Genomic DNA, 56,936 nt, shown 5'->3' with positions numbered 1-56,936 from the left:
ACACATTACAGTTGTGTGCATTACAGTTGTGTACACATTACAGTTGTGTGCACATTACAGTTGTGTACACATTACAGTTGTGTGCATTACAGTTGTGTACACATTACAGTTGTGTGCATATTACAGTTGTGTACACATTACAGTTGTGTGCATTACAGTTGTGTAAACATTACAGTGTGCGCAGTTATCAACTGTAATTGATTCATGCAGCAGTTATTACAGTTGTGATCGCAGTTGCAACTGAATGGAGCAAAAAAGTCACACAGCTGTGTTGTGTAGTGGCACATTGTATGAATTGTGTGTGCCCACAGCTTCATTGTGTCACTGGAGTGTATGGAAGAGGCTCTGTATTGTTTGCTTGTGTGAGATTTCGATCTTCGCCATTACCCTGCCCACACAGAGCTTGTGTGAAGGCTTGTATAGTAGTTGTGTACAGTCGCGTGTGTGAGTTTGAACGCAATTAATGTGTACCGATGTTGAACCAGGGTTGGGTTCATTTGTGTGTTGAATTCTGAGTTGAACAGGGGTTGGGTTCATTTGTGTGTTGAATGAGAGGTTCAACAGGGGTTGGGTTCATTTGTGTGTTGAATGAGAGGTTCAACAGGGGTTGGGTTCATCAATATTATGGCTGATGATCGCTCTGGGTAATCCGCTTCTGCTCGTCTCTTTGTTTTATAACTCCAACCATAAATATTTTCCAGACCAATTTCCAAAATAACTTATTAAAAATTTATTGAAAATATTAAATGAAAAAAGGTTAAATTTTTTTCCGTGTTTAGAAAATTCAAACCTGATAATAAATAAATGTAAAAATAAAATAAATTTAGTTATTTTAACTAAATAAATAAATGATGAATAAAAAGCCTGTCTCAATAGAGAGACACTCTGCACAGCGACTGTACATGATTTGCATACGTCATGATACCATAGCTCATGGTCCCATAGGTCATGATATTCAGTCACGGACAATCGCTGATCAGCGTTACAGTCGTTAGCAACACAAAGGCTAGCCAAGCAGCACAAATGTTAAGCAGGCAACACAAAAGTTAACCCGCAAGCAATTGCCATGTGTAGTTCTGTTTAACCCTTGACATGACCGCTCGTTACAGTCCCCTGCCAAAACTCCACGAAACAACAATTCAAACTATACATTTTTTTTATTTTTATGTAAACTATTTTTATTTATGTAAACTATTTAAATTGTAAATTCAAATATTCCATGATTAGCAAACAAAACTGCTGTATGATACTGTATTTCTTGTAGCCTCGCTTGTATAATTCATTTTTCAAGATGCCGTGACGTTAGCTGAGTGACTGTACAGTGTGTAATGGACTGAATGTATGCTGTGTGATGAGCGTGCTGTGTGTAATGTGTGGGTTGAGTGTGTAGGCCCTGTAATGTGAAAATGTGTACTGTGTAGCTGAGCGTAGCAGCTAATTGCTGCCGTCATTTGCTGCCAAACTAAAAAAAGCCAACAGCCAACAACCTAATATACGGCTAATGCAACCCATAAAATTATACGGTTGACATATCCTAACAACATAATACGGAGCTTGTCCAAAAAATATATATTTTTATCTGTAATAATCATCACATTCGTATGTCTTAAATACAAAGATTATTTTCTACATAAACTTGTGTGAATAAAAGGCAAATAAACTTCAAAATTTTCGCCCAAGTGATAATCTCTTGGTTATCTTGCATTACGCTGCTTAATTACCCCGCCCCTTAACAACATGGGCTGCTCTTAATGACCAATTAAGACTTAATAACCCCCACCTACACATAGAAAAACGAGCAAAACTTTGTCCAAATATCGATGCACTTTTAGCCCTCGTATTGTTCATCCTGATCCAGTTATGTTAAAATAGAAAATACGTCCGCTTCCCTAACAAAATTTAGAGTCGCCCCAGCTTCTGGTAATCCAAATCAGAAGCTGCCGCGTCTGTAAATTTTCAATGGGATGCATGTTCGAGGCTGCGAGTTAAAAGTTGTGTCACAGTTTGAACAAATTAACCCATCAATTTTTCCGGGTGCGCCCACACGGGCGCGTCTTAATGAGCAATTAAATGTGCCGCTGCCCAACCGTCCGCAGCGGCTAGGATAGGGGCGGTAAAATGCACCCGCACACCCGCCCAAAAAACCGATAATCGATAACAGACAACAGGCGAGATAACAGAGAACAGGGGCTGTATGTGCACAAGCATGCACTCATAGAAATGAGTGAGAATTTGTCCAAATGACGAAGCACCAGTTTTTGTCTTCATGTAGGTCATCTTGACTCAGTTAAGTCCGTATCCTGCATTGCTATGTCCACTTTCGTGCTGTGGGTATGGAAGTGTGCTGTTATTGGGATAATTTGACTCATAAGTCTTTCTGAGTGGCTGTGTGAACTCACACGAGATAAAAGAGAACATACAGTATACAGCTCGTGTAGTGTCCACATTGTATATTATTCAAGTGATTCAGAACACACATAAAGTGTCAAAAATATTGTACATAATCTCTTATTTTCAGTTAAACCATGAATGTGCTGTCATGAACTGCGATGATATAATAAATTAGTTACATTAAAATGATAAGTAATCAATCACATTTTGAGTACAAAGTGAATTCTAAAAAAATTCTCCAATATTAATCATGTATTTGGAGAAAAAATGAAGATTTCAGCGCGGTTATCTAAATAGAACCACAATATATAAATAATATACGTGGAACCTCAACTTAGAGGCAGACCCAAGAGAAGTGGCAGCGCATGCCTCAACTTAGAGGCAGACCCAAGAGAAGTGGCAGCGCATGCCTCAACTTAGAGGCAGACCCAAGAGAAGTGGCAGCGCATGCCTCAACTTAGAGGCAGACCCAAGAGAAGTGGCAGCGCATGCCTCAACTTAGAGGCAGACCCAAGAGAAGTGGCAGCGCATGCCTCAACTTAGAGGCAGACCAAGAGAAGTGGCAGCGCATGCCTCAACTTTCAAGGTTTACATGAAGGGAAACATGTTCAGATAATAGGTAAATCATGTGCAGATCACTAATATTAGAATGAAAAGTTTATTCATACTGTCATGCCGTTATGAAATACAATAAAAAATATAACTCAGTACTCATTGCAGTGAGTGACAGAGAGCGCATTTTCTCGTCGACGAAAACGTGAAGTCACGGACGAATAGACGGACGGACGGACGGACATGGAGAGCAAAATAGTGCATTTTCCCATAAATGAGAAAATGCGCTAAAAATTGAATTTAATAGACAACCAAACATTTTCTAGTTCATAGAACACATAAAATAAATGCAGGATTTTTCCCTTAGATGTTTGAATGATTTTCCATGACCTAAGCCATTAGATGACCATGATGGCATGCGGGCCTCTGAGGCGAGGGTAGTGAGGCATGCGGGCCTCCGAGGCGAGGGTAGTGAGGCATGCGGGCCTCTGAGGCGAGGGTAGTGAGGCCACATATGAGGGCATGCGGGAACCTAAGAGTTTTCGAAAGCCTCTCATCAAGAGGACATGTAGAAACATTTGGCCTCAGATTAACATGAGAGGACAAACATTTTGTTGACGTCTTGAACATGTCTGCTCGTTGAAGCCTCGTTACAATGGATGTAGGTGAAGATTTGGGATATAATAACAGGCGACGAAATAATCCGTAATATGAAAATAATTAATTAAACACACAAGCTTCGACGTCATTGATTATTATTATTATTATTTATTATTATTATTATCATTATTATTATTATTACTATTATTATTATATTATAATTTTGATTCAAACAGACAAGAATTTTTCGCTCGTTGAACTACGAAATTCCAAATATCAAATAAAATGCGCTCAGAGTCAGTGTTTTCACTTAGCAAATCGATGATGTTATATAATCAATTTATATAGGATTACATTTAGCGCATCTTAATGTTATATAATCAATTTATATAGGATATATGCTCATTCTACACAAGTGAAGCTTTATTCCTACAATATATGCCAGTTGCGGCTCCTTTTATAAACAGTTGACTTTCATTTCAAAGAATCTTTGCCGTGCACTGCACTGTAAAGCTTGCCTGGCTAAGAGCCCTCATATTTACCGGGTGCCCGCTCTCCCTACGTCCCCTCTGATTGGCTGCCGGCACAGCCAGCAGCGCCTCTGATTGGTCAGCGAGGTCACGCTCGGCCTATTAAGCCTATTAAAGCAATCAGACTCTGGGAGCATTCAGTGTGCCCCTGGCGCTCACCACGTGTGGATGTGAGTCCGGCTTCGTCGTCTCTACATTGGCAATGAAAACTTTGAGCGTGCTTTTCTTGTTAGACAGATTTTATTCTAATGAAATTTTAGTATAAAAAGAAATCTGAATATATCTTCGAAACTCACAGTTTAAACAATCAATTTGCTAAGATAATCTATTTTGTAGACATGGACGAAAATTACAAATATTATGGATAAAACAAATTACGATTCAGTCGTCGGAAGCGTCACCTCAGGCTTGATTAAAATTAACAGTCTTCGTAAATTAATTAATCGACGTGCTGCAATAATAAATAAAACTCACAACCATTCCTTACATTGAACGTCACTGGAATACCGTTGTTGTGTTTCATCTGTTGATTTTAATCTAAAATTCAAACATTTCTATGTCAAGCAATCATGATATTTATTTCAAATAAAGCTCTAGAAGTTATATTTTAAATAAAGCTCTCTAAAATAAATATTTTCTCTAAATGAGAAAAATCATTTACTAACATAAAAATTTAATTTTGGAATTGAAGCGATACAAATGCAACATTACCCGACTTAGCATTCCGCATGGCCGTATACGCAAAGCATTTAATTAGGAGGCTAGAAGACTGAAGTCGTTAATTACGTTGTCAAACGATTTCTCTTTCAAGAATGAAATCATTCAAGGAAAGATCCCAATCCAGAGCGTCATTTTAAAACTTTTTTCGAACCATTAAATTCAAGGATTAAAAATAAATGAGCAAATCAAAACGAGAATTACCAAAATATTTTGAGTTTTGTGCATGTAAAGACGTTTGATGAAAAGTCAAGTTTAACTATATATTATAGCAGGTCAGCTCTGCATTCATCCTACAATTTCAGAATTCTGTTATAAATCTCGTCATGCCTCCTGTCCCTATATATACTGTATAGTCCCGTTAATAATGAGAAATAATATATGGCTTATATTTGCCCTATTATAAATTATAAAGCTTAAGAAAGTGAGCACTTCAAACCCATATTTACGAGGCAAATAAAACTCTCATTTAATTCTCATTCCGGAATATGAAAAAAATATTTTGCACATTTATACTTTTATTTGTGAAATCAATGTTAAAAGCCAAATTGAAATTTTTAGTTCAATCCAGTCCTTCCAATTTTGTAATCCTTTCGTATATCCATAAAAAAATTAAATTTTATCTTCAACTTTGGCAATTACATCATCATTAAGACATCATAATGGAAGTATGCAGATCTCCTTTTGTGAATTTGTCTAAGTTATTGTGTTCTAATAGCCTGGCGCTGTAAATATATATATAGGGGCTGTTGGGGCGCGTATCTAGGATACTTATCATGTCGGGATGTTACTTGATATTCTTCCTCTAGTGTGCGAATAGGAAAGAATTGAGGAATGGGGAGAAAGGATCACATCGAAAATTTAATTATGATTTTGCTATTGAAAAAAAACGTCTAATTTTAGTGACGCAAAATAGTTTTTTCCATACTTGGAAATGAGAGTTTAATGAAAATCAAATCTTCATCGTAAAATATATATTTATTGGAGCATTTATTTATTTAGAATACACAAATTTTATTATTATTATTAACAGGATTAGGAATTACGGTAATGATGGGATTTGGGATAGCAGGAATTATTTGCAGGAATTAAGGATTAAGCCCGCATGGTTATGTTACCTTGCTCTAATATTTTAAATTTATAAATCATTGTGAGAAGATAATCATTGAATTTTCATTACAAGTGTTGAAATTATCGGCAGCGATGTTGGCACAACCATATCGCGTTCACAGTTGATGTTTCTCGCCTCTTCCATAGCAAATATTAATTAAATTATTAATAATAATATTCAAAGCTCATAATTAAGCTCAATTTTGATATTAAGAATCAGTTTACAGTTCGACGGAATTAATGTAGTGTTGATCGCAAGTAAGAATATAAATTTAAACTGTAAACATTAAATGGGCTTTCAAGCCGCCTAACAATGGGCAAATATCGAGTTACGATTGAGACGTCGTTCCAGTTCGAGCAAATGAAGTTGAATTTTATTACTGTTTTTAAAGTCATCACAGGGCTTGAATATCATTTTTAAATTTGGTGGTATGCCAATTGTAAATTAAAAATAAATTACGACTGGAGGTTTCGTGTAGAGGTTTCGTTTATGATTTTGAATTAATTTAAAAAAATATTTAGAAATTTAGGATTATATTTAATTGAAAAATAAGATTTTGTTTATATATGAACGTCAACACAATGAATACGACAATAGTTAACTTCAGCCCAACTTTTGGTATTTTGAGTCATTCCACCAGAACCTCTTATTAGAGTAAGTATAATTATGTGTGGAAAAAAGTCATTCCGTACTAATTACATTGTTTAATAGAGGAATTGATTTCTAATGTTTATAATAGTTTCCTATATATCAATATTTTTGTGACTTGCAATGATCTGTTATTTATACAAAGTTCTATACAGAGACCAAAAAATGCTTCATTATGTTCCTCAAAGTGAACATGAGACGCTTTAATAAGCCTTAATTTCCAGCCAGAAATCATTACACTCAACTGCCGCTGTCTGACGCAGAAGTGCTCTTATTGATTCATTTAATAATGATAAAAAAATAATAATGATAATAATAATAATAATAATAATAATAATAATAATAATAATAATAATAATAAATAGCGGTTTCAGCGTTTATTTGGCCGTAGGCCTGTCGCCATATCTTAACATCGCAGAACATTCACAGCTTGTTGCGATCTCGAACTCGCAACTCACTGCTACAATTCTGCTTTGCTTAACCGCCAGGCCTCCTTGCCGATTCTGACCAGAAACTGACGCACAGAGCTGGGATCGAACCCGCGCCTCTCTGCTCCAATCTTGGCAATCTGAAGTGTAACCACTGGGCATAATAATTAATGATCATTATTTTTTGGTATATATTATCATATGTTACAATTATTTCAATGACAATACTGATAATGATCTTGCCCTTCATAGCACGCGACAAATCTAATTGAATAAACATGTTCGATATAAACTTTGCTGTCTTTCTAATTTGCGAGTGAAACCAGTAAAATAAAGTAGTTTCTGCTTGTAAAATTTTCTTCTATCGGGAAAATACCAAAGATTTAAATCTGGGTGGTAGACTATGTTAAAAATTTATGTGTCCGACAGTCCTGTTTTTTTTTGTAGTTTGATAAAAAATGTATAGAATTTATAATATCGAAAAAGTTAAAACAACACAAAAACACGCAAAAGTAAATTAAGAATTGAACATAGCATTTATTGGGAAATGATTAGCTATCAAAAAAATAATCATCATGTGAACGAAGAACCTGTATCACCGAGACACCGACCACCGAGAAGTCAGAAGATGTGACGACAAATGAAAAATTATTCCTGAATTCGTGGTTCCAATCCTAAGTACTTGTGCCGCAGGATGATTATAATACTCCTGCTGCACCAGTCCTTACCACTGGACCACTGCATCCACTGCACCAGTCCTTACCACTGGACCACTGCATCCACTGCACCAGTCCTTACCACTGGACCACTGCATCCACTGCACCAGTCCTTACTACTGGACCATTGCATCCAGTGCACAAGTCCTTACTACTGGACCACTGCATCCAGTGCACCAGTCCTTACCACTGGACCACTGCATCCAGTGCACCAGTCCTTACCACTGGACCATTGCATCCACTGCACCAGTACTTACTACTGGACCACTGCATCCACTGCACCAATCCTTACTACTGGTCCACTGCATCAACTGCGCACAAATATGCAGGAGCAAATGTTCAGTCTTAAAATGCCTAGCAAATTACGGACCAGGCAATAAGTCCAGCAGCTTTCTCAATCAATCGTCAGCTATAGAAAGATCGGCCGGATCGGCCTTGATTCCAAAGGCCGGATCCCTTGTGAATCAAGTCACGGAAAATTCAAGAATCGGCAGCAGGCTATGGGCCTATTTCTTTAGTGCCGACATTTCTATTCTATTCTAACAGCTTTCAGTGCGCAGTTCTACCACTGGACCACTGCACTTCAATACCATTCAATTATGAGTTCTTCTGTGCACATTCCATTTTAATGAATTTAAACTTATTAAGGGATCCGGGTTGCACGTCCTGTGTCTGCTATAGGTATATTCCATACAAATATTACATACGTTTCTCCTTCTCACATTGATATATTGTTTCTAGATAAAATAGCTAACGACCAAATTTATTCCTTGCAGCCCGGCATTTCTGTTAGTAAACGTTCATTTTACTATACCAAATCATGTACTCTTATCAGTAACGTTTATTTTATTGTGACAATAACGTAGTAATATCAGTCAACGCTTAGTCTTTTCTTGTTTATTGGCAAATCCTTGATAGTTGTTTCCAGAAAAGAGTTCCATAATTTCACACGCACCAGAAAACGAATGATTTTGTTGCACAATTACGTAACTTCTCTTTGCTCTAATATTGTTCGAGCATCTTTCCCGTTCCTAACACGGGGGACAAATTTCTAATAAAATGGAGCATTTCAGGACTTGGAATGAACCTGAACGCCGTCTGAGAGCTTCCATCGAAGCCGAAGCCAAGATAAGCAAACTCTGAACACCGAACGCGGGCAACCTCAATGCCAGCAGCGATCGTTCGGACGAGTTCTCTTCTGCAGCTTCGTGGAGTTCTTATTTGGTTCTTAAGAGACCAGCCAGTTGCCCTCACCCCAACCTCCGACCTGCCTTGCCCTCACCACCAACCCCCGACCTGCCTTGCTCTCACCACCAGCCCCGACCTGCCTTGCCCTCACCACCAACCCCCGACCTGCTAGCCCCCGACCTGCCTTGCCCTCACCACCAGCCCCCGACCAGCCTTTTTACCCGTAAATGCAGTAGCCGTGTTGTCGGCTAGGTTCTTAACTTTGCCATCGAAATTCGTTTCCCAAAACCGTAGTCTCGATAGTGTCCAATGGCATCACCTGTTTAAATATAGCCATGAATATATGACATTTTTTCTATAACTAAACTGTCACAATACTTACATTGCATTCGCTGACTCAACGACTAGTTCCATGTTCAGCATCACCTGTACAAAAATATGGTGGAATTCATTTTAAATTTATTAGTCATAATAATCCGTTTTTCTGGCACTCCTTAAAACTCCGGAGACGTCAGAGGTGAGGCTTGATTCTTGGCCATGCAGAACCTACTTACCTCGCTCCCAGCCAATTTCTCAAAACTGGATGATTTGGGATTGGACCGTTGATAAATTATGAATTCCACAGATTTTTTGTTGATCACTGATAATAATAAGTAACTACTTTATTCAGCCAATTATCTCAAGTTTGGGTTTGTTTACCTGCAGGTGTGCTGTTTATGGCCAGCCATGGATGACCGCGACAGCCGTGAACCTATCCTTCGAACTTAAATAAATCTTGTACAGTTTCTGTTAGTCAATCCTTTCTTATTTTCCTGAATCGTTGAATTAGAGACTTTAAATTACTTCGGTCGGAAATTCACAGTCTTCTTCTTTGGAGATTAAAATAAATATTTTTGTATTTCACTACAACATCGCAGTCACTGGCCCAACGACTAGTTTCATGTTCAGCATCACCACAGCATCGCAGTCACTGGCCCAACGACTAGTTTCATGTTCAGCATCACCACAACATCGCAGTCACTGGCCCAACGACTAGTTTTATGTTCAATATCACCACAGCATCGCAGTCACTGGCCCAACGACTAGTTTCATGTTCAGCATCACCACAACATCGCAGTCACTGGCCCAACGACTAGTTTTATGTTCAGCATCACCACAACATCTTCGCAATTCGCTAATGACGATTTGTTGAACAATTTTAATTCAAAATCTGCTCCTGAATCTCATTTCAAGCGAGCGTTCCTCGACAAGCAAAAAAACACCATCAATGCAACCTAAAAAATTTCATTTTTTCACCAGGAAACAATTTTCTGATTTGACAGAGACTCATTAATGTTATAACTGACACGAGGCGCGAGTTATTTTATGTATGGAGAGACAATATTTGCGCTATTGTTGTTTGATAAAAATTAAGTTTAGATAGTTTTGAGTTCCATTTTTATCCTTAGAGGATATTTTTTTGACCGCCAGCTGCTGTAGAGATCTTTTATGAAGCCAAACTTCTTAGGAGATTAGAGCAGAGATGCTAAAATTTGCTTCTAAAAATTATTTTATTTAAATATGAATAATTTAAGAAAATTGAGGAGAGCCGCGTGTAACAGAATCATGGCGGTGATTGTGTGGACTAAAATTATTTCATTTGAACAAAAAATTTAAATGAATTGCTTGCTTCATCACACATGCGGGGCTGTATTACTCAACACAATTACCTATGCATCGTCGCAATCATTTTCCTCGTCACACAAAGGTACAAGCCGCCTTATTTCTCGCAATGAAAAATTTTTGCATTTAAATGAAAAATGTATTAATTATTAATATATAACAATAATAACGGTCACTAACAGTCACGGCTTTCTAGATTTCATTTACTTTACTACATTTTTCGCTAGATTCTCTGCAATTATATCACAAATTGTAGCTTATCTCACTGCTTCTCTACGTTAAACGTTCTTAACAAATCAAACTAAATTGTACGCGTTTCTCTTGGTCTCAGAAATGCTGGCGGACCAGCGTCTTCTGTTAGAATCTGAGTCGCGTGTTGCATTTTTTGCGGACAGCGTCGAGCAACTCGGACGATCCGCGGTGCCGTGATTTGATCTGCAGTCCGCCTTATCAGATCACGCGGATGGCTTAGCTAGATCATGTGCTCCGGCATTCATCATGAGATTGTCCATGCCCATAGATAGGGTTTTGTTCGTACACAATTAAAGCTGTTGTATTCATGACAAGCCTCATCAGTGATGAATTTTACTTACACCGCTTTCTACTTAACCACAAACATTAACTATGAATATCATGTGTGTAAGCGGCGTGCCATTTTCCTTCGGCCATTACTTTATTGTACACGTGATATAAGATTATTGTTTTTGAAGGAATCGACTTTTTACTTACCCATTTTTATTCAATTGTATTCATTAGTACAAAAGTACAATGTTCTCGTTACGCTCGCTTGACACGTCGTGTAAGCGTAGGTAATTTCCTTGTTCAGCTCACTAATTCTCATGGTTACATCCACGTGTGTTTTTCTATCCCTCTAGGACATTCGTCCGTCTCTTCCAAGATTAATTTTTAAAATTCTCCCCGTTTCACTCTCCTTTACTGTTCGCCGCTCCTCTTTCACGTCACTTTCTTCACCAGATTTTCACATTACTTCCCCCGCTCAATTTTCTCATTTCTCCTTTCACTCGATTCTTCCTTCACTTATATCACACATTCTTCTCTTAACTTCCACTACTTGATTTGTTGTCACTTCTATCGTTCGAATTTAGCATCACTTCCCTCATTCAACTTGCACTCCCCTTACTCAGTTCCCTCACAACCCTCTCTTCCCTCACTTATATAATTTCATCCTAACCCACACACTGCAACGAACCTAGCCTGAGCTGCCTTATTCAGCATGGACTTCCTGCGAGCCTCCTCCCGTCAAATCATATTTGCGGATACAATAAAATTTACGCGCAGAAATTTCTTAGTGTGGCAGAATAAATTTCTTGAGATGCGTTGTTACTATCAACTCATTGGTCCACAACAAACAATCTCCCACGCACAGGAAGTTTTTGTGTTCAATAAGCTATTTTTATACTCGTTGATCGAAGTAAAAAATTGAAACTTTCGGTGAAAAAATTTTAAGCCATTTTTCGTTAATTATTTAGTTATGAAAGTAGTACATTTTAAAAACAAAATATCTTACAGTTGGAAGATGATGGTGAAATACTTCATCATTCACCAAGGCAGCCAATTAAATTAATGAAACAATTTAAATAGTAACGCAGAGGTGTCGATCCTTCATTGTTATTCTGGACGTTGCAGTCCCAGGCCACGTGACAGCGTTATGATAATAATAGTTCAGCACCTGACTATGGCTTCGTTCGATGTGAAAAATTTGTTCACTAATATTCCTCCTACACAAACTATTGAAATCTGCCTCAACTCTTTGTTTAAGGATGCGAATGATCTGGTGATCGGTCTTAATAGCAGTCTTTTCAAAAATATACTGGAATTATCAGTCATGAATTTCTTTTTAATTTTCGCTGGTAAACTTTATAAGCAAGTTGATGGTTTAGGAATGGGCCTTCTCCTTGGTTCCACACTCATCAACATTTTCATGTGCTTTCATGAGGTTTCTTGGTTGGCTGATTGTCCCATTGATTTTAAACAGATTTTTTATAATCAGTATATTGATGATATCTTTCTGATCTTCAAGCATCCCTCTCATGCTGGCATTTTCTTTGATTATCTAAACCTCAAACATCCTTCAATAAATTTCACTATGGAATTAGAATCCAACAATTGTTTGTCGTTTCTCGATTGCAAAATTACTAAACATGGCGGTCGTTTTCAGACTTCCGTATATCGGAAACCGACATTTACCGGCTTGGGTATGAGCTTCTCTAGCTTCTGCCCGTTTAGTTTCAAATTGAATAGTCTTCAAACTTTGATATGTCGCGGCTATAGGGTTTGTTCTACCTTCCATGATATGCATTTGGAATTCGAATTCATTCGTAGTATATTTCAGCTTAATGGTTTTCCATCGTGCCTTGTGTTTAGTAAAATCAAACGCTTCTTATCTAACAAATTTTCTGAAACTGTGACTGAATGCGATAGTAAGATAATTATTTATTACACATTGCCCTATTTTGGTAATGCGTCTGAAACTATGTCCAGAGAACTAAAGATTTTGTTTACGAAATATTTCTCGAATATAAATTTGCATGTTTTGCTGGTAAATAATTTCAAAATTGGTTCTTTCTTCAGGTATAAGGACGTTATTCCTGCTCGGATGCGATCAAACCTGGTCTATGAGTTCTGTTGTGCACGCTGTGCATCTACGTACGTTGGAATGACGTCGCGTAACTTCTACATCCGGGTTTCTGAACACCGTGGCAGGAGCTATCGTTCTAACTTGCCTCTCGCCAAGCCTCCTCATTCTTCCGTGCGCCTCCATGCTGAACAGTGCGACGTGGCTGTGTCTGAGAGTGATTTCAGGATACTCGGTTCCACTTCTGGCTGCTCGGATTTGAGAATTTTGGAGTCTCTACATATCTTCAAACGAAAACCGTGTCTCAATAATGCGTTTAGTTCATATAATCTTGAAATAGTGAATCGCTAGACTTTTATGTTATAGTGTTTTTTTCTTAAGTTTTATTCTTTTCGTGACCCCTAGGACTATATAAGTTGTTCCAATCGAGTCCTGTTTTTCAATATAATGTTAGGTCTTGTTTAGATTTTATGTCTGTCTTAAAAATTTGACTTATGGAATGATTTTATTCATTTTTAGTTTGTCGAACTGATGATGGAGCTGGACCCCAAAACGTTTTCAATATCGATATGGTGGATTTGCTTAGCGTTTTCTTTGCTTTTAAATTCCTTGTGAACTTGCTATATAAGCAGACTGATAATATAAGTACTGATATTAATACGATATTATGATAATAATTATAATATTTTGATGTTTGTGTTGATATTAATACTCGTGGGTACGGGAACTTATTCTAATGATCGTACCAATACTCGTACTAATGTACAAGTACTAATTAATACTGACGGTTTTACTAATACTATAAATAATTTAGAAGAGCACCTAATTTTTGTACTGTCAATTACAAGCCCTTGTTTTTATTAATAATCATGTACGGATAGACACGGGTAAGTCGATCATATAATGATTCAACCTTTCTTCTTTGAGATAATAGAACTTAAAATGAATAGAAATTTTACAGTTTCCAATTTTTCACCGATATGTAGTTATAAAAATCGAAAAATACATTCGGTGAAATTCAAGTTAAAAATTTTTATCTTGAAGCACCAAGTCGAGGTCTCCACCCACACCTCTAATCAGTTTAGGGAGGTGCGAGTGACACGAGGCTCCTGCCTATATAAGGGCTGACCTGCCTGCCCTCGTCCACTTGTCCCTCGGACGCCACGCAAGAAGCAGGACCGCCGCGCTCCCGTGTCTGCCACAGCGTCGACTTGTTGCCTTCCATTCACTCAGCCAGAACGAAGGTAAGCTTTCCTGCTGTTAGATTGTTACTTTAGCAATACTTGCTATGAAGAATAAGTATTCAATTGGTATAAATGGGCTAATGTTTGAGTTTTTATTGGCTTTTGAAATTCAAGAAATTAATTATGCCCTGATATAAAATTAAAAATTAAATACACGTGAAGACAGTCTTATTATAGTACAATTTGAAAGTACTCTATTTATTTTGAATTTTCTAACTCATTTCATTCTCGTTAACTAGCTAGGAAGTATATCACAAATTATATCATTTATTGCATTCGATACGAACTCGTTTCTTTCACTTCAACATCCACGCTTCTATCAATATTTAATTCTTTATACCATCATTCCCCAAACAGTGACGGGACTATTCACAGTGAATAATATCGTCGCGCGCAAAGAAGGACATGATTTGTTTGTCGCTTCTCAGTGGAAAATATCCGACACGACACGCCGTTTAATTAAAGAAGATTTTTTTATAAAAAAACGTATTTAGAGAATTCTGAAGTGGAGAGCGACTCGAAATTTTAGAGGCGTGTGAAGCAGAAACAATTTTTTTGACGTATTAATCACGTCTGAAGAAGAAATAAACTTGACGTATTATTGGCGGCTGAAGTAGAAACGAATTCGACTTATTAAACACTTCTGAAGAAACAAATTTTACGTATTTTAACAGGCCTGAAGAATAAACAAATTTTCCGCGTTAAATACGTCTAAATTAGAAACAGATCTGATGAAATAAACACGTCTGAAGTAGTAAAAACAATTTTGGCGTATTAGTGACGTCTAGTACGTCAAATTCAAAATATAAAATATAAATAAAACATAAAATAATATAAAGGTGTTCGACTGCACAGCTTTTTATCTTCCAATAAATAACACTCATCGACGAATCTTTGCGTATAACGAAAAAAAATTACAATTCGCTGAATTCAATGAATAATGATGACACAGAATGATGATAAATGGTTAGACAATAATTTATATTTAATTGTGCTTAGAAACGTAATCAAAGTATGGCAGCAAACGAGGCTGATCGTCTGACGAGGGTAACTTGAGTGTCATGATCAATCAAAAGCTTCAATGTTGTTTTACCTGAAATAAATAGTATATATAGTAGACATTTTTTCAATAAAGATTTTATCAATGACAAATAAGATTATATAATTGACAGTTTGTCCTTTAAATTTCTACAGCAATTTACCCAGAGACTTGATGGCAGAGACTTAATTTCAAATATTTTGAATGATTTAACTTTCATATATTTTCATTGTTTACAGTAACGCTTGTTTTTTTTAATATTCTTTAACAAGAGCACGTTTCACTCCTTTATTATTTAAATATTCTTCTAACATGGCCTTCGATTCAATTATAATTCAAACATTATGGAAACAGAGCTCGTTCGATTTTTAAAATACTCTTTCAACGGAAGCTGTGCCTGCAAAACAACTCGATTATTCTTGTACTATTTTTCATCCATGTTTGCGAACAAGGCTGATTGGTTCATACGTTTGTGTCTGAGAGTAATTTGTGCGTACAAATTCTCATGCGTTTACTAGCAGCCCTAGTTAGCTTTGAGTTCACGGTGTCACTGCACCAGTCCTTACCACTGGACCACTGCATCCACTGCGCCAGTCCTTACCACTGAACCACTGCATCCACTGCACCAGTCCTTACCACTGGACCACTGCATCCACTGCACCAGTCCTTACCACTGAACAACTGCATCCACTGCACCAGTCCTTACTACTGGACCACTGCATCCACTGCACCAGTCCTTAACATAGGACCACTGCATCCACTGCACCAGTCCTTACCATAGGACCACTGCATCCACTGCACTTGCTTCAGATGCTGAGTCAGCAGAATATTCAGCATATGTGTATCGAGGACAAGAACCAGTGTACGGCGGTACGAAGTCTATAAAAGGGCTGGGAACCTTAGTAACGCCCACGCTGTAGCTAACGAGCGCGCCGCGATTTAGCCCGCGGTTGAGTTCTCCCACCTAAGTGGACGCCGTAGCTTAATTATAGCTCTGTTTCGTACCTCATGTACATTTGTTAATGTAATAAACATTATTTTTATTCACATCATCCTTCACTTCTGGAAAAGCGTAAAATAGAAAATTCCACGGAAGATAATTTTAAAGCATAGATATATTCGCCGGCTTTCTAGCGGACTCTTCGAAGATATTGCCATTATTTATTGTAATAAAAATAAAATTATTAAACTAAAGATCACATTGCAGGTATCAAAAACGTAAAATTTTTCCCCAAAAACAAATTTTTCTCCTAAATTTCCGCCGAAATTAAGTAGGCTTTTTTACCAAAAACCCCTCAAATCTAAACAAAAATTCATTTATTGAAAATTTTACTTAATTCATCAAATTTGGTAACAGTCACGGGAAAGCAACCATGAATATGCAAATGTTTCAACTTCATTCTAAACATAATTTCCTTCCGTGAGCAGAGGTGCCTGTATTGAATCATGCTCTGTAAGTACCGATGCAAATCTTTACATCGTCAGCAAACGACGGATATCCTAGTTAAATCTTTAATTAGATCCTAGATTTGGATGGCATGTGCTTCAAGTTACTAGATTTCTAAGGTGTGGTTCAGTAAAGTCGAGGCTCTACCTGCCACTGCAAACATCAGTGACGTAGAAGGGAAGTTTTTTGTAGACCCAATGTTCAGTCCCGTTGAGGAGGTGGCCAGTTTGATTGTCTGCTCCAATTTCCTTTTTAGTTTCGGCACTGATTCTAGGTTCGTTCAATCCAGGGCTTTCGCGTTCGGTTCTTTTTTGTAGTTTGCGGAAAAATTTCCCGCAGTAAGGCTCGTCTTTAGCCAGTCGCTTGGCTTCGTAGTTGCGTTGCAGCGTCTCGAGACGTTCCTTGTGAGCCGTCGCCGTGTGCAAGTCCCGACGTCGCAGGGCCGTTGAGACGTCTTGCCATAAACATCTGGACTCGCCTTTGTCTTGAACCCTTAAAGGCCTAACTCTCGTGCGCGGCACGGGCTCAATCTTCGCTACGTCCAGAACCTCCAGCAAATTGCCCTCAGAATCCTTCGAGTCTGCATGGAGTCTCACATGAGGTTTTTGAGGTACTCAAATGTTCGCATCCCTCCGGGTACGTGAAAGTCACGCTCTTGTCCCACTCGCCTCCAATTCTGCACAGAGTTTCTCCAGCAGATCCCCTCACTTCTCCACTCACTCGGTGCAGGGAATTTCCGTAAAAAGGCTTCGTGTGGAACACAACGTTGGCAGCGCAGTGTGATTCTACACAAGCAAGCGTCACTCGGCCCCCTAATTCCGACCACGGTTCTGTGATGATGGTTATAATATAATTCTGTTACATCAAAATACAATTAATGGAATAATCTGCATCAATCATTTAATGATAGATACAGGTCGATTAATACAAAATAATACTAATGGCATTATCCGCGCAATCATTAATACAAGTAATATGATGCACACGACATCACAATTTATTCAACCCAACACAAATTACACCCGCCAACACAATTTCCACACACCAACACCATCACAGAACCATCATCACAGAACCGTGGTCGGAATTAGGGGGCCGAGTGACGCTTGCTTGTGTAGAAACTGACTGCGCTGCCAACGTTGTGTTCCACACGAAGCCTTTTTATGGAAATTCCCTGCACCGAGTGAGTGGAGAAGTGAGGGGATCTGCTGGAGATACCCTGTGCAGAATTGGAGGTGAGTGGGACAAGAGTGTGACTTTCACGTACCCGGAGGGACGTGAAAATTTGAGTACCTCAAAAACCTCATGTGAGACTCCAGACTCGAAGGATTCTGAGGGCAATTTGGTGGAGGTTCTTGACGTAGCGAAGATGGAGCCCGTGCCGCGCAAGAGAGTTAGGCCATTAAGGGCTCAAGACAAAGGCGAGTCCAGACGTTTATGGCAAGACGTCTCGACGGCCCTGCGACGTCGGGACTTGCACACGGCGACGGCTCACAAGCAACGTCTCGAGACGCTGCAACGCAACTACGAAGCCAAGCGACTGGCTAAAGGCGAGCCTTACTGCGGGAAATTTTTCAGCAAACTACAAAAAAGAACCGAACGCGAAAGCCCTGGATTGAACGAACCTAGAATCAGTGCCGAAACTAAAAAGGGAATTGGAGCAGACAATCAAACTGGCCACCTCCTCAACGGGACTGAACATTGGGTCTACAAAAAACTTCCCTTCTACGTCACTGATGTTTGCAGTGGCAGGTAGAGCCTCGACTTTACTGAACCACACCTTAGAAATCTAGTAACTTGAAGCACATGCCATCCAAATCTAGGATCTAATTAAAGATTTAACTAGGATATCCGTCGTTTGCTGACGATGTAAAGATTTGCATCGGTACCTACAGAGCATGATTCGATACAGGCACCTCTGCTCACGGAAGGAAATTATGTTTAGAATGAAGTTGAAACATTTGCATATCCATGGTTGCTTTCCCGTGACTGTTACCAAATTTGATGAATTAAGTAAAATTTTCAATAAATGAATTTTTGTTTAGATTTGAGGGGTTCTTGGTAAAGAAGCCTTCTTAATTTCGGCGGAAATTTAGGAGAAAAAATTGTTTTGGGGAAAAATGTTACGTTTTTGATACCTGCGATGTGATCTTTAGTTTAATAATTTTATTTTTATTACAATAAATAATAGCAATATCTTCGAAGAGTCCGCTAGAAAGCCGTTGAATATAACTATACTTTAAAATTATCTCCCGTGGAATTTTCTATTTTACGCTTTTCCAGAAGTGAAGGATGATGTGAATAAAAATAATGTTTATTACATTAACAAATGTACATGGAAGTATCTTAGAGAAAACATTTGTATAGTGTTCATAAAAATGAAAATGTTAAAATCGCGTACACTTCGCGCTGCATAACGCGACGAATAATCGCGACAATTGAAAATATTATAAGCAGTTTAACCGTGACAATATCTTATAGCATAGTTTATTCTTCCTTATCTTAACCAATGCATTCCTCGTACATATCCTCTTGATCTTATGAAACACTTATTCTACTGTAAGAGCAAACTTCTCTCTTGAACTTACGCTCTCATATTTGTCGGCAACGCTCAGAAAAATGTAGGAATTATTGTCCAAATCTCGATGCACTTTCCGTGTTTGTATTTGTCATCCTGATCCAGTTTAGCTCATTAAAAGGGCATGCATGAAAAATGCATGCCCTTTTGCATGCAATGCATGCCCTAAAATGTATGGCCCGCTCTCTGGACGTATTGTAGGTAAGAAACTGTTTCAATATTTGAACTGGGTTCGGGGTAACGGGATTCTGAAATTTTTTAAAACTGCAACAACTTAATAATTTGAATTAGCAATAACAATTAGCAATTGAATTGTTTAGATACTAATCCTTGAACTAAGTTCTAATATACGTAATCATTGTCCACGTAAAGAAGCCAACTTAGACGGTCACACAACTCAAGTTTTGACACGCCACTCCCACAACTCCTGAACGAAGTTTCCGAAGTTTATGTTGATTAAACTTAATTTTCACGAGCCAACTTAGAGAGCAACTTAAGCTCTAGTTAGCCGCTCATTGAATTTCAATGTGACCTCATTGCTAACAAACGCGCGACAATGCTTAGGCCGCGACAATGTGAGTGGGATTCGGATACTTTAATGTGAGTGGGAGATAAGTAAACATCAATGAGAGTGGGATATGTGCACTTTAATGAGAGTGGGAGATTATAATTTAATGTCAGTAGTGATACGTACACTTTAATGTGAGTGGAGATTATAATTTAATGTCAGTTGGGATACGCACACTTTAATGTGAATGGGAGATTATAATTTAATGTCAGTTGGGATACGTACACTTTAATGTGAATGGGGGATTATAATTTAATGTCAGTTGGGATACGTACACTTTAATGTGAATGGGAGATTATTATTTAATGTCAGTTGGGATACGTACACTTTAATGTGATTGGGAGATTATTATTTAATGTCAGTTGGGATACGTACACATTAATGTGAATGGGAGATTATAATTTAATGTCAGTTGGGATACGTACACTTTAATGTGAATGGGAGATGAGTAAACTTCAATGTGAGTCGATTTAATGTGTCTGATCGCGAATGTATGTGCGGTGATGCTGCATTTACAGTAAAGAATTCATGAAGCAAAACATTTACCCGGCGTAAAGTTGTGGATTTTCAAACTTTGCATTATTACGTCGCCTGATTCTTGTCGCAACTTTCGAACATCTCCCCGAAAACTTGACCTGCGGGCAGCACGAATAAGTTCCCCAATAAGTCTGAAGTTTGGGATCTGCCTGCTGAACTTTGAAAACACCGCCTCCCGTGGTGGCACTGCAACTTTTTGCCTAGAGATTTTCTTTACCAATTAGAATCTGTGAGATCCTTATTGTAACATTAATTCTATTTAGGTACGTATTTTGTATTTAGGTATTCCGCACACTCACCCTGAGATGCTGTTGGTGTAGCTGTTGGAGCTACCGTTGGTGCGGCTAGCTGTTGGTGTAGCCGATGGTATTAACATAACATAACATAACATAACATAGTGATGTCGGCTCTGAAGTGTAGGCCTGATGTGGCCTGTCGCCGATTCTTTTCCATTTCGTGCCTTGTTCATAGATCTAAACTCGTGTCATTTGACCGGATCTTTTCATGACTGGCGATAGTTTGAAGAAGCTACTTCGCGAGATAAGTCAAACCGGCATAGTAAGAAGTGAGAAAGTTGGGACCCGCAAACACTACGTGCGTCCCCGATCACTGCCAGAACTCAACTCCAACCTCCTATTGAACCAACCAACCAACCGTGGAACAGTTACACCAACAGTTGCAACATAGCATCTGCATCAACAGCTGCACTAAAAGCTGCACTAACAGCTGCTCTTACAGCTGCAGTAACAGCTGCACTAAAAGCTGTACTAACAGCTGCAGTAACAGCAGCACTAACAACTGCAATATAGCATCTGCACCAACAGCTGCACTAAAAGCTGTACTAACCGCTGCATCAACAGCAGCAATATAGCATATGCACCAACAGCTGCACCAACAGCTGCATCAACAGCAGCAATATAGCATATGCATCAACAGCTGCACCAACAGCTGTATTTTTAACAGCTGGAGCGGCCGCACGAGTGTCGGCTCAGGCGCCCGGACACACAACAGCGCTCAGCGCCCGAGGCACTTGAACCTGCAGAGCGGTGCTCGATACAACGCTGTAACGCTGTTACGTTATTACGCTATAACGCTGTTACGGTATTACGCTATTACGCTATAACGCTGTTACGTTAATACGCTATTACGCTATAATGCGATAACGCTCTACGCTATGAGCCTAAAGCGTTATAGAGCTCTATCACTGTACGCTAACGCTCCTCGTAGCCTCTTGCATGGTGTTACACTGTAACTCTCCTGGGTGGAAGGATTGGGACCACGGATAGTGAACACGGATAGTGAACACGGATGGTGAACATGAACAGTGAACATGAATAGTGAACACGGATGGCGAACACGGATAATGAACATGAACAGTGAACACGGATAGTGAACACAGGTAGTGAACACAGATAGTGAACACAGGTAGTGAACACAGATAGTGAATACGGATAGTGAACACATGCAGTAGATGAAATACCGCCTATTTGGCTGCTTCAATTGCCTCAGTTGCGCTGAAGGCTCATAGGACTCTCAAGCAAACAGCGGCACGAGCAACGATGATCATTAGTGCGGGGTTGATGCAGTTTAGTGCAGAACATTAGCGCGGGTTGGTGCAGCTTTGTGCAGAACACTAGAGCGGGTTGGTGCGGTTTAGTGGAGAACATGAGCGCGGGGTTGGTGCAGTTTAATGCAGAGCATTAGCGTGGGGCTGGTGCATGAAGTTTAGTGCAGAACATTAGCGCGGGTTGGTGCAGTTTTGTGCAGAACATTATCGTGGGTTGTGCAGTTTAGTGCAGAACATTATTAGTGCAGAACATTAGCGCGGGTTGGTGCAGTTTTGTGCAGAACATTAGCGTGGGTTGTGCAGTTTAGTGCAGAACATTAGCGCGGGTTGTGCAGTTTAGTGCAGAACATTAGCGCGGGGTTGGTGCAGTTCTTATCTGTTTATTCTGTTCTGTTTATCTGTTCAGTCTGTTCTGTTTTATTTGTTTAGTCTATTTTTTTATCTGTTTAATCTGTTCTGTTTTTTTAGTCTGTTCTGTTTTATTTTTTTAGTCTGTTCTGTATTATTTGTTTAGTCTGTTCTGTTTTATTTGTTTAGTCTGTTCTGTTTTATCCATTAAGTCTTCTTTTTTTTTGGTTTAATCTGTTTTGTTGTATCAGTTTAGTCTGTTCCGTTTTATCTGTTTAGTCTGTTTTGTTTTTTCTTTTAGTCTAGTCTGTTCTATTTCAGTTGTTTAGACTTCTCTGTTTTATCTGTTTAGTCTGTTCTGTTTTATCTGTTCGGCCTGTCCTATTTTATCTGTTTAATTTGTATGGAAAATGAAAAGTTTTCAATCTTTATCATAAATTTTCACTATATTTTTGTAGTTCCTTTTTAAAAATTTTTTATTCCATGAAGTGCCGGAATCGAAATTTTCTCGATGACAAACACAGTGCACAACACAGACCCTGTGCAATAATATTAACAATTCAAAACACAGACTTTATACTAGACATTAAAGTCTCTGTGTATTATTATTTGACTTGTATAATACACAGGAGCTTGTGTAACTGCACTTCCACTAAGCGGATAGTCGTGCGCCTCCAAAATTGGAGCGCTGACTGAGGCAGCGAGCTTTCACTGCCGCCCTAGGCCTAAGTTCACTTAATTTCTGAGGTGGCCGAGGGGAAAATGAGGGAAAAGTAATGGAAAAGTGAGGGCGAAATAAGGGGAAGTTATCCCGTGTCGCCGCCCACGAATACAAAGAATTTTTTGACAGCGTCAGCCGTTTAATTTGCCGGAATGAATTATTTACAGTGCGAGGTAAAGTGAAGTATAGTATAGTATAGTATAGTATAGTATAGTATAGTATAGTATAGTATAGTATAGTATAGTATAGTATAGTATAGTATAGTATAATATAGTATAGTATAGTATAGTATAGTATAGTATAGTATAGTATAGTATAGTACAGTATAGTATAGTATAGTATAGTATAGTATAGTATAGTATAGTATAGTATAGTATAGTATAGTATAGTATAGTACAGTAAAGTATAGTATAGTATATAGTATAGTATAGTATAGTATAGTATAGTATAGTATAGTATAGTATAGTATAGTATAGTATAGTATAGTATAGTATAGTATAGTATAGTTAGTAAAGGTAGGCCATGTTGTGTGTGACGGAATGCATATTATGTGATATTTTTCAATTTTTACGAGCACCGTTTTGACCACGTGTTATTTTGATGATGTTCTTTTGTTAGATTAGTGACTCAATATGATTGTATATATTTTTATGACTAGAATATGGAATCTCGTTACTGTGATATTATTTTGTATGACTAACCAATGCGTAAGCATATTTTTATTTCGTGACTGAATAAATGAATCTCATTTGCAGTGATATTATCTGTCTGTAGCGTTGCGTTGCAATCGTCTGCTAGGCGCCATGCGTCGTCTGCATAGCCCTGACACGTTTAGACCGATTTCTTTGATATGTTAATCGTAAAATATTACTTGACCTAAGATTTATTCGCTTTAATGTGCAATTATTTTGTCGAAGGACTTTATTATTTTGTGTTTATCGTAATGATTTGCTGTTATCCGAGAATCAGTGCTGTCAAGTGAGTGTCAACCTACCATACTATCCCTAAAGTAAAGACGTATAGGCCGCCATCTTGCGTGAGGAAGCTAGACATCTTAGAGGTAGATGTTCTATAGGAAGTCAATTGTAACTTGTAGTCATGTTGTCAAATAGTTAAACTCTTTATTAATATAATTTTGTTAGGTGATAATACTTTTCATTGTATTTGATAATGCTTAGTCATTGTTCATTTGTCTAGTCTATCGACGAACTGGTATCGACTCACGCGCTCGCAAGTATAGGTGTCAATACTCGAGAATTATTCTATCTTATGTCAACTTTCGCTTATCATTACTTGACCAAAGGATTATATTATGATTCTATTTTATTGTAATATACTATATTAGCTGTTTCTTTGCATATTGATGATTTATTAGCCTATTTCTTGTACATTGTAAACAGGGTGTTGAGGTAAGCTCATTTTAGCTGAGTTACCTCTCGCGCGAAAGTTGTGTGTGCTCAGTGGTACTGGGTTGGGTTCAGACCTGGGCTTCCAAGAATAAACTCCTCCGTAATTCTGGATATAACTCTTAATGAGTTCCTCTAACGGACTAATAACGGCGTAGGTGGAGTTCTTGGTCAGTTCCACTGGAACTTGGTACTGGTAGCTCTCTGGTACGGCTAGTTCCCGTGCTGAGCATTTCTCGTGTTGTGGGGGCTAATAACCTCTGCACTCGTGTACATTTGTCAGCGTTCTGGTACAGCTTATGCGGTACCGTTCGCGCCTCACGTGTCGAGGGAGTTAACACCTTCCACGCTCGGGAGTAATCGGAATTTTGCAGTGCACTAGGGCAAGAACCCATAGTATCTGCGGTTCGTTGTTGGCATCTCGGTGCGGTTTAGTTCCCGTACCTTTTGCTGTCCATCTTTGTGATTCTTGCGGTGCATTAGGGCTAGAACCCCTAGTCTCCGCGGCTGGTTGTTGGCATCTCAGTGCGATTAGTTCCCGTACCATTTGCTATCCATTTTGTTATTTTCAGCTGTGTAATAGGGCTCATACTGTGTGGTTTCTCGGCTGTTTGTACTCTTGAAGTGTCAAGCCTTTTTCCGTGAACTTTTGGACTAAGACGAATAATAAATTGTGCGCCCTCGTATGAAAAAACTTGTAATTCGCCTGAAGAGAACCAGTATACTACGAAAAGTTCCTTGTGTTCATTCATCCTCTCTCCAACGCAAAAGAACCGGACCAAAGGGCGACTCTTTAGCCCTTGTGTTTAGAATCACTACGAAAGTCTCCACTAAGTCGGCACGCTACCCGTAATTTTTTCCATCTTGCTGCGGTGTTCCCGGTTACATGTGTTTACGTCGACGTGTGACGTCGCGTGGGCGGCCATATTGGGTTTACGTCGACGTGCGACGTCGCGTGGGTGGCTATGTTGTGTTTACGGCAACATGTCAGGCGCGTGGGCGGCCATGTTGTGTTTTCGTCGACGTGTGACGTCGCGTGGGCGGCCATGTTGTGTTTACGTCGACGTGCGACGTCGCGTGGGCGGCCATGTTGTGTTTACGTCGACGTGCGACGTCGCGTGGGTGGCTATGTTGTGTTTACGGCAACATGTCAGGCGCGTGGGCGGCCATGTTTGTTTACGTCGACGTGCGACGTCGCGTGGGCGGCCATGTTGTGTTTACGTCGACGTGCGACGTCGCGTGGGCGGCCATGTTGTGTTTACGTCGACTTTTGACATCTCATGGGCGGCAAATGTTGAATTTATGTCGACGTGTGACGTCGCGTGGTTGACGCGTGGACGACGTGCTCGTGGGGATCGGCAACGCAGGATTAACTCGAAGATTAGAAGCTTTGGCGGGAAGTGCGGGCAGCGAACTGAACAAAGTCGCGGCCTCACACGCGCGTCAAATTTAAAACAATTCTCATGAAACAAGCGTTCAATTTTGCAGAAAAAAACGAATAAATATCTGGAAGTTGAGATGGAATATTTTGTTTCATTATTAGGATATTACAGTCATCATATGATTACGGTGTTGGTAATTATGATTAAGATACACGCCTTACACGGCATACAGGTGCGCTGCATCCATTATATACAGCTGCCTGCATGTCACTATACAGCTGCACTATGCAGCTGGACTATACAGCTGCACTATACAGCTGCACTATACAGCTGCACTATACAGCTGCACTATACAGCTGCACCATACAGCTGCACTATACAGCTGCACTATACAGCTGCACCATACAGCTGCACTATACAGCTGCTGGTGGCTACAGCTCTCAATGCTGCCCTGTGGCGTCGTCGTCTGCAGGCGACAGCTGAAACAACTTATATATTTTTTCCTGGAATAAAATGCATGTTCCCGCCACACCGACTCATGGTGCGAGAGTTCGGGGAAATATTATTTATTTGGGGTAAAAACAACGGGTATTATTTGTGTTTTTTCGGGTAAATATCTTTTTATAAGGGTAAAAGCTGGTAGAATTATTCGTACATATTTTCATAGATAGTTAAAAGACAGTTCCATATCCTGATTCCCAGCAATCCCCTAATGTACCCCGAGCCTAATAATCGTTACCGTAGTTATCATATTCATGATCAGGAGCCGGCGAGTCCTGCGTGCAACTAAAAACTCGTGCGATATTAAGTCCCGACACTCATTATCTCATCTCCCTCTTCTCATAATCACCAGGCTTTCCTCTCTCCTCATAATAACCAGGCTTATCTCTCTCCTCACAATCTCATCCCCCTCTTATAATCACCAGGCTTTCCTCTCTCTTCATAATCTCATATCCCTCTCCTCATAATCACCAGGCTTATCTCTCTCCTCACAATCTCATCCCCCTCTTATAATCACCAGGCTTTCCTCTCTCCTCATAATCTCATATCCCTCTCCTCATAATCACCAGGTTTCTTCTCTCCTCATAATAACCATGCAGGCTTTCCTCTCTCCTCATAGTCACCAGGCTATCATATTTCCCTCATAATGTGCAACGCAGGAAATATAATTAGTTCATCGACAGTTTTAGTATTTGTTGAAACTTTTGTTGCGTTCGAAACTGCGTTTGTTTTGCTGGTTCCAGCTTGCCGCTCTACACCCAGAAACATGAACGGGTCAAATCGTCCAAATAGTAACCCGCTTTCTTACCTTCAGCACGAGCAGAGATCCGACGTAGCACTGAAATGCGCCATTTTACCGGGCCAAACTGGTCAGGGTTAACTATGTTGTACAAAAAAGTTAAAAAAAAAGTTTAACCATGTTGTCAAAAGAAGTTAAAAAAAGGATTAACCATGTTGTTCAAAGAAAAAATTTAAAAAGGGTTAACCATGTTGTAAAAAAAGTTTGTTTTTCCAAAAAAAAATGATTAACCATGTTGTCCAAAAAAGGCTTTTTTCCAGAAAGAAGGGTTAACCATGTTTTCCAAAAAAAGTTTGGACAACATCTCACACATTTCTCCGAGTATGAGGTTCGCAGGGATCAGAAAGTCCCGTGGAACAAGATTGTCGTGGCGTCAACTGAAGTGAAAAAAACCTGCCTTCCAAGCCTGCCTAAGTCTAAAGCCAACAAGTGCTCCTCTCATCAAAGGCAACAATTGCTCATCTTATCAAAGACAATAATTGTTCTTCTTTCCAAAGGCAACAATTGTTCTTCTAAGAACAACACAACGGCAAAAGAGATCTGTCGTCTTCAGTAAACAGACTCTACAGTCTTCAACTCTTGCTGTTATAGGAACTTTTGTGTCCACAAACTCATGCTTGCGAGAAGGAATTCTTTAAAGGACTTAATTTTGTACTGATGATTTATAAAGGAGTTGATTTTTAGAGAAAATTTATCAACTGTATTACAGAATTTGCTGGCCCTTACTGATGAATCGTGTAGAATCATACAGAATTTGGGCGCGTATACTGTTGATTTGTCTGGACGTAAATTTATTTGCAGTCACACCGAATTTGTGTATTACCTTCCCTCACCCGTTCATCTCAATCTCCCCTCACCCGTTCATCTCAACCTCCCCTCACCCGTTCATCTCAACCTCCCCTCACCCGTTCACCCCAACCTCCCCTCACCCGTTCACCCCAACCTCCCCTCACCCGTCCATCTCAACCTCCCCTCACCCGTCCATCTCAACCTTCCCTCACCCGTCCATCTCAACCTTCCCTCACCCGTCCATCTCAACCTCCCCTCACCCGTTCAACCTCCCCTCACCGGTTCACCCCAACCTCCCCTCACCCGTTCACCATGTCACCCCTCACCCATTAACGGGTTGCTGGCGTCTGATTTAGGGTGATCATGCGGCGGTGATTATGCTGGTGATTGTTGTCGTACCTGAAGGTAGCGATCAAAAAATATCGTTTGTTTAAAAAAGTATCGATATAACGATATTTTCAAGAAATATCGTTACAATGTCGCCTGTACTCTGCATTGCAGATCTTTTCGGTTCTGCTTGATTAATGTTGTTTCGTTCGTTTGAAAAAAAAATTAAGTAATAACATACAAAACGTAGTTTGTTTTAACGCACATAAATTGATGAAAAATGTGTCAAAATTCTTAAATTAATAAGCTTCGAAATCAAAGGTTTGAGTCATATGCCAAGCCGGTTGATGTAGTCTTCCTACCTCATTGTCTAACATAAGATGTATTTTCATACTAAACATTTATATTATTACAATATTCGTTTAACAATGTTATTTAGTATAATACGCTTAATTGGTTTCTGATGTTAATTTCTTGAGTTGAGTTGAGATGGTTCCTAGAACTGTGAGCGTGACACGTACCCTGCAGCTGCGAAAGTTTGTTTCCAACACGCAAGCATGCGACGAAGATTTTGCGTAATCATGGAAACTGAAGCAAGATTTGGGGAGAATTTTCGCCGTAGAAACATTTTTATCGTGACGGGGAAATTAAGGAAAATATTTACCTCGCGGGAATAGCAACATCACCCACACTACACAGCAACATCGCCCACATCACATAGCAACATCACCCACATCACACAGCAACATCACACACACCACACAGCCACACCACACAGCCACACCACACAGCCACACCACACAGCCACACCACACAGCCACACCACACAGCCATTGTGTTTCCCGTGACGAATTTGCCTATGAAAATCTTCAGTAGTTTCCCGTGATGAATTTTCCTATGAAAATCTTTATGTGTTCCCCGTGACGAATTTGCCTATGAAAATCCATGTGTTTCCCGTGACGAATTTGCTTTCCCGTGACGAATGTCCTTTTAAAAATTCAATTGAGCAACAGGTCAGGCAGCCGTACCCTGAAGACTAAGTTCAGCGAATTCATGGGTAATAAAGAAAATTTTTCTAATTTTGTGTGTGTCTTAAAGAAAGTTTCTTATTTTCTGCTTTATAAAAATAGATATTGTTAATCATATGGGCGAAATAGCGAACATTTTATTTGTTTCTTTTCTGTTGTTTCGTCTTTTTTTCACCGTCTAGCGTAGAAAATATATCTTTTATTTGTATAATGTATGTCACAAAGTGAATATAATAGTGAAGCTTTAATTTTTTAGAGAGATTCTGGATTCTTTACGTCTTGAAATGTATATGCGTCTTATTTAAAAACTTTATTACGCGCCTTGAATTAACTATATCGCAAAATATAATCAGAAACGACAGAAGACAAAAATTTCTGTCTAAGACCCGATATTGATGAGAACAGACGCCATCTGCAGCGCTTGATTTTGGGTTCGAGATTCCACAGCGAGACGCGTTCCGAGGGCCCCCCTCGATACTGTAGTGCCAGACATGAAACTGTCAGACATGAAACTGTGAGACATGAAACTGTGAGACATGAAACTGCCAGACATGGAACTGCCAGACATGAAACTGTCAGACATGAAACTGCCAGACATGGAACTGTCAGACATGAAACTGTCAGACATGAAACTGCCAGACATGAAACTGCCAGACATGAAACTGTCAGACATGAAACTTCCAGACATGAAACTGTGAGACATGAAACTGCCAGACATGAAACTGTCAGACATGAAACTGCAGACATGAAACTGCCAGACATGAAACTGTGAGACATGAAACTGCCAGACATGAAACTGTCAGACATGAAACTGTCAGACATGAAACTGTACGACATGGAACTGTCAGACATGAAATTGTCAGACATGAAACATGTCACGAAAAAGGAACATTTCTGAATTTTTTATTTTAATTTTAATTATTTGGCATCATGTATACTAGACTTTCAAGATACTCATTTTATTAATTTATGAAATATATGAAATATCAATTATAATTTTTAATTTTTACAATCATTGCTATAATGATCACTTACATTCATTGCAAATAATTCATTCAGCTAAAACAACAACAAGCAAGAATGTATAGAGACCGCCAACGAACGTTGTTTGAACAACACAACAAAACAAACAAATAACAAATTCGAATAACACAAGGAAACAAATAAATAAGAAGTTTAAACAACACAACGAAACAAATAAATAACAATTTTAAACAACACAACAAATAAATAAATAACAATTTGGACAACACAACAAAGAAATAACAAATTTAAAAAACAAAACAACAAATTCGAAAGCACAAGAAATTAAGTAAATAACAACTTTGAACAACACAAAAAAAAGCAACAAGCTCGAACCACAAAACAAATAAATAACAAGTTTAAATAACAACAAATCTAGAACTGGCGTCCAAGGAAGATGTCGTCCATCGCGGCGACGACACGTCAGGGACGCCTTACTGGGGACTTACGGGACGACTGACGTGCTGCACGTCACTGCCTGACACGTGACTGTAGCTGACGTGATGCACGTCACTGCCTGACACGTGACTGTAGCTGACGTGCTGCCGTCCATGCCTGACACGTGACTGTAGCTGACGTGATGCACGTCCCTGCCTGACACGTGACTGTAGCTGACGTGATGCACGTCCCTGCCTGACACGTGACTGTAGCTGACGTGATGGTGCCGACTATTAAACAATGAATAATAACATTCAATTGTCAAATTTAACTCCGGAAAATTGCTGTAAAATTTACAACGTTCGGACGATATCTGTAATAGATGTAAATAGAAACTCATAAGTTTTCATAAGATTTTCACCAAACTTGGAACAAGAGCAGGACTGTAAGAAGGACAAACGTGATCCTGTGTCCCAATTCCTACATGAGAGAGCGCTGGATGCAGAAACTCATAAAAATGTTTAAATATATATTTTTTAAATTACTTTTTTGTCTGGAACGGAAAGAAAAGGTGAATTAAATACTGACAAATGTGTCGGTGTTGCAGATGTGGTGGTGGCGGGTGGTGCTGGTGGTGATGACATGTGTTGGTGTTACAGATGTGGTGGTGGAGAGTGGTGCTGGTGGTGATGACATGTGTTGGTGTTACAGATGTGGTGGTGGCGGGTGGTGCTGGTGGTGATGGCATGTGTTGGTGTTACAGATGTGGTGGTGGCGGGTGGTGCTGGTGGTGATGGCATGTGTTGGTGTTACAGATGTGGTGGTGGCGGGTGGTGCTGGTGGTGATGGCGCTGCTGGGGCTCCTGCTGCAGGTGACACAAGGGGCGCGCTACCGCAAGCCGCCCTTCAACGGCTCCATCTTCGGCAAGCGCGGCGCCCCCTTCACTTGTGAGTGGGGGGGGGTGTGGTGGTTAAGGGGTGGTGCATGGGGAGGTACAATTTGGGGGTAAAGGCATTGGTGCAGACATGTTATTAGTAAAGGTTACCTATGAATCACTTGAGAAATAGTCTTACGGGATCTTCGTAACTGTCTTAGGACCGTACTATCTGAACTCATTTAAGTACATGTTGGGGCCTAAGTACATGTAGTGGCCTAAGTACATGTAGCGGCCTAAGTACATGTAGCGGCCTAAGTACATGTAGCGGCCTAAGTACATGTAGTGGCCTAAGTACATGTAGCGGCCTAAGTACATGTAGCGGCCTAAATACATGTAGGGGCCTAATTAAGTAGGTACGTACGTAGGGACCTAGGTATAAGTAGCGGTCAATTCTAGTCTGTGATTGGTGGGTGGTCATGTTGAAATTCCATCAGTGATTGGCTGACGGAGTTATTAACTCGTAACGATTTTTGATAATACGGCCCTTATTCTTCTCTTATATTATGAGGCTTGTTACGTAGCTCTGGCGGCTGGAAGACTTAAGTTGTTGGTTGAGGTCAATACACGGCGGTTTCTTCTATCTCAGTAAAGAATAAATAGCGTATGACCTTATCATTATTATTTAATACCAAATATTAACACAATAACATTGTGTTAATACATGTAGCGACCTAAACTGTAACACAATAACATTGTGTTAATACACCATACACCTCCTTCCCCCCTTACAGTAGACGACGCGCCCCCCATGGCGTCGGTGTGTCGCGTGGCACTGGAGGCGTGCGCCGCGTGGCTCCCCGACACGGATCAGGAGTGAGGGACCCTGGCGAACCCCTAGGACCTCGGCGAACCCCTAGGACCTCGGCGAACCCCTAGGACCTCGGCGAACCCCTAGGACCTCGGCGAACCCCTAGGACCCCTTCCCCGGTATCGGTCCCCTCTCGCGTACCCCCACTTCGGTCTCGGTCGCTCCGCGTGGCTCCCCGACACGGATCAGGAGTGAGGGACCCTGGCGAACCCCTAGGACCTCGGCGAACCCCTAGGACCCCGGCGAACCCCTAGGACCTCGGCGAACCCCTAGGACCTCGGTGAACCCCTAGGACCTCGGTGAACCCCTAGGACCTCGGCGAACCCCTAGGACCTCGGCGAACCCCTAGGACCCCTTCCCCGGTATCGGTCCCCTCTCGCGTACCCCCACTTCGGTCTCGGTCGCTCCTCGCGTACCCCCATTTCGGTTTTGGCCGCTTCCAGGCGACCCCAAGCTGTCATTTGAATATTTCTGGAGTTACTTAATTTCGGTGGAAAACCTAGGGTAACTGTTAGGGTAACAGGGTTGCCCATAATATAATATCTATAATAATTTACCCTGATGTTCAGGGTGGAAATTGTCGGGGAATTGTGGCGGCCAAAAAAGCGCCAAAGATTCAAATTATGGATAGGGTGATTGCTATAATAATTTATTCATCATTGGCCTTTTTGAAAGTTATGAATTAGAATTATCTTTTTCAATTGTAAAATCAATATTTATTTAATTAAAATGTCCAAGCTTGCTCCAGATCATTCCCTTCACAAGACTACACCTGTCGCAGTTTGCTGGTTAATAACGAAGTGTTGGTTAACCTGCTAAGCCTAACCTAACCTAACCCGTTCACATCAAATAATGTCAATCTGCTTGCTTATATCTTAGCAAAGGTCCATTATTTGTATCAGGTTCTAGGTTTTCTTTGTAACTTTGCCGGAAATATTAATGTCAATAATGACGGCAGCATTAACTACATTCCATCGAACTCAACTATAATATACAGGCAAACGACATGAGCAATATCAACTGTACTGTTACGTATTACAATTCTCCAGAATTGACCAAAATAAAAATGTGAGGCACTTGTCTTATTATGTGAAACAAATTGCAATTTATTATTATTATTAATTAAAAATATTATTATTATTATTAGCAAACACATCAATAATGCTTTGTCTCTCCACTCTGACCGATCTTGAACAGAGAAGTGGGACGTTTGACTAACAAACTATTGTACGCGCGAATGAACTAAACTTTAATTTTTATATAGAAAAAAGACATAGATTATAATGTTTTTTTTGGGAGAAAAGAAATATATGATAGTATGATAGAAAATCTTATATATGACATATATGATAGAAAATCTTTTGCTCATACGCAAGATGTAGAAATTTTTATTTACAAAAGAAATATCTAAATTCCGGACAAAAGTTTTCATAAAGAGGAAATGAATTTCAAATAATTGTTTACATATAGGAAGAAAGATCGAAATATAAATAAGTATCTATCTAGAAGGACAAATGACCACAAACTCACTTATTAAAGCTGTGCGATTAAGCAAAAAATAAGAGAAGAGAGGACAAAAGATTCTGCAATCGACATAACAAATATTTGATGCCAGGCATAATCAATGCAATTTTGCTTTTGATAGTTTAATTAAAAATATTTTAAGGTATGAATATCGCAGCATTGAGAGAAACTTTTTGTTCTGGTCAATAAACTGAAGGCAAAACTAAAGCACACTTAATTATTTGTCGAGTTAATTGCCTTACTGACGCAGTCAAGTGACCTGCCTTACTGACGCAGTCACTGAGGGAAGTGGCAGCGCTCAGGTCATGCCATCGCTGAGGGAAGTGGCAGCGCTCAGGTCATGCCATCGCTGAGGGAAGTGGCAGCGCTCAGGTTAGGTCATGCCACCGCTGAGGGAAGTGGCAGGCAGGTCATGCCACCGCTGAGGGAAGTGGCAGGCAGGTCATGCCACCGCTGAGGGAAGTGGCAGGCAGGTCATGCCACCGCTGACTTATTATTCAAATTTCCTCGCTCATTTGTGCTTCCAAATTCCAAACGACAAATTTGATCTCACACGTGGGGGCAAATTTGCTTGTTTTGTCCATAAAATTCACCTTTTCGCCGCTGCCAAGTCGGCATAATACGATTGCTTTTCCGCCAGGCAAATTCCATTACAAGCGAGGACGATTTTTGCTGGAAACTTTCTTAGTTCTGCTTCACCAATCGTAAGCTTAACGCGGGAATGAAAACTTTTTGTTTGAAGATGAATTTTACGTTTTAATAAGAACTTCACGTTATGATGAGAACTTAACAACGATATGATAACTTTTCGTCAAGTGAGAACTTTACGTTAAAATGAGAACTTTGCTTCGAAATGAGAATTTTGAGTCAAAATGAAAACTTTACGGCGAAATGAAAACTTTGCGTCAAAACGAGAATTTTGCGTCAAATTGGGAACTTTACTTTGAAATGAGAACTTTGCGTTGAAAAGAAATTAACTGTTGCAATGAAATGAAGGTCTCACATCTAATTGAAAACATTACGTCAAAAACAGAAATTGCGGATTGTCCGCGGGTAAAATATAAAATTAAACAACTTGGCAAAATCTTCAAGATAACCTCGGTTTAAAACCTATTGAAAAATACACAATTAACAATATAATTATAATAGTAATTAAAAATGTGCGCCATATCCACGGATTCAAACTTATGGAGCGGCAGACAGGAACTTGCGTCTCAGCAAGGATAAAAGTAACGCCAGAATAGCTGTTCTTTGAATTGGAAAATTACAATCCTTGGATGCTTTTAGACATATTTGTGGATCTAAGCAATAACTAAGTATATTCATAGCGTGCAATGTTCACGAAGCAGGTACAAAGGTTATAAGCTTAAATGCTTTGTACTGACAACATGTAAGTAATTTGTGCCAGGTGTACTAGTTCTATAACTTCAGAACTCATGCCTACGTACGGCGCCGGTTCTACGTATTTACCGGCTGTGTATCTGAAATATGAAAGACAAGAAAGATCGAGCATGAGCAAGAAACAAAGACAAGTAAAAATGACAGGATAGACCGTGAGATATGAAAAGAATTAAAGATAGATAGATAATAATGATAGAAAATATTGATAACCCAAGGCTTCGGTAAAAGAGCTGCACGCGTACCTCGTAAAAAGTAATTTCCTGCTTAACATTGTAATCTTCTTATGGTCGGTAAGCTGCCAAGTCGATCGTAATCATTTACAAACTCGTCGATAAATGTCCATTCTATTTCGAATAGATAAAACTGACTTAAAAATGCTCTACACAAGCACAGTTTCAAAACCTACTTATTGATGCATTACTCATACCAAACTCTGAGTGGCAGACCCAACGTCGTTGGGTCCAAATAAAGACCCAACACCCATTATTATGAGGTCAAAGCACCATAATAAATCGCGTTAGTATTCGGAATTGTAGTGGCCGCCACTAGTCACCCCGTGTAGGAACACTTTTACGGTAAGACGTAACTGGAGACACTGAGTGGTTCTAACACGCCAGCTGCGTGAGTCAATATATTATACCGTATTATACTGAACAATATAATAGAACTATTGGAATAAGTTCAGGACTATACGGTTCTGTACGTCCTCTCAACCATTATCAGTTATTACCGAGAATGATGGAAGGGATGACGAATTTGGAATTAGAATTTTAAGATTTAAGCATAAAAATAAAGATGAAATATATGATACAGCACAATAGACAAACATGAATTCTGCTTTACCGGTCAAGCGTCCGTGTTAATATGACAAATAATGAAATGTAGGCACCAAAGTCCGTAGACTTTATAAATTCGAATATATTCTCGGGCTGCCTGATTAACTACGAGAGATAAACTGGGAAATTATTCCAGTTCCAGCCAGTCCGTCAAAATAAGGTTAATTATTATAAAAGTAATAATAATAATAATAAATATTAATAATAATAATAAAAATAAAAATAATAATAACAATAATAATAATAATAATAAAAGCGTTCCAGCGTTTATTATGCGGTAGTCCTGTCACGGATCCCTAACATCGCAGAACATCCAAAGCTTGTTGCGGTCTCGAACTCGCAACTCACTGCTACAATTCTGCTGTGCTTAACCGCCCGGCCCCCTTGCCGATTCTGACCAGAAACTGGCGCACAGAGCTGGGATCGAACTACTGCGATCCTGGTACTCTGAACTGTCACCAGTGGATCACCCAGCACTTGAAATTAATTTATTAAACTTTCTTTAGCAGGCCATTTGAAGGTCATCATCAAAGTTTCAGACTGAGGGCCATTTAAAAAAAATCAGCGTTTGATTTAAGTGAAAAAATACTGCGGGAACTGTCCCCATACCTATACACCCACGCAACCTAAAGGCGCTCAGACAACGCCGTCACCCATCAAATCTTCTGTCAAATAATATAATAAATGTATAATAAGAAATTTGAGTGGGCTAAAGTGATGCTAAATAAAACTTACAAGTTTATTTGCATACAAAATTGGCGTTATTAATTTTAAATTAATTCACCCGAGCATGATGCAGCAGGTTGATCGCTTGGAGTTGACATTAGATGATAAAATTATTCTTTATAAATAAGTGATAGAGTAAGGAAAAATAAGTTGATCTCTTAGGAATAAATAATAACCTTATTTCATCTTTCTTGGTATTGACACGTAGGCATATAAACTTGCCACGGCACGTAGGCATATAACTTATAAACTTGCCACGGCACGTAGGCATATAAGCTTGCCACGGCACGTAGGCATATAACTTATAAACTTGCCACGGCACGTAGGCATATAACTTATAAACTTGCCACGGCACGTAGGCATATAACTTATAAACTTGCCGCGGCATATTGTAGTAGTTTCCTCAGCAGACGCCACACTAGTACAGTGCAGCGTTAGTTGCAGTTTCCTAGCTTGCTGAGCTATAATTGGGCGAGGAGGTTCAATAATTTAATAACAGGTTCACAGAATTAAATTTGACACCAAAGGAAAAAATGTGCAATAATTATTGAATCTGCACAAAAACATAAGAAATTAATACAGAATGGAGCTCTTGCGCGGTTATGATATATGAAAAACAAATAAGTCAATGAAACACACTAGTAAAAAATAATGCACTAGCGAATAATGAAATAACTATGAGCAATTAACAGGTAACTGAGAAAGACTAAACCACCAATACTGGCCGCGGTCACATCAATAGTGGTTCAATGGTTCAATGAGCCTAAAGTATATCTCAAACGGATGAACGCAGCTCGATACAACTGTTCACGCGTGTTCATTAGAATCTAATTACGATGATACGATGATGTTTAGCGGTGATCATTTTTTTCGAGGTCGCCTTCGTTTGTCAGCCACGGGGCAATACGGGCCAAAATTCATAATGAGCCTAATATATCTTCTATCCCACGGTGCAGACATGAACAAAACTCTGAATATGCATTCACAACTACATAACAGTGATGTTTAGTGGTGATTTTTTTGTCTATTTCGCCTTGGTTCGCGAATTATACGGTTATACGGAGAAACAACCGACATTTCTGAGGCCGATTGTAAAATATGCAGTGAGCCTAAAATAACTCCCAAACCAGTAACGCAGCTCGATGAAACTTTGCACATGCTTATATTATGCCATAGCGGTGATGTTTAATCTAAGTTTATTTTTTCGATGTTGCCTTCATTTCCAAGTTATGCGGTAAGTTTCGTTCAAATCTGCACAGTTGGAAAACCGACACTCATGGGCTCACTGCGAATTTTGGACCGTATGGACCGTATAATTTGGAAACGAAGGCGAAATCTAAAAAATGATCACGACCTAAACATCGTTGTTAGTTTCTAATTTTTATTTCACTGCGTTTTATTTACTGTTTTATTTTACTGCGTTCATTAGTTCTGAAAATATTTTAAGCCCACCGAACCTTGCAGACCGGCCGCACGACAGGCCGGAAAAGTATCCGGCCTTGAAATGAACCTTAAAGCGTTGAGAATTTAAAAAGAAGATTATTTATAAGTTACGGGTGTTGAAGAAGCAAGCATGCTGGTGCTAAAAAAAATTATTGAACCAAGGATTGGCCTGGCATATTGTAGCGTTTAAGATGGTCCTAGACTGCTGTGAATTGAAAGAGAAAGCTCATCCCCAGCGACCTTCATAAGCTATCGGAATATAGTGATTGAATTTCACGACAAAGCTATGCGAACCAAGTGCTTTTACAAGTGATAAAACATCGTGGTGTAAGAAGTTGGGATAGGAACCCGGAAACAACAACAAAAAATACGGTATTCGCTTACACAATATTTTTTCATATTCAAAGAACCTTTTCATGTTAATATCATTGAACGCAAACAAATCAAAGGAATTGTAATATTTGAATATATTTTGGGTTAAATTTAATTTAATAATGGAAATTTATTTATGTCGGCCTCCCACACTTCTATGACAAAAACTTCTTGAACATGCTAGAAAAGGCTCACGAAATAGGTAAAATATGTTAATTTGAGGACCTTTCCACCACAATTTACCCTAAGAGAGTAGGGACTTCCTATTTTTAAATCGTCCTAGCGTTTTATACCTGTCAACGATGTTAAAATTCATTTTCAATCCCTTTGCTTCATTTATCTGAAATAAGTGATTCAATATGCTTTTAAACTAATAAAAATCAATATATGATTAAAAATTTTCAGAATAATCACATAACTAATCTGAATTTATATAGAACTGTACCCCGTTGAAGCTTGAAGGATTTGTTTCCTAACACACCCACACGTAAATTAAAATTTTGAGGCTAGTGAAGAAGATTTTAGTATAATACTATCAAAAGTGCAATCATATCATCATTGCAACTGAGACTTTCAACCAGGTGTCAAATTTTGCAAGGCAATTGTTCGTCTAAAATTTAGGGTAAGTTTTTAGCACTGTTTATGTTGGGGTACTGAAAATTATCCGTTCCGAGGCGTGACTCAACGGAACGTCAGGTAGAGCGAACCTCGTGCTTCGGACTCATACAGAATAATGACTGAGGCACAATTAATTTTCGATGATTATGGCAAGCCCATTATTGTTGTTAGAGGTCAAGAAACCGAAAAACGATTGACTGGAAATGATGCAATCAAGGTGAGGTTTCTATATCTTGATTTTGTATGTCACTGAAATTATAATGTAACTGTTGTGTGTTGAATTTTACCGGCATCTGCTCGATTATCTGTACCTTTCACTTTGCCTTTGTTGAAAGCATTATCTCGTGTACCTTTTTTTCATTGGCTAAATTGTGCATGTTTGATATTTTTTTCGAAATTTTGCAATCGAAAAGCTCTAAGTTGAAGAAATGATCCGACTGTCCTGAATTCAAAAATTAATGTGAATATAAACTACCTAGCTACCTACTCATTGCAATTTGCGAGATCAAAACAAACTGTTTTTCTTTGTGCTCTGGCTTAGCTCCTAAGCTCAGACTCTACATCATCTACAATGAAAGAGGAGGTCTTCAGAGTGCTGTTAGTAATGGATGAGTACACTCTGCATGCTTCAAATGTTTTTAAATGAAGTTTTATTCCAAGTGTCCCGATTAGCCTCGTTCGACGGGGCTACTCGGGACAGTGACACTCTTTTTTTTGCTTCTGGCACCTTACAAATAGCATATGGATTTTTTTTGGAGAAGCCAATAGATAGTTCTTGCAAAGAGCTTTGAAATGAGCCTAAACTTGTTTATGAAATGTTTCATGGTAAGAAGATATGAATGAAAAACATTTGAAATCTTCCCGAGTAGCCCCGGTTGACATAGTGGCAATTGGCAAAGCAGAGAGTTTTTTTAGACTCTCCCTCAAGTTCATTTCTGAGTCCTATAAGTAGACCAGTAAAGTATCTTGGATACGGTACCAGAATTATCATACATAAGAAATCTGTTAAAATCTTGAGTACCTAAATGAGGAAATTAAAAATGAACTGATTCTGAAAAATCACTGGTTTGCCGCTATGCCGGTTAACGGTATTTTTAAATACATGCATATGGAATCTTGCAGCTCATCATGCATTTATGTTGATAATTAGATACAAGGTAATTCATCTAACAAAAATATTGTGGGTCTTAAAATAGCAGGAAAGCTGCATTTGTGGCTCAAAAAGTGTTGCACTACCTCAGTCTACCTGTCTATGAGCACATACTATTTTGAATCTGACATTTAGTCTATAAATAATAATAAGAGTAGTTCTCACTTCACATGAAATTTAGCTAGCTAGGGAAAACATACTTTCAAAGTAGCAATACAGATTTATTGCAAAGAGAGAAGAAAAAAAAAACATTTTAGTTGCAATTTTAGAGTAAAATTCAAGATATGAATTACAGACCATGGTGTTATTTATTGTTTTCCATGGCTTAGAAAATGGATTAATAATTAAAAAATCAAAATTATGACTCCAAAAACTCATAGCTTGGAAAGTAGATCTCCCCACCTGCTTGACTGCTTGAGCATACATTTTAGTTGGTAAGTAATAAGACTGAATGCAATGCTTGAATCTGAACTGAACTGAAGACTGAATGCAATGCTTGACTGAATCAATGCTCAACTGAATGCAATAATTTTTAATGGCATCAACTTGTATGATTTTTTTTTTCAGTCACACATCCTGGCTGCTCGGTCAGTGGCATCCATCCTGCGCACATCTCTGGGGCCTAAAGGCCTTGACAAGATGATGGTGAGTTCTGATGGTGATGTCCTCATCACCAACGATGGTGCCACAATCCTGAAGCGCATGGATGTGGAGCATGAGGTTGCCAAGCTCCTTGTGCAGCTCTCACAGAGTCAGGATGACGAGATTGGTGATGGAACTACTGGAGTTGTAGGTGAGCAATTGTTGATGCTAAGCTTTTAGATGGATCACAGAAATATTTGCTGTAGGTTGAAAATTTAAAGTCTAAAACTTTCTTTAGAAAAAAGTGAGGTTTGATATTTTGACTAATAACTTCATTGAAAATGAAATTAACTATCCAGTTAATTTCATTTATTTCATTAGTTTGGCTGTAAATATATTTTGGTGCATAATTTCATTTTTAATTTCCTCTATACATGTTTTTTTATTTTTTTATGCTTAACTTTATAAATTGCATTTATTACTAGATTTGTGTATCTTAGATTGAAATTATTTTTGCATAAATGATCAAATGTATCTTCGTCAGGTGCCAACAATTTTCCATACTAGAGGGCCTATATTTTAAAATTGGGAAAGCTCAAGATTATCCATAATACTTTGCTTCAGTACTTGCTGGGGCTCTCCTGGAGAAGGCTGAAGATCTGCTAGACAAGGGAATCCACCCTATCCGCATTGCTGATGGTTACGAGAGTGCAGCACGTGCTGCCAGTCAGCATCTTGACGCTATAGCCGAGCAGTATCCTGTTGACCCACAGAACCTAGAGCCTCTCATCCTGACTGCCATGACCACACTTGGATCAAAAATTATCAACAGGTTGGGGAAATTGTATAGCCCTTGTCAAACTATCTCTTGTTAGAGCATTGAGCTCATATTATGCGCTTTTATATTATGAACAGGTTGCTATTTATTAGTACACTTATCGAGCAATCTCATGTTGAGTATTTACAAGCCTTACTTTGCAATGATTAAATACCTATGTGGAAAAGCTCCCGAGTTCAATAAGAAAATAATGTAAATGACAAAATCACGTTTTTTGACAAATCACCATTTTGACGCTGTCAAAATGGATGGCTTTTGAATTAAATTATTCTAAATGGTTGTTGTCCTGCTGTCTCTAGTGAAAAGTCTTGTCAAAAAGTTCATTGTTCATTAATTGATAACGGGTACTCGTTGCTTTGTTCAATGATATAACTTGTATAATGGTGAGATCAAGGCAATTTGCTTTTAAATTGATGCCATTGATACTTGAAATTAATAGGTTATAGTAGTACATGTTTAAATATGAAACTGAGATTAACACTATAATAATGAAGGAAAATTCTTTAGATTGAAAATTAAGTTTCAACTTCATTTGTTTGCTTTTGCATCTCCTAATAGAAAAACTTGTGTAAAATAGGGTTTTTAAAGGGCATCAATAACTGATGCTGGTCATTTAATTCCTGTTTCTTATCCGGCATTCCATTGTTCAGATGCCACCGTCAGATGGCTGAGATTGCAGTTGACGCTGTGATGTCAGTTGCAGATCTAGAAACTCGAGATGTTAACTTTGAGCTCATCAAAGTTGAAGGCAAAGTTGGAGGCAAGTTAGAAGACACGCGACTAGTTCGAGGTGTGGTTGTTGACAAGGACTTCTCGCACTCACAAATGCCCAAGGAATTAAAGGATGTAAAAATCGCCATCTTGACATGCGCGTTTGAACCGCCCAAGCCCAAAACCAAACACAAGCTCGAGGTCTCCACTGCTGACGAGTACCGCGCGCTGCACAAATATGAGCAGGAGACCTTCGTTAAGATGGTTGACCAGGTCAGTCCCTGCATGAGTCCTACAACAGCAAAAAACTTCTTCAATGATAACTTTGTACCATTAAGAATTTCAATTGACCCTATTAGCGAGTGGTTGTTCCTCATAGGGTGCTAAAAATAACTAGCCTCTACCCTCTAACCAGGTCTAAGGTCCTGATTGCTTCACAATTCCTTACTATCATGAAGTCCCATCATGTAAAATGGCTCTGCATTTATGTTAAAAAGATGGTTACTATTGTAGCACGCAGCAGCGATGTTTACTATGAGAGGAAATAATCTTCTTGCTGTGTTACCTAGGGAGCTGTGGTGTATCACCTAGATGTTGTGGCACTGGACATGGCATCACTGATTACGTTCTGTCTTTGGCATCTTGGATTTGCCTCATCCTATTATAAATTATCACACAATTGCGGCCTCATGTTTACGTTAGTTCTTTTCTTTACCTCTTCTCAAATGTAACTTCCTGCTTCTTTGATCGTCAATTTAAAAACATCTATTTGTCAACTAATATATATTCTACCTCGTTGCTCGTGACTATATGGCCCATTGAAAACTGCCTTTCCATGAATAAATTCCTTAAGACGCGGTTTTCTTTTCAAATACATAAGTTTCATGCAGTGCCTACTTCTGGGAATTTTGTGTTCTGACTCTTTCTCCTTATGACATAAGAATTGGGCGCACACTTTATTCAAATTCCATTTTCATACTTTATATTCTTCATCCTGAACATACCACAAACTGTAGCATTTATTTTGCACCTGGTAAGCTATTTCACGAGTAAAGCCATTTTGACTTGCAATTTTTTCTATTTTACTCAATTTAATTAGAATTCTTACTGCCCACTCTATCCTGGGCATGATAATTCACACAAGAAATGTTGCTCAGGTGATCGCAGCTGGCGCAACACTGGCCATCTGTCAGTGGGGTTTTGACGACGAAGCCAACCACCTGCTGCTGCAGAAGGGCCTGCCTGCCGTCCGGTGGGTGGGAGGCCCCGAGATCGAACACATCGCCATAGCCACGAATGGACGCATCGTGCCGCGCTTCGAGGAGCTCACGCCTGAGAAGCTTGGCACTGCTGGCTCAGTCAAGGAGATCAGCTTCGGCACCACCAAGGTCAGTTCTGGCACCACCAAGGTCAGTTCTAGCACCAGCAAGGACAGTTTGTTACCCATAAGGTACTTTTTGGCTACACCGAAGTCAGTTCTGGCACCACCAAGGTCAGTTATAGCACCACCAAGGTCAGTTCTAGCACCACCAAGGTCAGTTCTAGCACTACTAAGGCCATTTCTCTCCCAACCAAGGCCGCACCATTGTACATTTGTGACTCTGACTGAGTGACTTGGCATGAAATTATTGGTCGATGTGGTGCTACTTGAATTTAATTCACCGCTATTGTTATTTGTTCTTTAAATCATTATAGTAACTTGAATGATGTGTTGAATGGACGTGCAGGATACGATGCTGGTGATCGAGGGCTGCCCCAACTCGCGCGCGGTCACCATCTTCATCAGAGGCGGCAACCAGATGATCGTGGACGAGGCCAAGCGCAGCATGCACGACGCGCTCTGCTCCGTGCGCAACCTCGTGCGTAATGACAAGGTCGTCTACGGCGGCGGTGCTGCTGAGATCAGCTGTGCTCTCGCCGTCGCTGCTCAGGCCGATAAGGTGGGGACAATGCTGCTGTCTGTAGTGGGGGGACAATGTTGCTGTCTGTAGTGTGGGTACAATGCTGCTGTCTGTAGTGGGGGGACAATGTTGCTGTCTGTAGTGTGGGTACAATGCTGCTGTCTGGAGTGGGGGAGAACGTTGTTACACGTAATGTGGGTATAATGCTGCTGTCTGTAGTGGGGATAATGTTGTTACACGTAGTGTGGGTCTAATGCTGCTACCCGTAATGTGGGTACAATGCTGCTGTCTCTAGTGTGGGTATAATGCTTCTGTCTGTAGTGGGGGACAATGTTGCTACCTGTAGAGTGGGTCTAATGCTGCTACCATGGGTACAATATGGCTGTAAGAGATAGACCGTTACCTTGAGTTCGATAAGGGACATGCATTGTTTGGGTGGCGATGGGCAGCTTATTTCCCTGGACACCATCACGGGAATGCTAAAGGTTATGATTGTGATCCAGCACTGATGTCAGCATTTCTGTCTATTTGTTTGGGTTGAAGCTTCATTAACCTTTAACAGCCGCGACCACACCGCAGAGCGAATGGATGACATAACTTTTTCTTGGCCTTGTTGAACCTAAACTCAAGAGAGGTGAGATGGACTGTAATTGTCGGAACTGGATTGATTAAACGAAATTTTTACCGTGGAATTTAGTTTTTTTTTGTTTCAGTCTACAACTAACACGTTGACTCCGAAGTGGTACATATGCGTACTACGAAATGTATTTCTCCAGGACGTAGTGGTACATAATTCTGGTTGCCTAAAATCGGCAAATCCGAGAACAAAAAAGGCTGATAACTCAATATACACTAGTTTATTTGTAGGTTCCGCTATAAAAATTCCATTTATTTTCTTTTTGCAGTTTTAACATTTAATTATGAAGTACCTAGCGCTATCATAAATTTTAGCCGGCCAACGCAATTGAGAAAAACTAAATCACGGAATTTGTCCGGAAAAAATGACCGTCTGGCAACCCTGTTTGAAAACAGTACAAAAATAAAAGAATGAAATAATAGTACAAGATGAAGCAATCGGAGTCAACGTGTTAAACAATTGGTTACATCTAAGCTGGTTGCTCAACATCTGAAGCGTTAGCTGATGAGTAAATTTATGTTCATTCATCTTGTATATATTTGAGATATTGAAGAGCATCAACATGAGAAGTCGTGTAATTCTGTATCTATACGGTAGCATTATTTTGGTAGATCAAACAAAAAAAATGTAACGAAGTAACTACAGTTAGATTGAGTGTAATTGCTAATTAACCTCAACTGTTACTGGCAACGAAATTAATGGTAATTGTTCATTTGCAGATCTGCACGCTGGAGCAGTACGCATACAGAGCGTTCGCTGACGCCCTGGAGGTGATCCCCATGGCACTGGCGGAGAACTGCGGCCTGTCGCCCATAGACACGCTCACCGAGGTCAAGTCCATGCAGCTCAAGACCGGCAACACCGCCCTCGGCATCGACTGCGTTGGTGCCGGCACTCTCGGTGCGTCGAGTGGCACTTGATAATGGAGTGGCGTCTGGCACTTGATAATGGAGTGGCGTCTGACACTTGATAATTGAGTGGCGTCTGGCACTTGATAATTGAGTGGCGTCTGGCACTTGATAATTGAATGGCATCTGGCACTTGATAATTGAGTGGCGCCTAACCTGTCCGAAGCATGGACATTGGCTTAAAAAAGTTGTTCCAAAACTAGCTTGAAGGTTCAAATTTTTTCTTTACGACCCTGCGAACCCGGGATTGACAGAAATTAAGTGAAATTAAGACAGAAATTAAATTGATTTCATTTCTAAACGTCCGAGTTTGAATTACAGGTGTTGGAGAACGAACTAGAATTAGAAATAATTGACTTATTTTCTTGGAACAGTTACTGTTAATTATGATGATTGTACAATGTACATTGTTTCCGTTTAGTTATTACGTCTGCAATTACTTTTTTCTTGTCTGTTATTGTGCAAGTGCAACTTTGCTTTATTTGCGGCGAACTTATATCTTAGGGGCAATGCATGACAACAACGATGAATCTAGAATATCTAATTAGGTTCTGGATATTATCGCCCTGATGTCATATCATATATAAACTGATGGCAATATCATGAACGTTAAATAATAAGTTCTAACAAGTTGATGATGATCCTGTTTATGACACTAGTGATAATTAGAACAGCTACGAGGCCATCGTATTGGTAAGGACCAGGGGCCGTATTATCCCAAAAATAGTCGAGTTCGTTACTCCGTTAGCCAATTACTGACGGCTTCCTAAGCTAAATTCACTAATCACAGACGATAAATTTACCGCTACCTCTGCTTGGGTCGCTACGTGTACTTAAGCTAGTTTTAATAGTATGACCCAGTATACTGATGACATGATGTGTTACAGACATGAAGGTGCAGCACGTGCTCGAGTCGCTGCACAGCAAGAAGCAGCAGATCCTGCTCGCCACGCAGCTCGTCAAGATGATCCTCAAGATCGACGACATCCGCACCACGCAACCCGGCGGCGAATAGCACTTGTTCCCCCGGCATCCGTTCCCGCACTCCTCACTATTACGGATTTCTTAATGATCATTCATTTTGTTTCGTCTCCGCTTCATTACAATTTAGTATCTCTTTACCATTTATTTCATTGGCAGGAAGGTTTCCATCTTTTTTTTTCCTTCCCTGTTCCGTTCTTGTTTTGTCTAATACTCGCAATTTAGTAGGTCACGTACAAATTTGTAGTAATGCATTTGTTCTTCAAGTGGACATATTATCAGTTTACTAGTTCTTCACTTAGCGAGCTCTAACAACTTGTAACCGTTTCAGGAGTCCTGCTTGTCACTGACGATATTTTCGTCTTACGGTCCACTAGTTTTTTTAGTTTGACATTCCCTTTCGTTTTTGTGTTGTCTAGAGCGACAAATCTCAATCTAGTTATTATTGCCGATATAAATTTAAAATTTAGAATTTTAACTAACACAAGGAAGTCTGTTTTTTTTTCTCCGTGATCAAACGTGCGCCTGGCGACATTATACTTCGATGTTGTTACAACAAACCTCGAGTTGAGGTATTTGCTATCAATTAACGCCCATAATTTGAATGTAGGTTCTGCCATTACTAATTTCGTTAATACTAATTCTTCGAATGAGATTCTCTTGCCCGCTCCAAGGTTGTGTATGTTATTTTGTGAGCTGTGAGTCTTGTGCCTCCATAATGAATTGATGAACAAAACGGCTTTTCTTAATTCCAGCAATTAATGCCCTGAACAATCGACTATTTCACAACGCTCGACTCTTTCAGGGCAATTCACCAGCTGAACATATTCTCAGTGTAACGCATGAAGCGCGGCTATTTCGTAATCAAGGCATATTTCATATCGGTTGGTCGTACCACACTCAATGCGTTAACTCGAAACCGCGCTTATCGCTCTAATCAAACAGAAGTTAGCGGTAAAGCACTTTATATCAGGCGCCATGTCTATGCTATGTCCTTTAATTATATCGAGGGTAATAAAGCAATATCCATCACAATATTATTTACATGAGCTGAACTACTCCTGAGGCCAACAATGGAAGACATCGTTTCAACACAGCTTCACCACGCCAATGCAATCGAATTGGCCCCCAGTTTTCTTGCATACGTAGTGAATAGCGATTATAAAAATTAATTCCCGCTTCGGAGAACTATTACGAAAAAAATTACCAAGTGTAGAAATCTCTCCGAAGATAATGTCAACAAGCATATTGATTAAGGCTGAGAATCCGTAGATTGAAAATCTACCACTTGTGTAACGCTGAATAAACATTTTTCCTATAATATGACATATTATGAGCAAAGCAAAGGACTTTCAATTAGGATGTTGCAGTCCGCATGTTGACTTCAACATCAACTCTGTGTACCGGCAAACAATCAAACAATTGCCTCCAAGGCTGGTTTGAGCCCAACAGTTCGGTAAGTCTGCAATTGTGTCGAACTAAATCATGGCCATTATATTAACATATTTGATCCTCGCAGAATTATGGATGGTAGAGCCTGACTGAAAGGTTCGACAAGAGACCTCCTCGACACTCCGTTAAATGGTCTTGAAAATGGTCATAATTAATTACCATTTAAATGGTCACAGGTGACAACAGAATTTCGTCATGTATAGGAAATTAAAAAACATTTTATGTATAAACATAAAATTTAAGAACTGGAGGAGTGTGTGTAAAGGGGTGCGACTTGCTCATCGCTGCCAGATCATGTTTAAGAAGTTGATCTTGCCAACAACATCATCTGATGAGTAGGGCTGTTTCAGAATATTTTGTGGACATTTTATGGAATTGTGGAAACTCTCTGCGACCACAGCAAAGTGATCAGAGTAGCGAGCAACGAATACACAAAAAAGGTATAATAATGTTAACATTACCATATTCTAAAAAAGATCTTCAGCGTATAGTGTTGAAAACTAAGACTAAACTTATGATAAAAAAGAAAACAAAAATTATAACAATCGAAATATAACTTCAGGTGATGATGCACTAGAAATCAAGTCGATAATGAACGGATTTGACGTCACAAAAAGAAAGTCAATATGTGCTTTACTAAATACGACAGTCCGCGCAGACCTCAGATTTGTGCGTTTCGTTGAATAATAATAATAATAATTGTGTGAACTATCCATGATAATACAGAACCTCGCCTAAACTTACTCTATATTCTGAATTCCTGCGACGAAGTGAATGGAACTAGCTAACAATTTCCTATTAGCTAGTAAACAAGTTCCTCACACCACAGACTGAATTTGTAATCTCATAGTTAAATCATAGGTAACTTAGTCTAAAATACCGTATCTGCAAAGCACGAAATTTATTAAAAGCCACAAGGAGGACAAACCTGTAACACAAAAAAAAAGCCACAAGGACAAACCTGTAACACAAAAATAAAACACAAGCTGAACAAACCTGAACACAAAAAAAAACACAAGATGAACAAACCTGTAACACAAAAAAAAACACTAAATGAAAACACCTATAACACAAAAAAAAAAAAACACAAGGACAAATCTGTAACACAAAAAATCCACAAGAAGGACAAACCTGTAACACAAAAAAAGCCACTAGACGAACAAACCTGTAACACCAGTTGTTATCTCCCCTCGCTTAAAATGCCTCGTACCCTACGGAACAACTGATTTCTAGAATCGATTTTAAATCTACCGTCCGTTGAAAAGATCTGATCAAAAGGCCAGTCTAGTCAAGAAAAGCACAAGAATCGGCGACAGGCCTATCCAGGCTTACTCTTTAATGCCGAAGATACTAAACTATACTACCACAACAACCACATTTCTGTCGCCCATATTTTTAAAGGAAACGTGCGGTTCACAGGCGGCCATTTCTTGCCACTCGCTCCGTCCGTCCCATCAACTCAATACTCGGCCGACAGCTGAGAGTCCCAGACAGGCTGTCCACACAATTCTTGAACTAATGTTATTAGTTCAATGAATTAGTACATGGATGAAGGGATGTATTATTTCAATACATACGTAAGTGTAATATTTCATGGTCGAGCTAATTTATCTAATGTATCAGTACAATACACAAGTATAATATCTTATGGTTGAACTAATGTATTAGTTCAACCATGACAGATGTTTGTTGAACTAATGTATTGGTTCAACCAGGAAAGATGTTGTTTGAACAGATTTATTAGTTCAATACATTAGTTCATGGTAGATTTAAAATATTACTTCATGCATGGTCCACACATTCCATGATACGAGGCCCTCCAAAGAAACTTGGAGTTCAACTCCGTGTTTGAAATACATTGTTTTTAGGCCCAAAATACCATGACGGGGAATGTTGCTTATAAAATAACTGTTGTACTGATCAGTTGAGATGCAGACAAAGCATACACCGCATCAGCAGCATTTGATGCAGAATTAATAATATTATTTACATCAGATCAATAAACGAAATTACTTGGTTTTAAACTTTAGCAAGGGTTTGGAACCCATAATAATCAACGCCTAAAATAATAGGTTAAATACATCAATTCTGTTCATAACAGTAACTGAATAGTTATATAAATTATAAATTTGTACTTTAAACGAGATTAAATTACATGAAAATGTTTAGCTACAAACTCTTAACATCCCAAGTAACAACAGTAAATATAGTAAAATATTATGCGCAATTGCCATTATTATGCTCAGTTAATTTAGAATAGTTGCCATTATTAGCAATGACATAAGGACTTCTTATAAAAATTTGTGCTTGGATTAACTCGCGGATGTTGAGTAACTACGATAACAGATTGAAAAAGTCAACGCAAGAATTCATCTATGCCCACATGTGTAGTTATAATTATTCCATGTATGCAGAGTAATTGTCTTCAATATTATAATAAGGACAGCTACTTGGTATCTATGAGGTCAAATAGTGCTGCACTAACACACTTGACACATTCAAAAAGCAAGTAACAACAGTAAAAATAATATAATATTATGCGCAATGCCACGTTAATTTTTAATTGATATACGTATTAAATGTGATGTAATATTTTTCAAAAAATTGTTCAGTTGACAGAGCAACACAAAATTGTTCAGTTGATAGAGTAACACAAAATTGTTCAGTTGACAGAGTAACACAAAATTGTTCAGTTGATAGAGTAACACAAAATTGTTCAGTTGATAGAGTAACACAAAATTGTTCAGTTGACAGAGTAACACAAAATTGTTCAGTTGACAGAGTAACACAAAATTGTTCAGTTGATAGAGTAACACAAAAATGTTCGTCCCTTTACATTTAAAAATGTGACCTTTTAAATTTAAAATTATTAAATATCTAACAATACAACAACTAAGCACAGCATTACGCGCGTCAGGTGTCTGCACTCTTCATATAAAAGATAGCATATTTTATTCATCAAAGCTTGGTTATTGTTTAGTAACTGGCAATAAAATTAGTTTTGGTCCTTATTAAGGACCAAAAATGTTACATTAGAATTTTATTGCCGCTTACCAAACAATTTGTACTTCAAACAAGATTCAACAACATGAAAATGTTTAGCTACAAACTCTTAACATCTCGAAAAACAACAATAAATATAATAATATAAGCAATAATATTATGCGCAATAGCCTTTATTATGCTCAGTACCAGTAATTGTATTATTAGGCTCAGTAATTGTATTATGCTCAGTAATTTTTGTTATTATGCTCAGTATTATGCTCAGTAATTGTATTTTGCTCAGTAATTGTATTATGCTCAGTACTTTGTAATTACTAGCCATCATTAGCAATGACATAAGGACTTCTTATAACATTTTGTGCTTGGATTAAGTCGCGGATAACGAGTATCTACGATAACAGATTGTGAAAATTAACGCAAGAATTTCATCTATGCCCACGTGTGTGGTTATAATCATTAAAAATGTATAGTAATTGTCTTCAATATTGTAATAAGGACAGCTGCAGGTCAAATAGTGCTACACTAACATACTTGACACATTCAAAATGCAAACAAATAGTGAAGACTAACGAGTTGCTGTCTCACTGCTTAGAACCTAACGCTTGACAAACTTCAACAGTCTACCTACTCAACACACTCAACACTCACGTGCAAGCTACTAATATCTAGTTACTACTCAACACACTATTGCGCCAAACAACACCACACAGGCCCAATACTAGTCAACGCTGACTCCTAAGTCAGCTCTGACCACTAAGTCAACTCTGACCACTAAGTCAAATTTAACTACTAAGTCAATTCTTATTTTTAAGTCGATTCCGGCTCCTAAGTCAACTCTGACCACCGAGAGAACTTTGGTCACTAAATAAACTTAGACCACCAAGTCAACTTCGCCTAAAGCATCAGCAACTTGTAACCATCAGAGCTCGAAGTTTTCAAACTGCACGTAAATTACCATCAATTTTTCAGTGGCAATGGAGGATGAATTTTGAAGTCTGACCTCAAATATAAATATTGCCAGCATTTTTCAGATGAAAAATATGGTGTTATCTTGAATTCAATATGTATCGAGCGTAATTCGATGGCATATCAATAATTCGCCCCTAATCATAACTTTAATTATAGTTAGAGCGCTGGCGTTGAGATAGTTCAGAATGGGGAATGTTTCTTTGTATCCTTAACATGTGTTTCGTACGCAGGAGCCCCAGCCCACGCTGAAGCACCACCTTACTGTACCACCGCCTTCAGCCCCTGCAGGTAAGTCGTTCTCGTCACCAAGGTCCCACGGACCAGCCTGTAATTACCGCGCATCTGCCCTTAGTTAAGTAAGATGATGCACGATGTTATTGCTTTATTGTTGTCGCTGGTGGTGGTGCAGAGGCGGACAATCAGGAGTTGTATCTATGATCACATCCATTAGTTTCTTGAAGATCTCAATGATAAACTTGCCTCCTCTTAACTTCTTTAGTAAGACGTTAACCAGCCGTGTCAGAGAGCGCAGACTGCGTGGCAGGTCAAGACAGAGGGCGCAGACTGCGTGGCAGGTCAAGACAGAGAGCGCAGACTGCGTGGCAGGTCAAGGCAGACAACGCAGACTGCGTGGCAGGTCAATCAAAGTTTGCTGTTGTCCATAATTTCCTCGAACGCGTTCGTCTGTAAAACATTATTCATCAGATCACGTAGCGCGTAAGTTTAACCTTGTTTATGGCTTTACTCAATTAAAATATCGAACCGGTATAATTAAATGGGTTTAACTCATGATAGAAATAGAGTAATAACAAGCTATTATTATCAATATTAACGAGATTATTGTTCAATTATATTACGATTTGATTATACGATTTTCTGTAAGATTTAGTTTTTTTTTTGTAGTAAATGCTCTCTTTTTGATTATCAAACGGACGTAAGTCATGATAGAAATAGAGTAATAACAAGCTATTATTATCAATATTAATGTGATTATTGTTCAATGATTATTCGGAGGGAAAATATTATAAAGGGAATAATAGCATACCGAGTCGTTATGAAGGAGCCCTCGCTGCCTGACATCAGCAAGGCAGGACAGCTTGTCAGCGTCAGGAGGCTTCCTCCTACAGCACGGCGTCAGCAGCAGCTCATCCACGTCTGCGTCAGCGGCTCCTGACATACAGCGCGTGACCAGCGTCAGCAGTACCGCTGTCACGTATGTGCTCATGAAACCTGACGGTTGATAAGGAGGATTAAGGATGATTTTGCCGAGTACGTTAGTAAATCATTACGTTATTGGATAATTATTATTAGATAATCTTAGATAATTAAATTAGATAATCATTATGTTATTAGATAACAGCGCGTGACCAGCGTCAGCAGTATCGCTGTCACGTACGTGCTCATGAAACCAGACGGTTATAACGAGGATTAAGTTAGTAAATAATTACGTTATTAGATAATTAGTTAAATAACATTGGAGTCTCTATGCAAATATTGGAGCAAACGTTGGAAACATTTGAACAAACATTGGGTGACTCGTAAAAAAAACAAATTGCAGCAAACATCTAGGAAACGAATGTTAAGAATAAAGAAAAAATGCCGCAAATAAATTCGCTAATAGCTTGCGGATAACAGCAATAAATTATACAGAAACTTGTATTGCTTTTAAATTTAAGAAGCGGAAGGTTATATATTAAAGATATACCGTATATTATGCACTTATTAAAGGTTGTTGGAAGTATCAACATTTCGCATCTCTTTGTTAACGGATACCTACATTAAACGAACGTTGTCAATGACATTCGTACCTAAATACTGGTAACGGGATATACCGTCAGTAGAGATAAAGATGATAAATAAGAGATAAATTAAAAATAGAGAGATAAATTAAAGATGTCGGAATTCTCTAAGATTTATCAGAAAGTTAACACGTTGACTACGAAGTGGTACATATGCGTACCACGAAATGTATTTCTCCAGAACGTAGTGGTACATAATTCAGGTTGCCTAAACTCGGCCAAATCCGAGAACAAAAAAGGCCAATAACTCAATATATACTAGTTTATTTGTAGATTCCGCTTTAAAAATTACATTTATATTATTTTTGCAGTATTTAAAATTTGATTAGGAAGTACCCCTATCATAAATTTTAGCCGGCCAACGCAATTGAGAAAAACTAAATCACGGAATTTGTCCGGAAAAAATGATCGTCTGGCAACCCTGTTTAAAAACAGTACAAAAAATGAAATAATAGTACAAGATGAAGCAATCGGAGTCAACGTGTTAAAAGATGTTACGTACAAATGTACGAGCAAGACTAACCGATAGTGCCGATCCAGGCGTAGGAGACCGCGTAGAGCTCGTGTAGGGGGCTACTGGCCCCACCAGAGGGGCTACTAGCTCCACTAGGGTCCCCTGCCTCCCCAGTGGTATTGGGGGTCAGCCCTATGGACGAGGGCTTCCTGACATCAGTGACGTTATCCTTGGTCATCCTTGCTGTCTTGTCAGCTATACTGGCATGTCTGGTGTCAGCCGACCACCGTCCATCAGCACTGGTGTCAGCCGACCACCGTCCATCAGCACTGGTGTCAGCCAGCGGCGGCACGGTGAGCAAGAAGCTGACATTGCGGCCAGTGCTGATGTCAGCACAGCCCTCGATGGATCTGGGCTTGTAGGACGGAGAGGGCTTGGGCTGACCGAACCCGATCCATAAACTGAGCCCCAAGCCCACGACGAGCCCCATCACGGCGCCCTGCGGCAGAGGGGAGGGCTTCATTACCAACATGGCGGGTTAACTCTCATCATCGTCCTAATTATTGATTAGTAAACTATTATCATCATCATCGTAATGATTGATTGTTAAATTATCATCAACGTCTTAATCATTACTTACTAAATCATTATCATCATACTAATCATTGCTTATTAAATTATTATCATCGTAAAAGTTATTGATTATTAATTATTAAACCCCACCGCCAGCCCTCCACCCCTCCACCCCCAGCCCACCCTCTGGCCCACACTGCGTGTGGTCATGCCCAGCGTGAAGAGCCCCAGGAGAGGCCCCCCCACGGCCCCAAACACCGTCAGCGACGCCTGCAGCACACCTGCGCCCAGCGAGGCCGTCACGAACGCCAGCCCTGCACGCATAAACTTTATTTAATTTATACACTAACTTTCTTTAATGCACACACAAACTTTCTTTAATGTACGCTTAAAACGTAGTAGAATTATGAAGTGCAATTAAAGATGCAAATGATCAGGGGCCGTACTATCAAAACCCGCTTAGCACAAGTAGCTGCCAAAGTCAAAAAGCTTCTGGAATTTTCATCAATGAACTCTTTTTAGACGCATTTTCTCATTTATGGAAAAAATGCACTATTGTGCTCGCAATGTCCGTCTGTCTGTCCGTCCGCGACTTCATGTTTTTGTCGACGAGAAAATGCGCTCTCTGTCACTCACTGCAGTGAATACTGAGTTATATTTTTTCGTATTTGCTGGACGAGTTTACAAAGAAATTGATGATTTGGGCGTTGGTTCTTTCCATGGTATTCTAAGGAGGATGGTGGCTGATGAGAACATTAGCAAGAATGAAGAACTGACAAAAAATGTATACTCTTCACTAGAAAATGAGTTTGAAAAATGGGTAGCAATCGACCCATGCAAAATTCGATTAAATGACAGACAGTCGAACGAAATGATATTTTCCATTGATGTCGAGTTATAACTCTAATGTCATAACTGACCTACCAGGAAAATTTGCATCTTCCTCTACAATAATTCTTCCTACAATAATTTTTTCCTCATGAAGCATTTGTATGCCTAATGTCAACAGACTGAAGCAGCGGGAGGCGTGGAGGCATGTAAATAAAACATAGATTTTTAATCAAAAATAACTCTCCAGAGCCTGAACTAACGGCAATAAGTATATTGTTCGGTAATAAAGCATTTATAAGGCTAACATCACCAGACCGATGCAGAGGGCACCGTATAAACAAACGGCAATAAGTCAATTGTTCTATAATAAAGCATTTATAAGGCTAACATCACCAGACCGATGCAGAGGGCGCCGTATAAACTAACGGCAATAAGTAAATTGTTCTATAATAAAGCATTTATAAGGCTAACATCACCAGACCGATGCAGAGGGCACCGTATAAACAAACGGCAATAAGTCAATTGTTCTATAATAAAGCATTTATAAGGCTAACATCACCAGACCGATGCAGAGGGCGCCGTATAAACAAACGGCAATAAGTATATTGTTCTATAATAAAGCATTTATAAGGCTAACATCACCAGACCGATGCAGAGGGC

General features: G+C 39.2%; 3 protein-coding genes across 3 annotated transcripts in view; 2 read left to right on the top strand and 1 right to left on the bottom strand.

Moving 5' to 3' along the window:
• Positions 1-14,372: 14,372 nt before the first annotated feature.
• Positions 14,373-32,719, top strand: LOC125179546 (neuropeptide SIFamide-like). The gene is made up of 3 exons (XM_047885618.1): positions 14,373-14,383; positions 31,637-31,769; positions 32,491-32,719. The coding sequence occupies exons 2-3, from the start codon at positions 31,637-31,639 to the stop codon at positions 32,574-32,576; spliced, it is 219 nt and encodes a 72-aa protein (XP_047741574.1). The 5' UTR covers positions 14,373-14,383; the 3' UTR covers positions 32,577-32,719.
• A 6,812-nt stretch (positions 32,720-39,531) lies between these two features.
• On the top strand, positions 39,532-47,931 carry LOC108677778 (T-complex protein 1 subunit epsilon). Its single transcript, XM_018166059.2, has 8 exons — positions 39,532-39,704; positions 41,205-41,430; positions 41,844-42,051; positions 42,708-43,041; positions 43,926-44,156; positions 44,496-44,708; positions 46,026-46,206; positions 47,102-47,931. Exons 1-8 carry the CDS (start codon positions 39,603-39,605, stop codon positions 47,227-47,229), a joined length of 1,623 nt encoding a protein of 540 aa, XP_018021548.1. The 5' UTR covers positions 39,532-39,602; the 3' UTR covers positions 47,230-47,931.
• Positions 47,932-51,320: 3,389 nt separating this feature from the next.
• Positions 51,321-56,936, bottom strand: part of LOC108677775 (putative sodium-dependent multivitamin transporter) — an 11,631-nt gene continuing 6,015 nt past the window's right edge. Inside the window, exons 7-11 of the mRNA XM_047885617.1 lie at positions 56,675-56,697; positions 55,629-55,759; positions 54,942-55,371; positions 53,665-53,849; positions 51,321-53,303 (exon numbers count right to left, since the gene is read on the bottom strand). Of these exons, the coding sequence (XP_047741573.1) occupies positions 53,262-53,303; positions 53,665-53,849; positions 54,942-55,371; positions 55,629-55,759; positions 56,675-56,697 (811 nt within the window). The 3' untranslated portion in view covers positions 51,321-53,261. The remainder of the gene's footprint in view (positions 53,304-53,664; positions 53,850-54,941; positions 55,372-55,628; positions 55,760-56,674; positions 56,698-56,936) is intronic.

The sequence above is a fragment of the Hyalella azteca genome, unplaced genomic scaffold (assembly GCF_000764305.2).
Source record: "Hyalella azteca isolate HAZT.00-mixed unplaced genomic scaffold, Hazt_2.0.2 contig2569, whole genome shotgun sequence".
Taxonomy (NCBI): domain Eukaryota; kingdom Metazoa; phylum Arthropoda; class Malacostraca; order Amphipoda; family Hyalellidae; genus Hyalella; species Hyalella azteca.
Note: the sequence above shows the minus strand (reverse complement) of the source record. Positions and strands in the feature narration are given on the sequence as shown.

What these genes read in the sequence shown, in the direction of transcription:
- LOC125179546 (XM_047885618.1), top strand. Translation starts at nt 31,637, where the DNA reads ATGTGGTGGTGGCGGGTGGTGCTGGTGGTGATGGCGCTGCTGGGGCTC. An exon ending in GCGCGGCGCCCCCTTCACTT is followed by an intron (nt 31,770 to 32,490) that starts GTGAGTGGGGGG and finishes CCCCCCTTACAG; the next exon opens with TAGACGACGCGCCCCCCATG.
- LOC108677778 (XM_018166059.2), top strand. Translation starts at nt 39,603, where the DNA reads ATGACTGAGGCACAATTAATTTTCGATGATTATGGCAAGCCCATTATT. An exon ending in TCGTTAAGATGGTTGACCAG is followed by an intron (nt 43,042 to 43,925) that starts GTCAGTCCCTGC and finishes AATGTTGCTCAG; the next exon opens with GTGATCGCAGCTGGCGCAAC. An exon ending in TCAGCTTCGGCACCACCAAG is followed by an intron (nt 44,157 to 44,495) that starts GTCAGTTCTGGC and finishes ATGGACGTGCAG; the next exon opens with GATACGATGCTGGTGATCGA.